The sequence below is a fragment of the Salmo trutta genome, chromosome 10 (assembly GCF_901001165.1).
Source record: "Salmo trutta chromosome 10, fSalTru1.1, whole genome shotgun sequence".
NCBI lineage: Eukaryota > Metazoa > Chordata > Actinopteri > Salmoniformes > Salmonidae > Salmo > Salmo trutta.
In genome coordinates this window covers 29872989-29945077 of record NC_042966.1, presented here as the reverse complement: position 1 = coordinate 29945077, position 72089 = coordinate 29872989, and the positions used below count along the sequence as shown (strand labels likewise).

Here is a 72089-nt window from a genome sequence, read left to right as displayed (position 1 = left end):
GTGTGTGTGTGTGTGTGTGTGTGTGTGTGTGTGTGTGTGTGTGTGTGTGTGTGTGTGTGTGAAATCAAATCAACGGGTGTAGACTTCACCGCGAAGTGCTTGCTTACGAGCCCTTCCCAACGATGCAGTGTTAAAAACGTATTATTAAAAGAAAAATCGTAACACGAGGAATAAAATAGACAAGAATGGAGACATATACAGAGAGTACCAACACCAGATCAATGTGCAGGGGTACGAGGTTTTTGATGTAGATTTGTACATGAAGACAAGGTAAAGTGACTCGGCATCAGGATAGATAATAATAGTAAAATATAGAACAGAGTAGCAGCAGCAAATGATGAGTGTAAAAGAGTATGTGTGTGTGTGTATGTGTGCGCGTGTGTGTGGTGTGTCGACATGCATGTGTGTGTTGTGTGTGTGCAAATGTAGTGTATGTGAATGTGTGTGGGTTTTGTGTGAGCGTGTCAGTGTAGTGTGTGTGAGTAAGTGTGTATATAATAATAAAACAAATTATAATACATTTCATTTGTATAGCACTTTTCATTGCAGTGTTATCTCAAAACTCTATATAGGAAAAAACGCTGATTATATATATGTATATATTTTGAATACAATAAAAACATTTATAATCAAGGAAATAGCAATTGTAAGCTAGGCACTAAAGGGTTTTTTCAGATGAGGACTATAAGAGTCTGTAGAAATGTGTTTTAAGGCCTGTTTTAAAAGTTCTGATTGATGGAGCAGATCTCAGATGGTCAGGGAGAGCATTCCATAGGTGAGGGGCAAGTCAGCAGTGCATACACCCGTTCACCAAAAATGGTTCTCTCCTAAAGACAGTGAGTCACGTCCCTTTCCGCTCTCCCCACCTCCCCGCCTTGGAAGCTTGAGCAAAAAGTGGCATTTTGTAAGATCTTTACAATGAATTTCCAATGGAATGCCTGCCGGGGGCCCTGGTGAAACAGAGAACTGAGCCATGGCAATATGATGTTCCGAAAACCCCTGGGAGAATGCAGGCCCTCACCAGCCTATTGCTCTGAGACTGACTGAGTGACTGACTGACTGACTGGCTGGCTGGCATATGGGACAACAGAATACACTCTGTTACATCTGCATCTACCTGCCCCTAGTAGGAGAGAGTGGGGTAAATTGACCCACCCCTTGTTTCTAGGAAATCATACACAAAATGAATAATGTGACAGTGACAAAATATTTAGGAAGAGGTCATCATTTCATAGAGTCTGTGAAGGAAGAAACCACATGGGAAAATTGGTAAGCAAGTTAGGTCGACCTTCTTAAGGTTAGGCGTCCCACTAGAGGGACAATTTCCGTTGAAACTGGAGGGAGCGCAATTCAAATAAATAATCATAAAAATTATGGATATTAAACATTTAGGTACATACAAATGTCTTGTATTGGTTGAAAGCTTAAATTTGTGTTAATCTAACTGCACTGTCCGATTTACAGTAAGCTTTACAGCGAAAGCATGCCATGCGATTGTTTGAGGACGGCGCCCAACATCAAAATATTTTACCACCGGCACAGGTTTCATAAATTCACAAATAGCGATTAAATATTCAGTTACTTTTTGAAAGTCTTCCTCTGATTTGTCATCCAAAGGGTCCCAGCTATAACATGTAGTGTCGTTTTGTTAGATAAAATCCTTCTTTATATCCCAAAAAGTCTGTTTAGTTGGCGCCTGTCACGTCCTGACCAGTAATAGGGGGTTATTTGTTATTGTAGTTTGGTCAGGACGTGGCAGGGGGTATTTGTTTTATGTGGTTCGGGGTGGTTGTGTGTTTAGTAGGTGTTTGATTTATTATTCCGGGTTTTGGGCAATGTTTTATGGTTATGTATTTCTATGTTTAGTCTAGTATTTTGTATTTCTATGCTTAGTTAATTGGGGATTGGACTCTCAATTGGAGGCAGGTGTTTTCTAGTTGCCTCTGATTGAGGGTCCTATATATAGGTATGTGTATGTTTTAGTGTTTTGTGGGAGATTGTGCTGTGTATAGCTTTGTGCCTTACCGGCCTGTTATTAGTCGTTGTGTTTTTTTTGTGTACGTGTTGTTTTGGTTCACCTTCTTGTCCATTTAAATAAAAGAAGATGAGTGCACATTTCCCCGCTGCGTCTTGGTCCACTTTACCCTACGACAACCGTGACAGAATCTCCCAAGGACCAAGCAGCGGGGTAAGGAGCAACGGAAAAATTATATGGACTATAATGGAAATTGGACTTGGGAGGAGATTTTGGACGGGGCTGGACCTTGGCATCAGGCTGGGGACTACCGTCTTCCTCCGGAGGAAATAGAGGCAGCCAAGGCGGAGAGGCGTCGGTATGAGGCTTTGTACGCGCCGATAGCGTTCAAACCGGAGAGGCAGCCCCAATAATTTTTTGGGGGGGGCACATGGACAGATTGGTGGAGCTGAGGATGGAACCAAAGCCAGTCGGGGTAAAATTGGAGGTGAGCGAAGCAGAGACTATTAAGGAGTTGATGGGAAAATTGGAGATGAAAACTATGAGAGAGCTACTGTGTTGATGTATTAGGCACGACATTCGCCCTACAGAGCGTGTCCGTAAATTGATGTCACCTGAGTCAGCTCTACATATGTGTCCTGAGGTGCGTGCTAGCCAGCTGGTGAAGACAGTACCAGCACCACACACCAGGCCTCCAGTACATCAGCCCAGTCCAGTATGTCCTGTTCCCGCTCCACGCACTAGCCCTGAGATGTGTGTCTCCAATCTGATACCTCCAGTACCAGCACCACGCACTAGGCTTCCAGTACATCAGCCCAGTCCAGTATGTCCTGTTCCCGCTCCTCGCACTAGCCTTGAAGTGCGTGCCTCCAGTCTGATACATCCAGTACCAGCACCACACACTAGGCTTCCAGTGCATCAGCCCAGTCCAGTATGTCCTGTTCCCGCTCCTCGCACTAGCCTTGAAGTGCGTGCCTCCAGTCTGATACCTCCAGTACCAGCCACACGCACTAAGCTTCCAGTGCGTCAGCCCAGTCCAGTACGTCCTGTTCCCACTCCTCGCACTAGCCTTAGTGTGTGTGTCCCTAGTCTGATACCTCCAGTACCAGCCCCACGCACTAAGCTTCCAGTGCGTCAGCCCAGTCCAGTATGTCCTGTTCCCGCTCCTCGCACTAGCCTTGGGGTGCGTGTCCCTAGTCTGATACCTCCAATACAAGCCCCACGCACTAGGCTTCCAGTGCATCAGCCCAGTCCAGTACATCCTGTTCCTGCTCCCCGCACTAGCCCTGAGGTGCGTGTCCCCAGTCTGGTACCTCCGCTACCAGCCCCACGCATCAGGCTTCCAGTGCATCAGCCCAGTCCCGAGCTTCCGATGACAGTGCCTCGTCCAGAACTTCCGGCAACAGTGCCTCGTCCAGAACTTCCGGCAACAGTGCCTCGTCCAGAACTTCCAGCAACAGTGCCTCGTCCAGACCTTCCGGCAACAGTGCCTCGTCCAGAACTTCCGGCAACAGTGCCTCGTCCAGAATGTCCGGCATCAGTGCCTCGTCCAGAGTATCCGGCAACAGTGCCTCGTCCAGAGTGTCCGGAACCAAGAGAGACGGCCCACTGTCCAGAACCAAGAGAGACGGCCCACTGTCCGGAACCGAGTGAGTCTGCCTGCAGTCCGGAACCGAGTGAGTCTGCCTGCAGTCCGGAACCGAGTGAGTCTGCCTGCAGTCCGGAACCGAGTGAGTCTGCCTGCAGTCCGGAACCGAGTGAGTCTGCCTGCAGTCCGGAACCGAGTGAGTCTGCCTGCAGTCCGGAACCGGGTGAGTCTGCCTGCAATCCGGAACAGAGTGAGTCTGCCTGCAGTCCGGAGCCCCGTGAGTCTGCCTGCAGTCCGGAGTCGAGTGAGTCTGCCTGCAGTCCGGAACCGAGTGAGTCTGCCTGCAGTCCGGAACCGAGTGAGTCTGCCTGCAGTCCGGAACCGAGTGAGTCTGCCTGCAGTCCGGAGCCGAGTGAGTCTGCCTGCAGTCCGGAACCGAGTGAGTCTGCCTGCAGTCCGGAGCCGAGTGAGTCTGCCTGCAGTCCGGAGCCGAGTGAGTCTGCCTGCAGTCCGGAGCTGAGTGAGTCTGCCTGCAGTCCGGAGCTTCCAGAGTCGGCTTACAGTCCGGAGCTCCCAGAGACACTCTACAGCCCTGAGCATTCAGCAGGGGTGGACAGGTTGGGTGGGGGAAGTAGACCTGAGCCTGAGCCACCTCCAGTATAGGTGGGTTGGGGAGGGGGGGGTGTTGACGGCAGCCACCAAGATAGGAATCCAAAAATCTACCCCTAAACTTTGTTTCAACAAGTCAAAATACGTTGCTATTTAATCCTCAGATACCCTAAAATGTAATTAAACTATAATATTTCATATGGAAAGAAGTATGTTCAATAGGAAAACGATATTGACAGGTGCGTGTCCTCTTCATCGCGCGCGCATACACAAATTTCCTAGACTGTGTCCCTGTAGTAAAACTCATTATTGTTACTCGTTTTGGAAGAAACAAGCCTAAAACCTTGAACAGACTACTGACACCCAGTGGAAGCCATAGGAATTGCATACTGGGAGCTAGATTTAATTATTTCCCTATACCTTCCATTGTAAGAGCATGGGCTCTCAAACAAAAAACAATTCCGGTTGGTTTTTCTTTGGATTTTCTCCTATCATATCTATCGTGTTGTAGTCTCATACATTATTTAAACATTTCTACAAACTTCAGAGTGTTTATTTTCCAATGGTACCAATTACATGCATATCCTGGCTTCAGGGCCTGAGCAACAGGCAGTTTACTTTGGGCATGTCAGTCAGTTGAACTACATGTATTTCACTACTCCCCAACACTGTTGGTAGGTTAAGAAGTTAAAGTTTAATTAATGGGATGGGGGAGTGATGTATTATTTATTTTAAATGTATTCCTACATTTAGATATAGATCTCTCTATTTAATTTCACTTACCCTTCCATTTTTTGACCAGTTGTCTGGGAAGGGATGTTGTTTCGATGTGCCAATTTGTAGGCAAGCTCTATGTAATTGAAGCTACAGTACTAAGCCCATGAAATTGGTCCACCAGATTCTTGATATGTTTAGCAAGCTCAGGCACAATGTCATCAGATAAGATCTTGTGTGCACCTGCTACTATCATTTTCTTTCTTTCATCTTTGTTTTCTTTATGTCAATGTATCTCTTCAGTGTCATTCAGTAAATGTTTTCATCCCTTGCTGCTGCTTGAATGGACTTCTTCCCTCCTCGCAGTTCCTTGGCTGCTGGCTAACAATAAAATGCTCTTGAGTTCATATGCATGACACATTGCAAAAATACTATACATAAAACTGACAAAATGTAATAATAATTTGTATGGGGTACGGTTGCCAACGGTTCAACTTACCCCATGGCCATTGGCTCAACTTACCCCAAGGCAAACATTTTTACTATATTAGCCCACGCAGCTACAAGGATGCACTTTCATGCTAGGCTTAGGACCTCATATTGTAGCTTATAGAGACCCCAACTGATGTATTAAACAATCTTAAAATGATCTACCTTGGTTTAAATACAAGCATCATGAAACCTACAAACCATGAATTGATTTGACTTTGTGAAAATATATATTTTCTTAACTGTTCTTGCAATTTATAGTCTACGACATTTTAGATTTACATATGATAATTTTTCACCAAGTGGTTTGTATGTAGTTAACTACTTTTTCAAAGTAACTTTAGTTATATTCAGTTATGTTCAGTGTGAAGTATTTGGTAGCTTAGTAAACTATCTTATCAAAGTAGCTTCCCCAACACTGCCTACAAGCACTATCACCCACTGTCACAAGACACCATCACCCACTTACCATAAGGCGGCTCAACGGACCCTGACCCTATGCTCAACTTACCCCATAACCGTGGTAAGTTGTGCCAAGAGACAAGCTGTTTTCATAACTGTTATGTTTACATTAATTCTGATTATTTCCAGTGATACACAGCATCCTGAAATATATTTAGATATCTTTGTTAGAAAGAATACTATATTTCCATTGACGTAGTAATGCTGAATGCAAAATATGGCTCAACTTACCCCTCTCTCCTACCAATCTCTGACACAGTATGTATGTGTTTGAATCTACCTGTCCCTGATATTGAGTAAGTATTATAAGCAAGTTACAGGTGGATTGCAGTCTCACCAATTAAACACACCTCCCCAGTCTCCATGAATTGAACCCACAACCATGGTGTTGCTTATGCCACACTCCTAACAACTGAGCCACACAGGACCAAGCACTAAAAATGGTCTCCATGCTCTCCACATGAGCACATCTCAGTCTTCCAAACACACACGCACACACACACAAACCACCTCGTGTAACACCCCTGGTGTCCTCTGATTATCAAACAGCAGGATACTGACATGTCAACAGCCATCCAGCGAGAGGTGCCAGAAAGCTCCCTAAAAAGCTACCTTTAGTGGCATTAAAGTGTAAGTGGCATGAGAGAGCAGACCTGGGTTCAATTAATACTTGAAATCATTTAAAATGTATCAACAACAAAAAATAATCAAATCAAATGTTATTGGTCACATACACACGAAATGCTTATGTTTCTAGCTCCAACAGTGCATTATACCTAACAATAGAAAACAATACACACAAACCCAAAAAATAAAAATAAAGAACTAAGGTTCAGGGCAGGGTACTGGGCCGGTTAGTAACAGTGACTAAGGTTCAGGGCAGGGTACTGGGCCGGCTAGTAACAGTGACTAAGGTTCAGGGCAGGGTACTGGGCCGGCTAGTAACAGTGACTAAGGTTCAGGGTAGGGTACTGGGCCGGCTAGTAACAGTGACTAAGGTTCAGGGTAGGGTACTGGGCCGGCTAGTAACAGTGACTAAGGTTCAGGGCAGGGTACTGGGCCGGCTAGTAACAGTGACTTAGGTTCAAGGCAGGGTACTGGGCCGGTTAGTAACAGTGACTAAGATTCAAGGCAGGGTACTGGGCCGGTTAGTAACAGTGACTTAGGTTCAAGGCAGGGTACTGGGCCGGTTAGTAACAGTGACTAAGGTTCAGGGCAGGGTACTGGGCCGGCTAGTAACAGTGACTTAGGTTCGGAGCAGGGTACTGGGCCGGCTAGTAACAGTGACTTAGGTTCAAGGCAGGGTACTGGGCTGATTAGTAACATTGATTAAGGTTCAGGGCAGGGTACTGGGCTGGCTAGTGGTGACTATTTCACAGTCTGATGACCTGGAGATAGATGTTTTTCAGTCTCTCGGTTCCAGCTTGATGCACCTGTACTGTCTCCACCTTGTAGATGGTAACAGGGTGTCTGTAAGTATAACAAAACTCATATTGCAGGCAAAAACCTGTGAAAAATAGATTTAAAAAAATGAGAATTTTGTGACTGTACTATTTAGTGTCATTGTTTTAAAGATACCACAGTGAGAAAGGATTCAGTTCGCAACTCCTACTGCTTCCACTAGATGTCAACGATCTTTAGAAAGTTGTTTGAAGCATCTGTGATGAATACAGACCGAATTAGAATGCTTACAAGTTGACACGTCATCACTTCATTTTTTGCGCCTGCGCATGAATCTGAGAAGAGTGTCTTTGTCATAATCGTTTATTCTAGACACTTGATAGGTTGTGTGAAAATATTACTGATGTTTACTGATGTTTCACGTTAAAAATGGACCAAAAGATTAATGCTAAACAACGTTTGACATGTTTGAACAAACATAAATAGATTATTTACTAGGCTTTTTTTAGCTTTTCGGCGTGACTGAAACATGGCTTAAGCCTGATGAATTTACTGTGTTAAATGAGGCCTCACCCCCTGGTTACACTAGTGACCATAACCCCCGTGCATCCGGCAAAGGCGGAGGTGTTGCTAACATCTACGATAGCAAATTTCAATTTACAAAAAAAAAACAATGACGTTTTCGTCTTTTGAGCTTCTAGTCATGAAATCTATGCAGCCTACTCACTCACTTTTTATAGCTACTGTTTACAGGCCTCCTGGGCCATATGCAGTGTTCCTCACTGAGTTCCCTGAATTCCTATCGGATCTTGTAGTCATAGCAGATAATATTCTAATTTTTGGTGACTTTAACATTCACATGGAAAAGTCCACAGACCCACTCTAAAAGGCTTTCGGAGCCATCATCGACTCAGTAGGTTTTGTCCAACATGTCTCTGGACCTACTCACTGCCACAGTCATACTCTGGACCTAGTTTTGTCCCATGGAATAAATGTTGTGGATCTTAATGTTTTTCCTCATAATCCTGGATTATCGGACCACCATTTTATTGCGTTTACAATTGCAACAAATAATCTGCTCAGACCCCAACCAAGGAGCATTAAAAGTCGTGCTATAAATTCTCAGACAACCCAAAGATTCCTTGATGCCCTTCCAGACTCCCTCTGCCTACCCAAGGACGTCAGAGGACAAAAATCAGTTAACCACCAAACTGAGGAACTCAATTTAACCTTGCGCAATAACCTAGATGCAGTTGCACCCCTAAAAATTGTAAACATCTGTCATAAGAAACTAGCTCCCTGGTATACAGAAAATACATGAGCTCTGAAGCAAGCTTCCAGAAAATTGGAACGGAAATGGCGCCACACCAAACTGGAAGTCTTCCGACTAGCTTGGAAAGACAGTACCGTGCAGTATCGAAGAGCCCTCACTGCTGCTCGATCATCCTATTTTTCCAACTTAATTGAGGAAAATTTGAACAATCCGAAATTTCTTTTTGATACTGTCGCAAAGCTAACTAAAAAGCAGCATTCGCAAATGGAGGATGGCTTTCACTTCAGCAGTAATATATTTATGAACTTCTTTGAGGAAAAGATCATGATCATTAGAAAGCAAATTACGGACTCCTCTTTAAATCTGGGTATTCCTCCAAAGCTCCATTGTCCTGAGTCTGCACAACTCTGCCAGGACCTAGGATCAAGGGAGATACTAAAGTGTTTTAGTACTATATCTCTTGACACAATGATGAAAATAATCATGGCCTCCAAACCCTCAAGCTGCATACTGGACCCTATTCCAACTAAACTACTGAAAGAGCTGCTTCCTGTGCTTGGCCCTCCTATGTTGAACATAATAAACGGCTCTCTATACACCGGATGTGTACCAAGCTCACTAAAAGTGGCAGTAATAAAGCCTCTCTTGAAAAAGCCAAATCTTGACCCAGAAATGATAAAAAACTATCGGCCTATATCGAATCTTCCATTCCTCTCAAAAAGTTTAGAAAAAGCTGTTGCACAGCAACTCACTGCCTTCCTGAAGACAAACAATGTATACGAAACGCTTCAGTCTGGTTTTAGACCCCATCATAGCACTGAGACTGCACTTGTGAAGGTGGTAAATTACCTTTTAATGACGTCAGACTCTGACGTCAGAGGCTCTGCATCTGTCCTCGTGCTCCTAGATCTTAGTGCCGCATTTGATACCATCGATCACCACATTCTTTTGGAGAGATTGGAAACCCAAATTGGTCTACATGGACAAGTTCTGGCCTGGTTTAGATCTTATCTGTCGGAAAGATATGTTTGTCTCTGTGAATGGTTTGTCCTCTGACAAATCAATTGTAAATGTCGGTGTTCCTCAAGGTTCCGTTTTAGGATCACTATTGTTTTCACTATACATTTTACCTCTTGGGGATGTCATTCGAAAACATAATGTTAAATTTCACTGCTATGCGGACGACACACAGCTGTACATTTCAATGAAACATGGTGAAGCCCCAAAATTGCCCTCGCTAGAAGCCTGTGTTTCAGACATAAGGAAGTGGATGGCTGCAAACTTTCTACTTTTAAACTCGGACAAAACAGAGATGCTTGTTCTAGGTCCCAAGAAACAAAGAGATCTTCTGTTGAATCTGACAATTAATCTGGATGGTTGTACAGTCGTCTCAAATAAAACTGTGAAGGACCTCGGCGTTACTCTGGACCCTGATCTCTCTTTTGAAGAACATATCAAGACTGTTTCAAGGACAGCTTTTTTCCATCTATGTAACATTGCAAAAATCAGAAACTTTCTGTCCAAAAATGACGCAGAAAAATTAATCCATTCTTTTGTTACTTCTAGGCTGGACTACTGCAATGCTCTACTTTCCAGCTACCCGGATAAAGCACTAAACAAACTTCAGTTAGTGCTAAATACGGCTGCTAGAATCCTGACTAGAACCCAAAAATTTGATCATATTACTCCAGTGCTAGCCTCCCTACACTGGCTTCCTGTTAAGGCAAGGGCTGATTTCAAGGTTTTACTGCTAACCTACAAAGCATTACATGGGCTTGCTCCTACCTATCTTTCCGATTTGATCCTGCCGTACATACCTACACGTACGCTACGGTCACAAGACGCAGGCCTCCTAATTGTCCCTAGAATTTCTAAGCAAACGGCTGGAGGTAGGGCTTTCTCCTATTGAGCTCAATTTTTATGGAATGGTCTGCCTACCCATGTGAGAGACGCAGACTCAGTCTCAACCTTTAAGTCTTTACTGAAGACTTATCTCTTCAGTAGGTCCTATGATTAAGTATAGTCTGGCCCAGGAGTGTGAAGGTGAACGGAAAGGCTGGAGCAACGAACCGCCCTTGCTGTCTCTGCCTTGCCGGTTCCCCTCTTTCCACTGGGATTCTCTGCCTCTAACCCTATTACAGGGGCTGAGTCACTGGCTTACTGGTGTTCTTCCATGCCGTCCATGGGAGGGGTGCGTCACTTGAGTGGGTTGAGTCACTGACGTGGTCTTCCTGTCTGGGTTGGCGCCCCCTCCCCCCCCTTGGGTTGTGCCATGGCGGAGATCTTTGTGGGCTATACTCGGCCTTGTCTTAGGACGGTAAGTTGGTGGTTGGAGACATCCCTCTAGTGGTGTGGGGGCTGTGCTTTGGCAAAGTGGGTGGGGTTATATCCTGCCTGTTTGGCCCTGTCCGGGGGTATCATCGGATGGGGCCACAGTGTCTTCTGATCCCTCCTGTCTCAGCCTCCAGTATTTATGCTGCAGTAGTTTATGTGTCGGGGGGCTAGAGTCAGTCTGTTACATCTGGAGTATTTCTCTTGTCTTATCCGGTGTCCTGTGTGAATATAAATATGCTCTCTCTAATTCTCTCTTTCTTTCTTTCTCTCGGAGGACCTGAGCCCTAGGACCATGCCTCAGGACTACCTGGCATGATGACTCCTTGCTGTCCCCAGTCCACCTGGCCATGCTGCTGCTCCAGTTTCAACTGTTCTGCCTGCGGCTATGGAACCCTGACCTGTTCACCGGACGTGCTTGTTGCACCCTCGACATCTACTATGATTATTATTATTTAACCATGCTGGTCATTTATGAACATTTTAACATCTTGACCATGTTCTGTTATAATATCCACCCGGCACAGCCAGAAGAGGACTGGCCACCCCTCATAGCCTGGTTCCTCTCTAGGTTTCTTCCTAGGTTTTTGGCCTTTCTAGGGAGTTTTTCCTAGGGAGTTTTTCCTAGCCACCGTGCTTCTTTCACATGCATTGCTTGCTGTTTGGGGTTTTAGGCTGGGTTTCTGTACAGCACTTTGAGATTTCAGTTGATGTACGAAGGGCTATATAAATACATTTTATTTGATTTTGCTGTCGGAGGCTGAGCAATTGCCGTAAATCAAATCAAATCAAATCAAATTTATTTATACCCTCAACACCTGGGGGCGGCCCGTCAGGAAGTCCAGGATCCAGTTGCAGAGGGAGGTGTTTAGTTCCAGGATCCTTAGCTTAGTTATGATCTTTGTGGTATTGAATGCTGAGCTGTAGTCAATGAATAGCATTCTCACATAAGTGTTCCTTTTGTCCAGGTGAGAAAGGGCAGTGTGGAGTGCAATAGAGATTGCGTCATCTGCGGATCTGTTTTGGCGGTATGCAAATTGGAGTGGGTCTAGAGTTTCTGGGATAATGGTGTTGATGTGAGCCATTACCAGCCTTTCAAAGCACTTCATTGCTACGGACGTGAGTGCTATGGGTCTGTAGTCATTTGGGCAGGTTGCCTTTGTGTTCTTGGGTACAGGGACTATGGTGGTCTGCTTGAAACATGTTGGTATTACAGACTCAACTAGGGACATGTTGAAAATGTCAGTGAAGACACCTGCCAGTTGGTCAGCACATGCCCGGAGTACACGTCCTGGTAATCCATCTGGCCCCGCAGCCTTGTGTATGTTGACCTGTTTAAAGGTCTTACTCACGTCGGCTACGGAGAGCGTGATGACACAGTCGTCCGGAACAGCTAATGCTCTCATGCATGCCTCAGTGTTGCTTCCCTCGAAGCGAGGATAGAAGTGATTTAGCTCGTCTGGTAGGCTCGTGTCACTGGGCAGCTCGTGGCTGTGCTTCCCTTTGTAGTCTGTAATAGTTTGCAAGCCCTGCAACATAAGATGAGCGTCGGAGCAGGTGTACAGTCGTGGCCAAAAGTTTTGAGAATGACACAAATATTATTTTCCACAAAGTTTGCTGTTTCAGTGTCTTTAGATATTTTTGTCAGATTTTACTATGGAATACTGTATAATTACAAGCATTTCATAAGTGTCAAAGGCTTTTATTGACAATTAAATGAAGTTGATGCGAAGAGTCAATATTTGCAGTGTTGACCCTAATTTTTCAAGACCTCTGCAGTCCGCCCTGGCATGCTGTCAATTAACTTCTGGGCCACATCCTGACTGATGGCAGCCCATTCTTGGATAATCAATGCTTGGAGTTTGTCAGAATTTGTGGGTTTTTGTTTGTCCACCCGCCTCTTGAGGATTGACCACAAGTTCTCAATGGGATTAAGGTGTCTGGCCATGGACCCGAAATATCGATGTTTTGTTCCCCGAGCCACTTAGTTATCACTTTTGTCTTATGGCAAGGTGCTCCATCATGCTGGAAAAGGAATTGTTCATCACCAAACTGTTCCTGGATGGTTGGGAGAAGTTGCTCTCGGAGGATGTGTTGGTACCATTCTGTATTCATGGCTGTTTTAGGCAAAATTGTGAGTGAGCCCACTCCCTTGGCTGAGAAGCAACCCCACACATGAATGGTCTCAGGATGCTTTACTGTTGGCATGACACAGGACTGATGGTAACGCTCACCTTGTCTTCTTCGGACAAGCTTTTTTTCGGATGCCCCAAACAATCGGAAAGGGATTCATCAGAGAAAATGACTTTACCCCATTCCTCAGCAGTCCAATCCCTGTACCTTTTGCAGAATATCAGTCTGTCCCTGATGTTTTTCCTGGAGAGAAGTGGCTTCTTTGCTGCCCTTCTTGACAACAGGCCATCCTCCAAAAGTCTTTGCCTCACTGTGCGTGCAGATGCACTCACACCTGCCTGCTACCATTCCCGAGCAAGCTCTGTACTGGTGGTGCCCCGATCCCGCAGCTGAATCAACTTTAGGATACGGTCCTGGCGCTTGCTGGACTTTCTTGGGCGCCCTGAAATCTTCTTCACAACAATTGAACCACTCTCCTTGCAATATGGTATATGTGTATGAAGATAAATAAGATAATATAAATGTTATTTCTATATACTATTATTGATATAACAAGTGCCCTTAAACTTGGCTTAACCTGTGAACGTTTGCCTTATTAAGTCTGTGTTTTGTCATTTATATATCTGGCCTGTGCATCTGTTCCAAACCATTAAACTGTTGTATTGCACAATAAAACTGCTTTCTTAACAGTGTAAATTAGAAATAATAATTGTTTTACTAAGTGTATGATCGCCTGTATCTCTTCCCGCCACTCCGTATCAAGTCAAGTGTATTTGCCATATGCACAGGATACACATGGTGTATACAGTACAATGAAATGCTTAAAATATGCTAGGTCTGAATAGTCAATGCTCAATAACCCACTATTGCAGAGAAGCAGAGGAGGTGACCAGAGATGACCAATTAAGGAAGAAGTCCACTGCTTGACAGGACTGAAGGCTAAATCCATTCACCAGTGAGGGTTATATAGCCGCACAGCTGCCTCTCCAAGGTTTCCTGCACCCCTCGTAAAATGACAATCATGTTCACATTATTTTATTTATTGTAGGCCTGTGCCATGAATTGGGATTGGGATTGGGCTACACCATGTCGAATAAGCTTAAAATGCATACCTTTGAAGAATAAATTAACTAACTTAATGTGTATTACAAAGTAGTAGCTAAGGAAACAACTCAAAACTGCACAAAGCAGCAGCCTATAGGAACCACTAAATGGCATTTAACCAGGTCTATTACAACATAAACTGAGTGACGTGCAGCCTAACCTACAGTGCTGCCTACACAAAAAAATACTGCTTTAAAAACAACCCAGTGCTGGGTAAATAGTGGACAGAACACATGTTTGGTTATTTTTGACCGAGCCAGTTGGGTCACTTACTTGGGTTATTGAGCCATGATCCACTGGGTCAGATCAGAAGACTGGAGGCATGGCTTAGTAGGGGCGTGACTTTCAGCTCATTTTTGGCCACCCGTGAGAGTAAATGTCATTCATGTTCATCATTTTAAGTGTGTACTCTGCAAATTTCAATTTTCATTCAATATTTTTGAAATGACATATTTTAATATAAAATGTATATTTAAATATTATAAGAAAGTAGTAACTATCCCAACATTGGGATGTGCATAGGCTCTTAAGGAACTCATACTATTTGTAAGTCCTATTAAAGCTACAAAGGTGTCAGTGCTCAACATAACATTCATTGACAATGCAACAGAACAGATTAACCGGAATAACATTTTACTATCACAAGTGGCCCACAAAAATACTATCTAAAAGCCACGCCCCTACTAAGCCTCCAGTCTTCTGATCTGACACAGTGGATCATAGCTCAATAACCCAGCATCAACAACCCAACTTAAAGAAAACAATCTGTTGTTTGTGAACTAGCTGGGTCAAAATAACCCGAATAACCAAACATTTACCCAAATGGAGTTGTTTTTAACCCAGCATTTTTTTCTTGTATAATTTGGTTTTCTAATGTGGCGAGAGTAGAGCGGTTATGTTGTGATCCTGTCAGGGCTGGGCTCTAACTGTAACCTTGTTGAATGCTGATTTACTGAGTGACGCACACCAGGAAGATACAGTACTTTGCATTAGCGCAGGGCAGGTGGAAATAAAAATGGTCCTCTCTTCTCCTCTGCTTCAATTTGCTTTGTTAGGTTGGCTACCTAGGTTCGTCTATCTGAGGTCGGTTTTATCTGAGTTCTCTTCAGAAAGTGACAATTGGGGAGAAAGGAGAAGCGGTTGATCAATGCCCAGGGAACCTACAGGATGGCACCAGCGAGGCAGACGGTGTGGGTTCTTCTCGCGCTGTCCGGTGTTCTAAATTTGCGCTCCTGCTGGACTTTCACTTGTCCATCGATTTGCAAATGTTCATTTAAGAGCGATACATGTTACAAAGACACGGGAGAGAAACTCAGTTGCACGAGGGAAACGCAACTGAAGTCCCAAGCTGCTCCATCGTTTATTCGAAACTTGTAAGTACCCAAAAATGTCATTCCGTTTTGGGGGAGGGATTGTACATATATTACATTATAGTGTCAATATCTATCCATTGTTTTTAATTTGCCCAACACTTTTGTCGAGCTGATTATTTATTATTTGATTATTTATTTAACCTTTGAATTCAACCAGTCAATTAGGAAACGCATTCCAATTTACAGTAGATACAATGATGGCCTTTTATCAGGACAGTACAGTGTGTAGTACAGTACCTAGCTACTGATTGTGCTTTGCCTTCACTTCAGTTGATTCAATTTCAGGCCACCATAGTAGCCTAATACTCAACCTGGTCTCATAGACTAGACATAACATAGTAAATGTAAATCCAGTCAAATGTGTATGATATGTTATTTTGGTGTGGTCTAACGCGAACGTCTAGCAACCCATAGGTTGCGAGTTCGAATCTCATTACGGACAACTTTTGTATTTTAGCTAATTAGCTACTTTTTAACTACTTACTACTTTTTAGCTACTTTGCAACTACTTAGCATGTTAGCTAAACTTTCCCTGAACCCTAACCTTAACCCTTTTAGCTAACCCTTCCCCTAACCCTAACTATAACCTTAAACCTTTAACGTAACTCCTAAACTTAACCCTAACCCTTAGTCTAGCAAATTTTAGCCAGCTAGCTAATGTTAGCCACCTAGAATTTATAACATATCACATGTTTTACAAATTTGTAACATATTGTCCACTTTGCAAATTCATTTTCCGCTTTGTAATGTAAAACATTTTCATACAAAATGGGTGATGGACATATACAAATGAATACATACCATACGAAACATAACATATCATACTAAATGGACTGTCACAGATTTACATACAGAATAATAAGAAATGCTCTGTGATCTGGTTGCCTTGTGTATAATCTTTAGAAGACTAACTCATCTGCCGTTGACTGAAGTTCCAAGCAATGCCTTCAGAGGACTGATCAACGTGTCCAGAATGTAAGTTTCAATCAATCAATTAAGTGTATTTATTAAGCCCTTTTCACCTGTGACATATAGCATTGTCAGTATTCCTTTAGCCCTAATACACATTTTCAGTTTGCCTTTTCAATGTTATAGATCTGCAAAGCTTCATGAGGCTGTTTAAAACTGGCCTAGTGCCCAGTTATAAACGGATTTGTTTTGTGGAAGACATACTGCTGGTAGCTTTTATGAAAGGTGTGATAATCTAACGTTATATTGTATGAAACATTTATCTAAATGCATGTTAAAGTGGCAGTACAGTCAACATTTTTATAATATTTCCACACTATGAGGTCAAAGTAACACTCAGATAATAGCCTTTTAGTGTAAGAGGTGTTTTTTTGTGTGTGAGGGGGCGCCCTGGAATTTCAGCCTGTTCAGGTGGGATGGTGTTTTGGCCCAAAGCATGACATCGCAATCAGACCTAATTAGTCTGACCAATGACTTTTGGAAGTGGGTAGGCTCTAGAGTCTAGAAACGATCTTATCCACCAATCAGGGCTGTGTATTTAAATATTTACATTTTTATCAACACGCCCACACTGTCAGACTGAGCATTTCAATGGCAAAAAGAGGCTCAGGGAAATATACAAAATATGTTTGGAGTTATTTTCATTAAATAAACACACACTGTGATTCAATAGACATACAGTGAAAGACTGTATGGGTGCTTTAAGAAGAGGAAAGGAGATGTCCACTTTGGATGGGTATCTTTGGATGATGTTATTTACATTTTACATTTTAGTCATTTAGCAGACGCTCTTATCCAGAGCGACTTACAGTAGCGAATGCATACATTTCATTATTTTTTTTAAAATTTTTTCCTGTGCTGGCCCCCCGTGGGAATCGAACCCACAACCCTGGCGTTGCAAACACCATGTGTTGCAAACACCATGCTCTACCAACTGAGCTACAGGGAAGGCTATGTTATGTTCTGTTAGTTACTGATGTCCCCTTTAAGAATGGAGCACCCTTGATCATGCGCAGTGTTGTTCTATGTTATTCTGGTACTAACTCATTTTAGTAAATGTAAAGCTCCAGTTCATTTCCTTGTATTCGGAGTCTTTCTTATTATATTTCTTACTATATAAATAAGTAATAAGAGCTAAGACACTACAGATGAGTTGCCTGTATACACACATCCTTTTAGAGGAAGTAGTTTGACCTACATTTATTTCTGATGTATTACCTTTCACCCACTATTTAGGAGATCAAAAGCATGTCAATTCATATGAACTGTCAGACTTGTGTGTAGAGAAGGACCAAGGCGCAGCGTGAGTATCGTTCCACATCTTTATTAATATGTGAAACTTCACAAGACATACAATAACTATAAATAAAATAACAAACCGTGACAACAGAGGTGCAACATGCACTAACTCAAAATAAGATCCCACAAACAACAGGTGGGAAAAGGCTGCCTAAGTATGATTCCCAATCAGAGACAAAGATAGACAGCTGCCTGTGATTGAGAACTATACCCGGCCAACAAAGAAATAGAAAACATAAATTTTCCCACCCTAGTCACACCCTGACCTAACCAAATAGAGAATAAAAGGGATCTCTAAGGTCAGGGCGTGACATGAACAAATTGTTGGTTACTATTTGGGAAATAATGATAAGCATGGTTGATGAACCAACTCTCTGGCCTTATGGTTAGAGTGTCCGCTGTGTTGTCTGTGACTACCATTAAATGTGAAGACTTATTTTATCAAATCAATTCTCTATGTACAATTATTACGTGATTAAACAAATCATGTAAACTTTAATTAATTAGGAAGTCGGGGCACCACGGGAAAAAGTTTATATAGTCTTTATTTCCCGAATCAACTTTTCAGATATTTTCATATGTTATCAAAACAGTCGCTTATTAATGAATTGTACCTCATCAGTTCTCATTACTGAACGTCGCAAACCCTTGGATATCTGCACGAACCCTAGCATAAATTATGAATCAGTGATATACAAATTGGCTTAATTATTTATTTACTAACAAACTAGCTAATCAAATCACAAAAATACTTGAAAACACAAACAATTAGTTCCTACATGGGGTATTACATGATACAAAGAAAGTCCCTAGCGGACGAAACCCATATGATGGCTTGGTAGACAAAGGAAATGGTGTGGGGACCGCTCAATAGCGGGAAACTCATAGCTGATAACTACACTCATAGAAAGTGCTAATACTTTACATGAACGACCGCTCATTTGAAAAGAAATTGCCACTTACATATTTACGAGTGTATGTCTTGCTGTCTCTCTCTGTGGTCGCCGGTCCATCTGCTGGAGAGAGTCGACAGAAAAGTCTCTGGTTGCGTTCCCCCGGAAGTCACAGTCTGTCATAGTTGTTATAATGGGTACTTCAGAGAACCATTCGGAAATCTTATTAGAATAGGATGCGTTTACCAGACTAAAGTATACTGCTCAAAAAAATAAAGGGAACACTAAAATAACACATCCTAGATCTGAATGAATGAAATAATCTTATTAAATACTTTTTTCTTTACATTTTTTCTTTACAGTTGAATGTGCTGACAACAAAATCACACAAAAATAATCAATGGAAATCCAATTTATCAACCCATGGAGGTCTTGATTTGGAGTCACACTCAAAATTAAAGTGGAAAACCACACTACAGGCTGATCCAACTTTGATGTGATGTCCTTAAAACAAGTCAAAATGAGGCTCAGTAGTATGTGTGTGGCCTCCACGTGCCTGTATGACCTCCCTACAATGCCTGGGCATGCTCCTGATGAGGTGGCGGATGGTCTCCTGAGGGATCTCCTCCCAGACCTGGACGAAAGCATCCGCCAACTCCTGGACAGTCTGTGGTGCAATGTGGCGTTGGTGGATGGAGCGAGACATGATGTCCCAGATGTGCTCAATTGGATTCAGGTCTGGGGAATGGGCGGGCCAGTCCATAGCATCAATGCCTTCCTCTTGCAGGAACTGCTGACACACTCCAGCCACATGAGGTCTAGCATTGTCTTGCATTAGGAGGAACCCAGGGCCCACCGCACCAGCATATGGTCTCACAAGGGGTCTGAGGATCTCATCTCGGTACCTAATGGCAGTCAGGCTACCTCTGGCGAGCACATGGAGGGCTGTGCGGCCCCCCAAAGAAATGCCACCCCACACCATGACTGACTCACCGCCAAACCGGTCATGCTGGAGGATGTTGCAGGCAGCAGAACGTTCTCCACGGCGTCTCCAGACTCTGTCACGTCTGTCACATGTGCTCAGTGTGAACCTGCTTTCATCTGTGAAGAGCACAGGGCACCAGTGGCAAATTTGCCAATCTTGGTGTTCTCTGGCAAATGCCAAACGTCCTGCACGGTGTTGGGCTGTAAGCACAACCCCCACCTGTGGACGTCGGGCCCTCATACCACCCTCATGGAGTCTGTTTCTGACCGTTTGAGCAGACACATGCACATTTGTGGCCTGCTGGAGGTCATTTTGCAGGGCTCTGGCAGTGCTCCTCCTGCTCCTCCTTGCACAAAGGCGGAGGTAGCGGTCCTGCTGCTGGGTTGTTGCCCTCCTACGGCATACTCCACGTCTCCTGATGTACTGGCCTGTCTCCTGGTAGCGCCTCCATGCTCTGGACACTATGCTGACAGACACAGCAAACCTTCTTGCCACAGCTCGCATTGATGTGCCATCCTGGATGAGCTACACTACCTGAGCCACTTGTGTGGGTTGTAGACTCCATCTCATGCTACCACTAGAATGAAAGCACCGCCAGCATTCAAAAGTGACCAAAACATCAGCCAGGAAGCATAGGAACTGAGAAGTGGTCTGTGGTCACCACCTGCAGAACCACTCCTTTATTGGGGGTGTCTTGCTAATTGCCTATAATTTCCACCTGTTGTCTATTCCATTTGCACAACAGCATGTGAAATTTATTGTCAATCAGTGTTGCTTCCTAAGTGGACAGTTTGATTTCACAGAAGTGTGATTGACTTGGAGTTACATTGTGTTGTTTAAGTGTTCCCTTTATTTTTTTGAGCAGTGTATTTAAACAGCTGCAGTCTGAATAATTATTCTTTCGTTTCTAGATTTCTTCACCATTTCAACGTGGGAATGATCTCCACGTCCTCTGGTCTTGTCCTTTGGTAGAGTTGTAGTTTAAACCGCTTCACACACCAGCATCCAGCGTCATCCAGCACATTTGGTCTCATAAATTCAACCATTTGCGACCTTAGCTTACACCGTGGTTTGCGTGGTCTATAGAGTTGTAGTTCTTAACCATTTCAACATGTAGCGTTGCTCCATATTTTCTGGTCTAATGTACATTTCATAGGAACTAGGTTTTATACTCTGTGGAATAAGGGGTGGTTCTATGACGCCTAATGTGATGTCTGGGCTCACGGGGGTGTGGCCACTGACTAGTTACAACTTTATATGAAAATCCATACTCTCATTTAGAAGGTTAACATCACATTACATCTTTAAACTATTTGTAAAATGTTTAATCACATACGTTTCACAATATTTAGATGTTAACCTGACAGAGATACAGTTATGTATGTTTCCTGTCCTTCATGAGATCACCAAATGAAACACACTCGACATGACTGTCCTTTAAGTGTCCATGGATCATTCTCATTCAAAATAGAAACATTGTTTAATTATTCAAACGTTTGATGTCCAAGGGTTTCTCTGTGTTCCACAGTTTACATTCCAATCTCGAACACTACAGAGCATAGGGGCATTTTATGACCGACCATAAAACAGTCGACTTCCCGCTCTCCCCCTCTATGAGTGAGAGCACACTGTAGAGCGGACCCCCCTGTAACCTGATCCTTCAGATCGTCACAGGAAAGTTATGACAGCCGGAAGGTTGGGAGTTTGTTCCCCGGCCAAGTCATACCAAAGACTGAAAATGGGACCCGATGCGTCTCTGCTTGACACTCAGCATTTAGGAGATTGAGTGGGGGTAAGGCCCTGTGATAGACTAGCATCCTGTTCTGAGGGATTACTTGTACATCAAGCTGCCTCATGCTACAGAAACAGAAAATAGTCTCCTGCTCCACAAGTATTCTTATCTTGTATTATTTCTTATTGTTGTTGTATTGTTGAGAAGGAACCTGCAAGTAAGCATTTCATTGGGCGGTGTATACCATGTCTATCCCCACATACGACTAATAAAACTTGAAACTATGAGCCAAGGCTCGTGCAAGGCTATACTTAGGCCTACTGATGGCTGATGTTCTCCCACGATCTATTTCTGAAGACAAAAAACTGTAGATAGTGGGGGTTGCTGTTTTAAATAATCTGATACTGCATACGTTTTTACAAAGATAAGGCACCACACTATCTCCATATAAAATGTGTCTGCTTTATCTATACTGAACAAAAATATAATCGCAACGTAAATTGTTGGTCCCATGTTTCATGACAGGTGTGGCATATCAAGAAGCTGATTAAACAACATGATCATTACACAGCTGTACCTTGTGCTGATGTCACGTCCTGACCAGTGAAAAGGGTCATTTTGCCATAGTAGAATCGTCAGGGCGTGGCAGGGGGGTTGTTTTGTGTGTTTTGGGGTTGGTTTGTTTCCCAGGGAATTTGTTCTAGTTTTCTGTTTCTATGTTTCATTTTCCATGTGTGGCCGAGTATGGTTTCCAATCAGAGGCAGGTGTCTTTCGTTGTCTCTGATTGGAAGCCATACTTAGGCAGCCTGTTTTCCTTTGGGTTTTGTGGGTGGTTGCTTTCTGTTTAGTATGTTTTGTATACCTGACAGAACTGTTTGGCTGTCATTTGTTTTTTCTTTGTGAAGTGCTTCCATTTAAAATAAAAGGATGAGCACTCAACACGCTGCGCCTTGGTCTGTTCACTACGACACCTGTGACAGAACCACCCACCATAAGAAGACCAAGCAGCGTGGGAGGAGGTACGTGGAGTCTTGGACGTGGGAAGAAATCCTGGCTGGGGCAGGACCGTGGACAAGAGTATCGCCGCCCGCCAGAGGAGATAGAGGCAGCGAAGGCGGAACGGCGTTACTGGGAGGAACGGCTGGAACGGCAGGAGGAGGCTGAGAGGCAGCCCCCTCTTGTACGCCCTAACTTCCCGGGCGTACAGGAGAGAGCCGTGGAGCAAACCGGAGCCAATAAAGGAGTCAAGCGCTGAGTTCGACGCGAGATTCCGGGAAATGGTACTGGCAGAGAAGGCACTGCGGAGCGGGCGTGCTGAGGGGCGAGAAATGCATTACGGGGTGATGCACACTATCTCGCCCATCCGCACACACAGTCCGGTGTGGTCGGTACGGGCTCCGCAGCGTTGCCAGGCGAGAGTTGGCCGGCAGCCAGGAGGAAGTGCGCCGGCTCAACGCATCTGGCGCCAGTGCGTCTCCTCGGCCCAGTTTATCCTGCGCCTGCTCTACGCACGGCAGCCCTCATTCCCCAGCACAGCCCAGTTCACCCTGTGCCAGCGCTCCGCCCGTGCCGGGCTACAGTGACCATCCAGCCAGGACGGGGTGTGCCAGCCCTGAGCTCCAGACCTCCGGTGCGCCTCCACAGCCCAGCGTGCCTTGTGCCTGCTCTGTGCACCCAGTCTCCTGTGCGTCTCCCCAGTCTGGTGAGACCGGTTCCAGCTCCCCGTAGGAAGCCTCCAGTAATGATCAACGGTCCGAAGCCTCCAGCCATAATCCATGGCATGAAGCCTCCAGTGATGATCCATGGCCCGGAGCCTGTAGGGTTAATCCATGGCACGAAGCCTCCAGTGATGATCCATGGCCCGGAGCCGGTAGGGATGATCCATGGCACGAAGCCTCCAGTGATAACCCATAGTCCGGAGCCTCCAGTGATGATCCATGTCACAAAGCCTCCAGTGATGATCCATGGCACGGAACCAGTAGTGATGATCCATGGCACGGAGCCTGCAGCGAAGGTCCCCAGTCCGGAACCTACAGAGACACTCGCCAGTCCGGAGCCTCCAGCGATGCTCTCCAGTCCGGAGCCTCCAGCGACGCCCCCCTCAGCCCGGGGCCTCCAGCAACGCCCCTCAGCCCGGGGCCTCCAGCGACGGTCTGCAGCCCGGGGCCTCCAGCGACGCCCCTCAGCCCGGAGTCTTCAGCGACGGTCTGCAGCCCAGAGTCTTCAGCGACGGTCTGCAGCCCAGAGTCTTCAGCGACGGTCTGCAGCCCAGAGTCTTCAGTGACGGTCTGCAGCCCAGAGCCTCCCGCGGTGGTCAGCAGCGCAGAACGGGGGCTACGCCCGGAGCCAGAGCCACCTCCATAGCTGGAGGATTGGCGGAAGGGGTGGGTGTAGCACAGGAACCGTCGTAGACGGTGGCCACCCTCCCTTTAGGTTTGGGGTTGTTGTTGTGGGTTTTTTGTTTAGGGTGCAGTCGGGGTCTGCACCTTCGGGGGGGGGGGGGGTACTGTCACGTCCTGACCAGTGAAAAGGGTCATTTTGCCATAGTAGAATGGTCAGGGCGTGGCAGGGGGGTTGTTTTGGGGTTGGTTCGTTTCTAGGGGAATTTGTTCTAGTTTTCTGTTTCTATGTTTCATTTTCCATGTGTGGCCGAGTATGGTTTCCAATCAGAGGCAGGTGTCTTTCGTTGTCTCTGATTGGAAGCCATACTTAGGCAGCCTGTTTTCCATTGGGTTTTGTGGGTGGTTGCTTTCTGTTTAGTATGTTTTGTATACCTTTGTTTTTTCTTTGTGAAGTGTTTCCATTTAAAATAAAAGGATGAGCACTCAACACGCTGCGCCTTGGTCTGTTCACTACGACGCCTGTGACAGCTGAGCACAATAAAAGACCACTCTAAAATGTTTTGTCACACAACACAATTAAACAGATGTCTCAAGTTTTGAGGGAGCGTGAAGTTGGTATGCTGACTGCAGGAAAGTCCACCATAGCTGTTGCCAGAGAATTGAATGTCCAACCGGCCTCACAACCTCAGATCATGTGTAACCACGCCAGCCCAGGCCCATCACGTCCGGCTTCTTTACCTCTGTAATGTGCAGGAATAAGCTACGGACAATGAACACAAATGCATTTTATAAAAGGCAATTTGAATGCATAGAGATACCGTGATGACATCCTGAGGCCTATTGTCATGCCATTCATCCGCTGCCATAACCTCATGTTTCAGCATGATAATGCACGGTCTCATGTCGCAGGGATCTGTACACAATTCCAGGAAGCTGAAACTTTCCCAGTTCTTCCATGGCCTGCATACTCACCAGACATGTCACCCATTGAGTATGTTTGGGATGCTCTGGATCGACGTGTACGACAGCGTGTTACAGTTCCCGCCAATATCCAGCAACTTCGCACAGCCATTGACGTGTAGTGGCACAACATTTCACAGGCCACAATCAACAGCCTGATCAACTCTATGCAAAGGAGATGTGTCGCGCCACATAAGGAAAATGGTGGTCACACCAGATACTGACTGGTTTTCTGATTGACGCCCTACCTTTTTTTTAAGGTGTCTGTGACCAACAGATGCATATCTGTATTCCCAGTCATGTGAAACCCATAGATTAGGGCCTAATTCCTTTATTTCAATTGACTGGTTTCCTTATATGAACTGTAACTCAGTAAAATCTTTGAAATTGTTGCATTTATATTTTTGTTCAGTGTAGTTAGATAAAGTAGACTTCATCGGTCATAGTTAGGGAATAGAGCGCCACTTGGGACACACACAATGCAGCCCAAAGTTACTATTTGTGCATACAAACATACACAGTGAACAGCATAGAGGGTCTTGGTCTGAATATAAGGCATTGTGTGGATAGAAATAGCATCACAGTTTTCATAATGAATTTCATTAGTCACTTTTGTTTTTCAGTCTCATAGACACATAATAAAGTCTCAATGTGACTGATTGGGTATCAAACCCTGGTTTCTTGTGAGACACAAGACTGTTAGCACACTGAACAAAAGCCGCAAACATGGTTTACTAAGCCATCTTTCTTACACAAGGTGGGTGGAACCAGATGGGAAAAGTGGGTGCTTATTGTTTTGTAGGGAGTTGATGGTGTAGCAGGGAGTTGATGGTTTAGTAGGGAGTTGATGGTTTAATAGGGAGTTGATGGTTTAGTAGGGAGTTGATGGTTTAATAGGGAGTTGATGGTTTAGTAGGGAGTCGATGGTTTAGTAGGGAGTCGATGGTGTAGTAGGGAGTCGATGGTGTAGTAGGGAGTCGATGGTGTAGTAGGGAGTCGATGGTGTAGTAGGGAGTCGATGGTGTAATAGGGAGTCGATGGTTTAATAGGGAGCTGATGGTTTAATAGGGAGTTGATGGTTTAATAGGGAGTTGATGGTTTAATAGGGAGTTGATGGTTTAATAGGGAGTTGATGGTTTAATAGGGAGCTGATGGTTTAATAGGGAGTCGATGGTGTATTAGGGAGCTGATGGTGTAATAGGGCGCTGATGGTTTAATAGGGAGTTGATGGTGTATTAGGGAGCTGATGGTTTAGTAGGGAGTTGATGATGTAGTAGGGAGTTGATGGTTTTGTAGGGAAATCATTTGACCTTGATTACTGTGTGTTTAGATAGCTGGATGCTAGACTAATTTACCCATATTAAACAGTTTAGCTGATGTGGGATAATTGAGTGACTATTAGTGACTGACATAACAAGAGAAAAACTGTTGGTGCACAACCATATTTCGATATTGCACCTTGTGTATTCTACAATTCTACCTTGCAAAAGTTGAGACTCAGACTGAGTTCCTAAAAAAAACAATGTATTTAAAGTGCTGCATGCTATCCAATTATAGAATTTGAATAATCATTATATTTATATGATTCCAACAGTTCACCAATTAATTAGGTCTAGATTGTTGACCCATATCATGCAGCCCTACGTGACAAAGTGCAGAAATTATAACATGAGTGCAGGAAATGCAGAATATTTTTGAAAATGCTGAAACATTTTTGGGGTTGAAGTTGGATTGAACAGTATAAAACAATCAGAATGTAGAATGCCCCATTGAAATCACTTATAATTTATGTGTTGCCACCCTAGGGTCATGAACTACGCATAAAGCATATTTAGAATTTAAATTATTCCAAAACATCAAATACCATCAAAAACATAAAAAATATTGTGATATGATATTTTGGCCATATCGCCCAGCCTAGTTCATGCTTATTTTATTATAATTTATGTTCAGCTTGCTGCAAGTAGTTATTGTAAAATACACAGTAACTTACTTTGGCTGATCTCTGTCACTCTTACTGACCTGATGGTGTGGCAGGAAGGTCAGTTTGCTGTCAACCAAGAGGTTGAGGCCAGGTGAGGCTGAATCCCAAGTATCCTCACCACAAAGAATACTTAGTACTTGTCAACTCATGTTAAGCTACAGTTGAAGTCGGAAGTCTACATTCACCTTAGCCAAATACATTTAAACTCAGCTTTTCACAATTCCTGACATTTAATCCTAGTAAAAATGCCTTGTTTTAGGCCAGTTAGGATCACCACCTTATTTTATGAATGTGAAATGTCAGAATAATAGTAGAGAGAATGATTTATTTCAGCTTTTATTTCTTTCATCACATCCCCAGTGGGTCAGAAGTTTACATACACTCAATTAGTATTTGGTAGCATTGCCTTTAAATTGTTTAACTTGGGTAAAATGTTTTGGGTAGCCTTCCACAAGCTTCCCACAATAAGTTGGGTGAATTTTGGCCCATTCCTCCTGACAGAGCTGGTGTAACTGAGTCAGGTTTGTAGACCTCCTTGCTCGCACACACTTTTTCAGTTCTGCCCACAAATTTTCTATGGGATTGAGGACAGGGCTTTGTGATGGCCACTCCAATACCTTGACTTTGCTGTCCTTAAGCCATTTTGACACAACTTTGGAAGTATGCTTGGGGTCATTGTCCATTTGGAAGACCCATTTGCGACCAAGCTTTAACTTCCTGACTGATGTCTTGAGATGTTGCTTCAATATATCCACATAATTTTCCTCCTCATGATGCCATCTATTTTGTGAAGTGCACCAGTCCCTCCTGCAGCAAAGCACCCCCACAACATGATGCTGTCATCCCCGTCCTTCACGGTTGGGATGGTGTTCTTCGGCCTGCAAGCCTCCCCCTTTTTCCTCCAAACATAACAATGGTCATTATGGCCAAACAGTTCTATTTTTGTTTCATCAGACCAGAGGACGTTGTCCCCATGTGCAGTTGCAAACCGTAGTCTGGCTTTTTTAATGACGGTTTTGGAGCAGTGGCTTCTTCCTTGCTGAGCGGCCTTTCAGGTTATGTCGATATAGGACTTGTTTTATTGTGGATATAGATACTTTTGTACCTGTTTCCTCCAGCATCTTCACAAGGGCCTTTGCTGTTGTTCTGGGATTGATTTGCACTGTTCGCACCAAAGTATGTTCATCTCTAGGAGACAGAATGTGTCTCCTTCCTGAGCGGTATGACGGCTGCGTGGTCCCATGGTGTTTATACTTGCGTACTATTGTTTGTACAGATGAACGTGGTACCTTCAGCTGTTTGGAAATTGCTCCTAAGGATGAACCAGAATTGTGGAGGTCTACAATATTTTTTCTGAGGTCTTGGCTGATTTCTTTTGATTTTCCCATGATGTCAAGCAGAGGCACTGGGTTTGAAGGTAGGCCTTGAAATACATCTACAGGTACACCTCCAATTGACTCAAATGATGTCAATTAGCCTATCAGAAGCTTCTAAAGCCATGACATCATTTTCTGGAATTTTCCAAGCTGTTTAAAGGCACAGTCAACTTAGTGTATGTAAACTTCTGACCCACTGGAATTGTGATACAGTGAATTATAAGTGAAATAATCTGTCTGTAAACAATTGTTGGAAAAAATACTTGTGTCATGCACAAAGTAGATGTCCTAACCGACTTGCCAAAACTATAGTTTGTTAACATTAAATTTGTGGAGTGGTTGAAAAACGAGTTTTAATGACTCCAACCTAAGTGTATGTAAACTTCCGACTTCAACTGTATATCATTGTCATGACGTTGCCCTCTTTGAGTACAGGGAGGACAGTTGACCCCCTCCCCCTTGCACCATCCCCCAACCTACCTCCCCCCACCCAGGCCCTGTGTGAAGGGGTTGTAAAAATTCCAAAGGAGAATGTCCTGCCTCGTGGCCCAGTTGTGACACAGAGGGGTTTCATAGAGAGACAAAGGAAATTCTTCCAACTCAGAGAATTGGGGAACCGAACGACATTTATGTTCTGGAGAAGGTATAAAAGATCGGTGAAGAATCCAGCTACGAACTGGTCCGCTTGGTACAATTTTGTGATACTCAGAAGAGACAATATAGCCATATTACCATAATACTGTTTATATAATAGCCTCAGCTATGGGACTTGCATCTAAATGGTTGTATAAAATGTATTAATAAGGATAAAGCTATTTGGAATACGTTGAGATGCTATGTACTGATGTTAATGTGATAGAATGTATTTCTGTTCAAAGCTTAAATCAGTCATCGGCACACCCCCCAGGGACACAGACAGGACCAGGCCTCCACTCCATTACGAGTTGGCCAATAGGTTTGACCATCCAATTCCTCTACTGAAAGTTAACTACACCACGTGGGTAACTTTTAGACTATCGATACCGACAGAATAAGAACAAGTCTTTGATATTAATTATTAGTCTGCAGCTAAGTACTCGATATCATCGAACGCGAAGACCGACGAAACATCCATTCTATAACGACATAAATGAATGTCGCTTTGAAAGATCCATTCTAACCGAGAGAGAGAGAACGCGGACAAAACTCTCCAACAGGACAAAAACTCTCCAACAAGGATCCCAACAACACACTGAGCGTAAATATATATTGATTGCAATTGTTCCCGAGTGAGTGAGCGTTCATGTGCAAAGGATTAGCATATATATTTTTATATTTATCAACTCTGTGTGCCTTCTCCGCTGCCCCCACCCCCCTTATTTGTTTAACAGGCCGCCATGCCTGTTTAGCCCACTAGGGCACATTACTCCACCAATGCTTTGTAACGATAACCAACTGTTTGTATGCTTTCTGTGAATTACTTAGTTTAGTAAATAAATGATTTTAAGACAATTGATGTATGGATGACTTTTAGTGAAGGCCGGGTTCGTGCAGATACAACAATTTACGACGTTTGTAATGAGACTGGACGCGAGGTAAAATACACCATTTAAACCAGAAGATAAATCGGCCTATACTATAATATAATATATAATGTTATAATATAGGAAAGTTATATTAGGAAAATTATAACTTTGTAATCTGAATATTTTCCTTGGTGCCCCGATCTCCTAGTTAATTACAGTTAAACGATTAATCAGTTTAATCGCGTAATAATAATAACTGGGAGTTATTTTGATAAATATGTCTTCAGTTTAATGGTGCCCAAAGACACGACATCATCATATATATATATACAGTATCTCACAAAAGTGAGTACACCCCTCACATTTTTGTAAATATTTGAGTATATCTTTTCATGTGACGACACTGAAGAAATGACACTTTGCTACAATGTAAAGTAGTGAGTGTACAGCTTGTATAACAGTGTAAATTTGCTGTCCCCTCAAAATAACTCAACATACAGCCGTTAATGTCTAAACCGCTGGGAACAAAAGTGAGTACACACCTAGGTGAAAATGTCCAAATTGGGCCCAATTAGCCATTTTCCCTCCCCGGTGTCATGTGACTCGTTAGTGTTACAGGTGTGAATGGGGAGCAGGTTTGTTAAATTTGGTGTCATCGCTCTCACACTCCCTCATACTGACTGGTCACTGGAAGTTCAACATGGCACCTCATGGCAAAGAACTCTCTGAGGATCTGAAAAAAAGAGTTGTTGCTCTACATAAAGATGTCCTGGGCTATAAGAAGATTGCCAAGACCCTAAAACTGAGCTGCAGCATGGTGGCCAAGACCATACAGCGGTTTAACAGGACAGGTTCCACTCAGAACAGGCCTCGCCATGGTCGACCAAAGAAGTTGAGTGCACATGCTCAGCGTCATATCCAGATGTTGTCTTTGGGAAATAAACGTATGAGTGCTGCCAGCATTGCTGCAGAGGTTGAAGGGGTGTGGGGTCAGCCTGTCAGTGCTCAGACCATACGCCGCCCACTGCATCAAATTGGTCTGCATGGCTGTCGTCCCAGAAGGAAGCCTCTTCTAAAGATGATGCACAAGAAAGCCCGCAAACAGTTTGCTGAAGACAAGCAGACTAAGGACATGGATTACTGGAACCATGTCCTGTGGTCTGATGAGACCAAGATAAACTTATTTGGTTCAGATGGTGTCAAGCGTGTGTGCCGGCAACCAGGTGAGGAGTACAAAGACAAGTGTGTCTTGCCTACAGTCAAGCATGGTGGTGGGAGTGTCATGGTCTGGGGCAAAATGAGTGCTGCCGGCACTGGGGAGCTACAGTTCATTGAGGGAACCATGAATGCCAACAGGTACTGTGACATACTGAAGCAGAGCATGATCCCCTCCCTTCGGAGACTGGGCCGCAGGGCAGTATTCCAACATGATAACGACCCCAAACACACCTCCAAGACGACCACTGCCTTGCTAAAGAAGCTGAGGGTAAAGGTGATGGACTGGCCAAGCATGTCTCCAGACCTAAACCCTATTGAGCATTTGTGGGGCATCCTCAAACGGAAGGTGGAGGAGTGCAAGGTCTCTAACATCCACCAGCTCCGTGATGTTGTCATGGAGGAGTGGAAGAGGACTCCAGTGGCAACCTGTGAAGCTCTGGTGAACTCCATGCCCAAGAGGGTTAAGGCAGTGCTGGAAAATGATGGTGGTCACACAAAATATTGACACTTTGGGCCCAATTTGGACATTTTCACTTAGGGGTGTACTCACTTCTGTTGCCAGCGGTTTAGACATTAATGGCTGTGTGTTGTGTTATTTTGAGGGGACAGCAAATGTACACTGTTATACAAGCTGTACACTCACTACTTTACATTGTAGCAAAGTGTCATTTCTTCAGTGTTGTCACATGAAAAGAAATACTCAAATATCTACAACAATGTGAGGGGTGTACTCACTTTTGTGAGATACTGTATATATATATGTATATATATATGATGATATACAGTTGAAGTCGGAAGTTTACATACACTTAGGTTGGAGTCAAAAATGGCCATGACTGTACATTCATCATATATATATTACAATTTAGCAGATTAACACTGGAGTGATAGATGAGCAGATGATGATGTGCAAGTAGAGATACTGGTGTGCAAAAGAGCAGAAAAGTAAATAAAAACAGTATGGGGATGAGGTAGGTAGATTGGGTGGGTGGGCTATTTACAGATGGACTATGTACAGCTGCAGCGATCAGTTAACTGCTCAGATAGCTGATGTTTAAAGTTGGTGAGGGAAACATAAGTCTCCAGCTTCAGCGATTTTTGCAGTTCGCTCCAGTCACTGGCAGTAGAGAACTGGAAGGAAAGGCGGCCAAAGGAGGTGTTGGCTTTGGGGATGATCAGTGAGATATACCTGCTGGAACGTGTGCTACGGGTGGGTGTTGTTATCGTGACCAGTGAGCTAAGATAAGGTGGAGCTTTACCTAGCAAACAGTGAGGGGAAAAAAGTATTTGATCCCCTGCTGATTTTGTACGTTTGCCCACTGACAAAGAAATGATCAGTCTATAATTTTAATGGTAGGTTTATTTGAACAGTGAGAGACAGAACAACAACAAAAAAATCCAGAAAAACACATGTCAAAAGTGTTATAAATTCATTTGCATTTTAATGAGCTGTTGACCGGGGTTGGAGTAGCCAGGAGGAAGGCATGGCCAGCCGTAGAAAAATGCTTATTGAAATTTTCGTTTATCATGGATTTATTGGTGGTGACCGTGTTACCTAGCCTCCATGCAGTGGGCAGCTGGGAGGAGGTCCTCGTGTTCTCCATGGACTTTACAGTGTCCCAAAACCTTTTGGAGTTAGAGCTACAGGATGCAAATTTCTGCTTGAAAAAGCTAGCCTTTGCTTTCCTGACTGACTGCGTGTATTGGTTCCTGACTTCCCTGAACAGTTGCATATCGCAGGGACTATTCAAAGCTATTGCAGTCCGCCACAGGATGATTTGTGCTGGTAAAGGGCAGTCAGGTCTGGAGTGAACCAAGGGCTATATCTGTTCTTAGTTCTGCATTTTTTGAAAGGGGCATGCTTATCTAAGATGTTGAGGAAATTACTTTTAAAGAACGACCAGGCATCCTCGACTGACGGGATGAGGTCAATATCCTTCCAAGATACCCGGGCCAGGTCGATTAGAAAGGCCTGCTCACAGAAGTGTTTTAGGGAGCGTTTGACAGTGATGAGGGGTGGTCGTTTGACTGCGGACCCATAGCGGAAACAGGCAATGAGGCAGTGATCGCTGAGATCCTGATTGAAAACAGCAGAGGTGTATTTGGAGGGCAAGTTGGTCAGGATAATGTCTATGAGGGTGCCCATGTTTACTGATTTAGGGTTGTACCTGGTGGGTTCCTTGATGATTTGTGTGAGATTGAGGGCATCTAGCTTAGATTGTAGGACTGCCGGGGTGTTAAGCATATCCCAGTTTAGGTCACCTAACAGAACGAACTCTGAAGCTAGATGGGGGGGCGATCAATTCACATATGGTGTCCAAGGCACAGCTGGGAGCGGAGGGGGGTCGATAACAGGCGGCAACAGTGAGAGACTTATTTCTGGAGAGATTCATTTTTAAAATTAGAAGTTTGAACTGTTTGGGCATAGAACTGGAAAGTATGACAGAACTTTGCAGGCTATCTCTGCAGTAGATTGCAACTCCTGTTGCAATCTGGGTATGGAAATTGTTGTAGCTGGGTATGGAAATCTCAGAATTTTTGGTGGCCTTCCTTAGCCAGGATTCAGACACGGCAAGGACATCAGGGTTGGCGGAGTGTGCTAAAGCAGTGAGTAAAACACACTTAGGGAGGAGGCTTCTGATGTTAACATGCATGAAACCAAGGCTTTTTTGATCACAGAAGTCAACAAATGAGGGTGCCTGGGGACACGCAGGCCCTGGGTTTACCTCCCCATCACCCGAGGAACAGAGGAGGAGTAGGATGAGGGTACGGCTAAAGGCTATCAAAACTGGTCGTCTAGAGCGTTGGGGACAAAGAATAAAAGGAGCAGATTTCTGGGCGTGGTAGAATAGATTCATGGCATAATGTGCAGACAGGGGTATGGTGGGGTGCGGGTACAGTGGAGGTAGGCCCAGGCACTGAGTGATGATAAGAGAGGTTGCATCTCTGGACATGCTGGTTATACTGGCTGAGGTCACCGCAGGTGTGGGAGGTGGGACAAAGGAGGTATCAGAGGTATGATGAGTGGAACTAGGGCTTCCATTGTAAACTAAAACAATGATAACTAACCTAAACAACAGTATACAAGGCATATTGACATTTGAGAGAGACATAAAGCGAGGCATAAAGCAATCACAGGTATTGATTGGGAGAGCTAGCTAAGACAACAATGGATAAGACAACAACAGCTAATCAGATAAGACAACAACAACTGGTAAAATGGCAATGAATGGGCAGAGAGGGTCGGTTATCTACACATAGGGCCTGAGTTGGGGGCTGGGGCCGGCAGATAAACAAAAATAAACAGAATGGAGTACCGTGATTAATGTACAGTCCAGCAGGCATCAGCTATGTAGCCAAGTGATCATAGTGTCCAGGGGACAGCAATAAATGGAAAAGGGGAGCCGCGGAGTAAGTTAGTCGCTACTACGCTAGCACGCGGGCGACACGGCGTATAAAGTTAGCAGCCCGGGGCTAGTAGAAGCGTCTGCTCCGACGTCCGACAGAGGCCGGTTGAAGGCACAGCGGTTGGAGTATTCGTCGGCAGACCAGTCGTGGTGGTGCGGCGGGGCGCCGTGTCGACAAAGGATCCAAGCCAGATGGCGAAAGAGGTATTGTAGTTGTAGTAATTTAATTTGCTAGCCAGGAGATGTGCCTGGCTCACGGCTAACTGGTGCTAGCTTCGGGGCAGGGGCATTAGCCACTATAGCCACTCGGTAGCAGCGGTGATCCGGTGCTAAGGTCCAGAGCTTACAGTAAGGATCCGGTGGAGTAGTGGAGAAACAGTCCAATACTGGTAGGCTGGCAAGTATTATCCAGGCAAAAAAAAAGGGCTGGTATCTGTGCAGAAGGTAAAAGGCTGCTAGCAGTGGCTAACAATGACTAAATAGCTAGTAGCTAATTAGCTGGTTAGCTTTGATGGCTAGGTGGTTCTGGCTATAAGGTCTAAAGAAATAGCGGTTCCGTATCACATTGGGTGAGGCAGGTTACCGAAAGGTATAATTGATTTAAAATGGAAAAGAGATTGAAAATAAAATTTAAATATATACAAAAAAAGGACGAAAAATACAAAAGTAGACGAGAGGACGAACAAAACACGTCTGCACTGCTACGCCATCTTGGAGTATGATGTATCCACCACATCTGCAAGGTTACCATTTACTATGTATCCCAGTTACCACTTGGAATTGCGGTCCAGAAGTGGGCCAGGCCTGGCTCACATCATGTTATGATCATTTTTTTAATCCTAGCAGTAGTGCATCGATGGAGGCTTTGTTTTTATGTTTCCATTATGATGTGATGTCACTTCAATCTCCTATGCTCAAGTGGCAGTGACACTGTTAACAAATAGCCTACATGACCCCTGTGTAACTCATGTCTTCAAGTTCATGGTGATGCAGTAAATGTTTCTGTCCTGACTGACCCCATTCATGTTTCAGTGTTATGCACATAGTGGGTGTAACGATAAAGTTAATTTTACACTTGAGTGGGACAATGTTATCTGATGCAGTGTTAAATCAACTCCTGAATCAAGACTTTGCAACTCTAGAAATGTTACACTGAAAAATCAACACTAGGGCATAGATTCAATCAGATCCAGTGTTAACCAGCTTTGGCCGACATCCACATAGCAGATGTTTTGACGGTGTTGGAGGTGTTACCGTGATTAAAACTGACATATCGGTAAGCTGCTGCTCATGTGTCACAAACCACTCACTTCCTTATTATCCCTACTGCGTTAAAGTTCAAAACGATGCTAGAAAGTGTAGGCTGCATTTATGTGAGAAATAATGACTCTCAAATGTCAAACCATTGATGTTAGGCCATTGCATGTTTTCATGTTAATTTGGATGTGGGATTTATAGCCTATCAGTCTAATTTGAGTTTTTGAATTTGTAACACGGCTGCATGAATTTCTAACACGGCAGCATGGGATTTGTCGGATCATAGTAGGTTGCAACGCGCCGCTTGTGGATATGATAGCTCGAACCCAGTTCCACCTCCGACACCACCAAAACAACCAATATGCCGATGTCAATCTGATTTAATCCAGTCCTAGGTCACACTGGCTAATTTGCTGTGGTGGAGTTCAGATAGTATTGTCTTGTCATGGATGACTCACATTGGCTGGAAATCATGGCTCAGCCTCTCCTCCATGTGTGAGGATGCTCTGAAATGAAATGGCTTTTTAATCGTTTCACAAAAGTAACAGTAATTAAGATGTTATGCAACAACTTAAGAAGAGAGGTACACACACACACAAACACACACACTCTCACACAGGGCTAAGGGAAAATATAAGCAGAGTGGGTCGCTAGGTTTAATTATCTGGTTTAAGATGGAATCTAAAAGGCTATCTAAAGAAAAGTGTTGGTTAATTACATATCAGTGGGTGGTACGGTGGACTGGAAGGGTAAAACGTACGGAGTTCTATAAAAAAAGTATAATTAACAATAGAAGAAAGGGGTTGAGAGGGTGTGGAAGGTTGATTTGGAATGGGGGATGGGTTGGAGGGTAGCAAGGGCATCATCAGGAAGACAGGAAACTGTCAAGGGCATGTCACTAGAGCCTCTCTGATCCTATTCCCGTTGGCCTTATCAGAATACTTCTCATTTCACTTTGTGATCCATTTGCAGTTTACTCTCTGCATATTCTGTCTCTATTTTATGATTAAGGAGAATATTCCTTTAGAATGTTAATTTACCTTATGCTGTCTTTTTTCTGCTACAGTGAGATATCTCAGAGTGACTGCACCAGGTACATAAGAAACCATGCATTCCTCTCTCTCCACAGCCTGACTGAGATGTAAGTGTCACACACACACACACACACACACACACACACACACACACACACACACACACACACACACACACACACACACACACACACACATTACAAAATGTTCCTCTCCCAGTTCTGAAGGTTTTAATTGGTGAGATAACATTTCATTCGATTGGAGGCTATGGATTTGACTGTGTTTACATTTTCTTAATATGTGTATCCTTCTACCCTAATAAGTTACTGTAATAGACTGTGGTTTATTTGAGGATTTTGTTGTGGGTCTTTGAACTTTTTTCTAAATCCATATGTCTGGATTGAACACAACAATGCATGCAGAATATTATTTATTTACTTAATCCTCTTCATTCCTGGACAGAATATTACTGTAACAAAAACATGTAAAAGTATGATTCACAAGTGCACTTATCATGAGTAAAAATATGTTACTTGATTGGGATATTGGAAATCAATGTTAAAGTTTTTTAAATAAATGTTTATTGTGATGCTTTCCTTTATTCCTTAGACAGATACAGAACATCAGAAATCTGATCAGTATAGAGAAGGGGGCCTTCACTGATCTGCCCAGGCTGAGATACCTGTAAGCTTTTATTCCAATATTATTGTTAGTTACCATACTACTGTAATTCCAGCTACAACAACTCAGTTTGTCAATATTCCATTTTGGCATTTTATTTACTTGATGAAATGCTGTCACAGCTTTGTAACACACACATTTTCACCCACTTTTTTTGACCTCTTTCCCCCTCTTCTCTTTTCTCTCTTCCAGGAGTATCTGTAACACAGGAATAATACACTTTCCAGACTTCTCCACCATCTCCTCCCTGGTCATACTGGAGTACTTCTTCCTGTACGTATCCAGAACTTGACCAACCTAAAATTCGATTAGATAATATTATAAACTGTGTGGTTCAAATCAAATGTTATCTGTCACATGCGCAGTGAAATACTTACTTACAAGGCCTTAACCAACAACGCAGTTTTAAGAAAATACTAACAACAAAAAAGTAAGATATAAGAAAAACAAATAATTGAAGAGCATTAGTAAATTACAATAGCGGGTGCTATATACAGGGGGTACCGGTACAGAGTCAATGTGCAGGGGCGCCGGTATCGAGGTAGTTGAGGTAATTATGTACATGCAGGTAGGGTTATTAAAGTGGCTATCCATAGATGATAACAGAGAGTAGCAGCAGTGTATGGGGGGTGCAAATAGTCTGGGTAGCCATTTGATTAGCTGTTCAGGAGTATTATGGCTTGGGGGTAGAAGCTGTTTAAAAGCCTCTTGGACCTAGACTTGGCACTCCGGTACCGCTTGCCGTGCGGTAGCAGAGAGAACACTCTATGACTAGGGTGGCTGGAGTCTTTGACAATTTTTAGGGCCTTCTTCTGACACCGCCTGGATGGCAGGAAGCTTGGCCCCGGTGATGTACTGGGCCGTACGCACTACCCTCTGTAGAGCCTTGCGGTTGGAGGTCGAGCAGTTGCCATACCAGGCAGTGATGCAACCCGTCAGGATGCTTTCGATGGTGCAGCTGCAGAACCTTTTGAGGATCTGAGGACCCATGCCAAATCTTTTCAGACTCCTGAGGGGGAATAGGTTTTGTCGTGCCCTCTTCACAACTCTCTTGGTGTGCTTGGACCATGTTGGTTTGTTCGTGATGTGGACGCCAAGGAACTTGAAGCTCTCAACCTGCTCCACTACAGCCCCGTCGATGAGAATGGGGGCGTACTCGGTCCTCCTTTTCCTGTAGTCCACAATCATATCCTTTGTCTTGATCACGTTGAGGGAGAGGTTGTTTTCCTTGCACCACATGGCCAAGTCTCATCGTTGTCGGTGATCAGGCCTACCACTGTTGTGTCATCAGCAAATGTAATGATGGTGTTGGAGTTGTGCCTGGCCGTGCAGTCATGAGTGAACAGGGAGTACAGGAGGGGACTGAGCACGCACCCCTGAGGGGCCCCCGTGTTGAGGACCAGCGTGGCAGATGTGTTGTTACCTACCCTCACCACCTGGGGGTGGCCCGACAGAAAGTCTAGGATCCAGTTGCAGAGGGAGGTGTTTAGTCCCAGGGTCCTTAGCTTAGTGATGATCTTGGAGGGCACTATGGTGTTGAACGCTGAGCTGTAGTCAATGAATAGCATTCTCACATAGGTGTTCCTTTTGTCCAGGTGGGAAAGGGCACGTCTGTGCTAGCAAAACACTCCTGTAGTTTAGCATCTGCTTCATCTGACCACTTTTTTATAAAGCCAGTCACTGGTGCTTCCTGCTTTAATTTTTGCTTGTAATCAGGAGGATAGCGTTATGGTCAGATTTGCCAAATGGAGGGCAAGGGAAAGCTTTGTATGCGTCTCGGTGTGTGGAGTAAAAGTGGTCTAAAAATGTTTTCCCCCTGGTTGCACATTTAACATGCTGATAGAAATTTGGTAAAACTGATTTAAGTTTCCCTGCATTGAAGTCACCGGCCACTAGGAGCGTCGCCTCTGGATGAGCGTTTTCCTGTTTGCTTATGGCGGAATACAGCTCATTGAGTGTTGAGAAAAACTTTGAGACTTCCTTAGACATCGTGCACCAGCTGTTGTTTACATAAATGCATAGTCCCCCGCCCCGTGTCTTACCAGAGGCTGCTGTTCTGTCTTGCCGATAGAGTGTATAACCCGCCAGCTGTATGTTCTTAATGTTCGAGCCCTGAATGCTGATTGGCTGACAACCGTGGTATATCAGGCCGTAAACCACGGGTCTGACAAAACATTTATTTTTACTGCTGTAATTACGGTGGTAACCAGTTTATAATAGCAATAAGGCACCTCAGGGGTTTGTGATATATGTCCAATATACCACAGCTATGGGCTGTGTCCAGGCACTCCATGTTGCGTCATGCTTAAGAATAGTCCTAAGCCGTGATATATTGGTCATATACCACACCTCCTCGGGCCTTATTGCTTAAATATACAATGATAATATAGCTATATCCATTTTAAGATAATATACACCCAATCCCAGTTGTATGTGACTCTACTATTCTAATTCTCTTCACTGAAAAGGAACTGACCCTGGTCTTTGTGATGACATCCTGTGACCAGGGAATGATATTTAGTATCTCTTCTATTCTCTTCTCTTTGCTTCTTTCTGCTCTTCTCGTCACTCTTCTCTCTTCACTCGTCTCTCTTCTCCTCTTCTCTTCTCTTCTCTTCTCTTCTGCTCTCCTCTTCTCTCCTATCCCTGCTCTCCTATCCTTTTCTCTTCTCTTTATGACATGTCTCCTTAAAATGCTGTTCACCACTGTAGAACCTCGAGTTTTTTTCATGAACATTTTCAATTATTTGTTTGAGAGGACCTCGCACTTGCATCTGATGACATTGAATCTCTTTTCATAGAAATTCCCTCCTGTTCATTTTTTGGTTGATAAAAAGTGGTATTGGATGCATCTATCGGCCACACGATTCTGACATTGGTAGTTTTATTAATATCTTTGCATCAACCTTGGATTTGATTATTAATGGAGATTTTTTCTATTGGGTGATTACAAGATAAATGTATTTAAAAGTGAGAACCACTCACTGACATCTGACATTTGAAATACTTTATACTGCAGCTATCTGACCAGTTCATCTGACACCCTTATTGAGAATATTTTAACAAATTCTTTAAATAATGTGGCTAATACAGGTTTCCTTTAAACTGACATTTCTGACCACTTTTAAAATGTCCACTTCTCTTTGGCAGCTGGAAATTAACAGATGTGAATGATTAGTAGCATTCAATGTGGAATATGTAACATAAGTCTTTCAAATCAAATCGTATTTGTCACATGCGCTGAATACAACAGGTGTAGGCCTTACAGTGAAATGCTTACTTACAAGCCCTTAACCAACAATGCAATAATTGTGAGCGCTTTAAGATGTTGATTGAATATATTTAATGGGAAAATGTTTATAATCAGGCCGATGTGGAGTCTGCTTACCAGACTTTTCTCACATTGTCACGCCCTGACCTGAGAGAGCCTTTTTATGTCTCTATTTAGGTTTGGTCAGGGTGTGATTTGGGTGCATTCTATGTCCGTGTTTCTATGTTTGGGATTTCTTTGTTTCGGCCGGGTATGACTCTCAATCAGGAACAGCTGTATATCGTTGTTGCTGATTGGGAGTCATACTTAGGCAGCCTGTTTTTCCTTTGGGTTTTGGTGGGTAGATGTTTTCTGTATAGCTACTTTGCCTTATGGAACTGTGTAGTCGTTGTTTTGTTTATTTTGTAAGTGTTCACTTTTCTCAATATTAAAAAGATGAGCATTCATATTCCCGCTGCGTTTTGGTCCTGTGTTCACGACGACCGTTACACACGTCTTTCAACTCTGTATTTAGTTGTATAACATTTCTCTCAAATCCCTCTCCCCTGAATTCTGCAAATGACAAAAATTCTAAGAACAGATGTACTCACCTACTTCGGATATCTCCAAAAATATATTTTACTAACAAATTCCAAGAACCATTAAATAATATGAAGTCAACTTAGAAAATCATCAATCAACTGTTGAATAAGAAAAAATAATCTACAACTATTCCATCTCAATTTATTGTTGGAAACAAGACCTATAGTGATCCTGATGTTTTTTCATGTGAATCTAATAACTTTTTTTGTGAATGTGGGTTCCTCTGTGTCACGTCTGCTTCCGCTCTTCCCCCCTATCTGGCGCTTGAGGGTGCCAGACTGCCCTGCATCACGCACTCCTATCATCCATTATGCACACCTACCTTCCCTCGTCACGGATATCAGCAATATTGGACTCACCTGGACTCACTAATCACCTGTTATTACCTTCCCTATATCTGTCAGTTCCCGAACTCTGTTACCCGCTGCTGCATTGATTGTCTTTTGTTTGTGTTATTAGTTTGCTGACACTGTTCTTGCCTCGTTCCATATCCGTTATTTATTAAATGTGTTACTCCCCGTATCTGCTTCGTCTCTCCAGCGCCAACTCATGTGACAGAATGCAGCAGCCAACACAGAAAGCATCGGGGAGTACTGGCGTTCCGGTTGGTATGGTGGCATCGGCTCTGGGTCACCACCGATGGAACCGGGGGTGCCTAGCCAGCTCGTCGGGCTTCCACGCCCTAGCTGGCTTGAGAGGTTTCCTTGCCCCGGTTGGCTCGGATGGCGCCCATCCCACGTCGGGCCTCAGCCGGATCGTCAATTCTTGTTCGCCCAGCCGTCCGGGAGTTTTTTTGTTTTGTTGGTGACGTCGGGGTGGATTCCGCCGCCGATGGAACCGGGGGTGCCTAAGCCAGCCCATCGGGCTTTCACGCCCTGGCTGGCTCAAGAGGTGTCCTTGCCTCGGTTGGCTCGGCGGCTTCCCATCCCACGTCACACTCCACCGGATCTTCGGGCTCCCTCTCTGCAGCGGGATCGACAGGCATCTTGCCTCAGCCGGATCGCCAGGCTCTCACGCTCCTGCCGGTTCGTTGGGCTCCCACACCCCAACCGGCGCCCCTAGAGGGGGGGGGGGGGGTACTGTCACTTCTGCTCCCGCTCCCCCCCGGCGCTTGAGGATGCCAGGCTGCCCTGCATCACGCACTCCTATCATCCATTACGCACACCTGCCTTCCCTCGTCACGCGCATCAGCGATATTGGACTCACTCATCACCTATTATTACCTCCCCTATATTTGTCAGTTCCCCAGTTCTGTTCCCCGCTGCTGCATTGTCTTTTGTTTGTGTTATTAGTTTGCTGACGCTGTTCCTGTCTCGTTCCATGTCCGTTATTTATTAAATGTGTTACTCCCCTTACCTGCTTCGTCTCTTCAGCGTCAACTCATGTGACACTGTCAAATAACATTTTGAAAACGGATGGAAATCCCTTGGATTACATTTACATTTTAGTCATTAAGGGACATTTCCCTTCTCTGCTTCAGTTTGATCCTCCTGATGTAATGGAGGTAATTGGTAACTTAAAGATATCAGCAGAAGGTCATGATGAGATTTGTGCCTCTGGTGAAATCAGTGTCTTCCTCGATCACTAAGCCTCTAACGTATATCTTCACCAAATCTATGCAAGCTGGTATTGTTTCTAAAGATTTTGAAATTGCCAAAATTATCCCCCACTATAAATCTGGGGATCCAAGATAATTTACAAATTATCGCCCGATATCTGTACTATGTTTTTCTGAAATCCTAGAAAAATTGGTGTATAATTTAAATCAGCACTGTATTCTATATGAACACCAATATTGTTTTCGTAAAAACTACTCCACAGATATGGATTTTTTTGCAACTTGTAGATAAAATATTTACAGCCCTTAAAAACAATGAACACACTCTTGGCATCTTTTTAGATTTATCCAAAGCGTTTGACACGGTTGATCATGAAATATTACTTTCTAAACTGCATTAATATGGTTTTCATGATTATACATATAATTGGTTATATAGTTCATGATAGAGAACAATTTGTTTATGCAAACGGCTGTGCATCTACAAGGGCCAAGATATCCTGTGGCGTCCCTTAGGGTTTGATAAGTGGACCTTTGTTATTCCTAATCTACAGTATATCAATGACCTTGCTGCTGTGTCTTCTACCGTACTTCCCACTCTCTTTGCTGATGATAGAAATATGATTTTATCACACAAGCATTTTGATTGACCAATTAATGAAGCCAACTCAGGCATGGCCACATTTTCTGAGTGGTTCTAGATAAACAAATGATCTTTAAATGTAAAAAAAATCCAACTTTATTGTATTCGCTGGTAAGAATAAGAAATATTGTAAATAAAAAAGGAGCCAGAGTCTCAATTGGTGGGAATGAAATTGAACAAGTCACATCCACTAGATTCCTCTGAGTTCTAATTGATGTAAAGTTATCCTGGAAACATCATATTCAATTTGTCTGCTGTAAAGTAATGAAATCTGTTGGTATCATCAGAAAGATTAGTGGTTTGGTTCATCAGGCTTGCTTCCTAACTCTATACTATAGCTTAATTTACCCAACTCTCACATCTATCTACACATGTACACACATTTAAACAAAGCATATACTGTTTTAGTTTTTTTGTGATTGCTGATTGGTTCATTTGTACATTTATGATTAGTGGGTTTTGTTATCTGTTTTAACAAAGCTTTTAAATTTTTTGACTTATGTTTTGTATATAGTTTTTGTTGTGGTGTGGTTTTTATGTATTCCCTTGGGCTTCCAACCTGCACATTGTTTATCTTTATTTGTTTTCATCTGTATTGTTGTTTATCACTTATTTTCTTTGGTGCAAATAAATGAAACCTTAAACCTTCTCTTCTTTTCTCTTCCTTCTTCACTCCTATCCTCTTCTTTTCTCTCCTATCCTCTTCTCTTATTTTCTCTCCCCTTCTCTTCTCTCTTATCCTCTTTTGATTTTCTCTCCACTTCTCTGCTATCCTCTTCTCTCCTCTTCTCTCCTATCCTCTGTGTGCAGTGAGCTGGGAGACAACATACAGCTCCACAGTATACCTGCCAATGTCTTTCAAGGGATCACACAGGAGAGTGTGTACATGTGAGTATGAGTCCAATACTTTTACTTATTTGGAGCCATACTCCAAACAGCCATACTATAGGGTATCCACTTTTCGTGAGCAAATTAATACATTTCTTAGATTTCATTTTGTCTCACCACGTGTTTAGATCATTGATAAGAAAATTCTCATCTGGGTGTTTAATGTAAGAATTGTTTCACTGCTGATTTCATTAAATCTCAACTAATTGATTGCGGTAACCATGATCATTTTCATCAAATCCAGGGTTTAGGTCAGCACTTGTGAATTACGTTTTTCAATCCATTTCTGCTGTATGTAAGCAATTGTAAATCGGTCAAGCTGACAATAACAACCAATTGAAATGAAATGTGCGAAAATGTGTTTTTGTCAGGAAAATTATAAAAAATGGATTCAAGGAAATCAAGTCGCACGCTTTCAACGGAACAAAGCTGGATAAACTGTACGTATTCCCCTCAAACAATGAACCTTTTCGTCCGCTTACTGCTTAGATTCGGTTCTTACAATGAAGTGCCTGAACACACACAAACACGTGCTTGCACTCACACAACATCTAAACAGGAGCTACTCTTGTGATTTTTGCTAACCCTTTGTTGCTGTTATTTCAGAGTTGTATCAAAGGCTTGGTTAATCAAAGAAACTCGATGTACCAGTAAAATAACGTTTTGGAAGACACAACATTGAGTGGGTGCCATGTTGTTTACTTTATGTGCCACGCTGTGGCGGCGGGATGCAAACATCTTGATCTCGCCAGAATCGCTTTCAATGAGTCGAAACATTCATTTACTGAACAAAAATAGAAACGCAACATGCAACAATTTCGAAGATTTTCCTGAGTTACAGTTCATAGAAGGAAAACGGTAAATTTAAATAAATTCATTAGGCCCTAATCTATGGATTTCGGCCCACCCACTGGGAGCCAGGTCCACCCACTGGGAGCCAGGTCCACCCACTGGGAGCCAGCCCTGGCACTTCCTTTGCGTGCATAGAATGGTCTATCCATCCTATCCACAAATGATTTATTCATAGTAATACACAGGGACTAGTCTCTAAATTACATTCTCTGAAAATTACTCATAAACCAATCCCTTCCCATGCATTGTGGAAGAAAGACCTCTCTGTTTGTAGTACTGTGACTAATTGGACAAGAGTTTTGTCCAACATGTAATTTTCCTCAAGAAACCCCAACCACCAAATGATACGTTACAATTTTGCCCATAGAACTTACTGCACACCGTGCAAACTATTCAAGGTGAAAGCTAGACAATCCCCAAATTGCTCACTGTACCCTCAGGGGGCTCCTGGCATATATTTTCATATGGTCTGTGAGTGCCCAGGGGTTTTACGTTTCTGTGGTTGTTTCATCCGGTCTCATTGACATAGTGGTTAGAAATGTTCACCATCTATTTTATTGTTAAATGATGACACGACTTTAGACCCATCTGTCAAACAGCAACGTATTTGGCTGGCTGGGTTAACAGCAGCCAAGAAGATGATAGCCTCACATTGGCAGGCTCCTCATTCTTTAAGCAGACAGCAGTGGCTGTTATCATTCATGGACATTATAAACATGGAAATATCTGTAGGACGCATGCATGGGGTGAGTGAAAGAAACATTTTCTCTTTCATCAACTTATGACTCTGTAAAAATACTTTTGAGTGCATAGAATGGTCTATCCATCCTATCCACAAATGATTTATTCATAGTAATACACAGGGACTAGTCTCTAAATTACATTCTCTGAAAATTACTCATAAACCAATCCCTTCCCATGCATTGTGGAAGAAAGACCTCTCTGTTTGTAGTACTGTGACTAATTGGACAAGAGTTTTGTCCAACATGTAATTTTCCTCAAACCCCAACCATGGAAATATCTGTAGGACGCATGCATGGGGTGAGTGAAAGAAACATATTTTCTCTTTCATCAACTTCTGACTCTGTAAAAATACTGCTATTGTAAACCACTAATCTAACTTTGGGTTGAGGAAATCCTGTGGGGTGGGGGGTGGGAACTGTTTGTCTTGTTCGGTCTTGTCACTTGTTTCCTTGTCCATGTGTACCTGTTTTGTGTACCTAATTGAAAATAATAAAAACGTGATCACAAAAAAATAAGTCTAAACAAACAAAGCTTAGTTAGTAGAGCTGAGGATCTGTTGGGCATCCATAGAAAAAGTATAGGCTACTAGGTTTTAGAGAAGAGAAAACAAAGTGTCAAACATCAGAATGCAAAAGCAAAACACCCATATTCCACTCATATATTGCAAGTATATAACTTCCATTGTGATAAAGACAAACATGATTTAATACTATGTGTATCATGTGATGGTTTTCTCGTGTAGGATTCTGAAAGACAACAGGTATCTGAGGAACATCCATGAAGATGCCTTTGAGGGAGCGTCAGGGCCAACTGTGCTGTAAGTGAATACTTCCTTATGTAACATTCACCTTCAATACAGTCCATTCCTATAATATAATCATCCCACTAGGCACAGTTATCAATTCAACGTCTATTCCACGTTGGTTCCACATCATTTCATTGAAATGACGTGGAAACAACGTGATTCAACCAGGAGCTGATCATGGACTACAGGAAACGGAGGGCCGAGCACGGCCCCATTCACATCAACGGGGCTGTAGTGGAGTGGGTCAAGAGCTTCAAATTCCTCAGTGTCCACATCACTAAGGATCTATCATGGTCCACACATACCAACACAGTCGTGAAGAGGGCATGACACCGCCTCTTCCCCCTAAAGATGCTGAAAAGATTTGGCATGTGTCCTCAGATCCACAAAAAGTTTTGAAGCTGCACCGTTGAGAGCATCTTGACTGGCTGTGTCACCGCTTGGTATGGCAACTACTTGGCATCAAACTGCAAGGCGCTACAGAGGGTAGTGTGTACATTGCAGTACATCACTGGGGCCGAGCTCCCTGCAATCCAGGACCTCGATACCAGGAGGTGTCAGAGGAAGGCCCTAAAAATTGTCAAAGACTCCAGCCACCGAAGTCATAGACTGTTCTCTCTGCTACCGCACAGCAAGCGGTACCGATGCACCTAGTCTGGAACCAACAGGACCCTGAACAGCTTCTACCCTCAAGCAAAAAGACTGCTAAATACTTAGTTAAATAGTTAACCAAATAACCTACCTGGACTATCGGCATTGACCCTTTTTGCGCAAACCTTTTTTGACACACTGGTACCATTTGTACTGGTACCCTTTGTACTGGTACCATTTGTACTGGTACCATTTGTACTGGTACCATTTGCATATAGCCAAGTTATCGTATAGGCAACTCATTGTGTATCTACAGTATTATTACTTTTATTATTATTATTATTATTGTATTTTATTTCTCTATCTTCTTTCTCTCTGCATTGTTGGGAAGGGCACGTAAGTAAGCATTTCACTGTTAGTCCACACCTGTTGTTTACGAAGCATGTGACAAATAAAAATGTATTTTATTTGTGTGCCCAGTGGGATTCTTCCTGCCACACTGACCTCCATAGAGCCCCAGTATTTCCTATTTCCCTATCTATAACTGGCAACGTCAAAGATACACATTAGTTATACAGTACATATAAAGATTACATGGACACTAAATCTGACTACTGAGACCTGTTATCATAGAGACCTTGTGGTTTATGGTGTGTAATACAATGGGTGGGTCTAATCCTGGAGAGGTTTCTTAATGATTATTCATTAAAAATTCAATAAAACAAGTTTGATGCTTGTTGACACAGGCATGCTGTAATCTATACTGAACAAAAATATAAACACAACATGTCAAATGTTGTTCCCATGATTCATGAAATAAAAGATCCTAGAAAAGTCCAATCTGCAGGTCGCAAAATTGCGCCGGAAGAAATGTCAGCAGTGTTCGGGCGCCCAACCAATTATCCTCCTGATTCCTGCTTAAAAGCAAAAATTAAAGCAGGAAGCACCAGTGACTCAGTCTATAAAAACGTGGTCAGATGAAGCAGATGCTAAACTACAGGACTGTTTTTCTATCACAGACTGGAACATGTTCCGGGATTCTTCCGATGGCATTGAGGAGTACACCACATCAGTCATTGGCTTTATCAATAAGTGCATTGAGGACGTCGTCCCCACAGTGACTGTACGTACATACGCCAATCAGAAGCCATGGATTACAGGCAACATTCGCACTGCGCTAAATGGTAGAGCTGCCGCTTTCAAGGCGCGGGACTCTAACCCGGAAGCTTAAAAGATATCCTGCTATGCCCTGTGACGAACCATCAAACTGTCACGGGTGTCGTTGGTGAATGAGGACCAAAATGCAGCAGGTACGTGTATGCTCATATTTAGATTTATTAACTTTCAAAATAACACTCCAAAACAACAAAACACGAAAGCGAACGAACAACAAACAGTCTGGTAAAGCCTAGGGCTGAACACAGAACAATCACCCACAAAACACAAACACAAACACACCCTCATATGAGACTCTCAATCAAAGGCAGATAGAAAACACCTGCCTTCAACTGAGAGTCCCAACACCAATTCACCAGACATAGAAACAGACATACTAGACTCCACATAGAAATACCTAAACATAAACCAACACCCGGAATTACTAAAACAAACACCCTTAAACCAAACACCACCCTGAACCACATAAAACAAATACCCTCTGTCACGCCCTGACCAAACTACAAACAATTAACCTTATATACTGGCCAGGACGTGACAGTACCCCCCCCTTAAAGGTGCTACCCCAGAAGCACCTTAAAAACAAAAACAAAACAAAAAATACCCCCAAACAATACCTAAAAGAAAAATTCCCCCTTACTAAAGGGAGGGAAGGGAGGGTGGCTGCCGTCAACGACGGCACTGTGCTACACCCCCCCTCCCCAACCCACCTATATTGGAGGCGGCTCAGGTTCTGGCCGTTCCAGGCAGTCTGGCAGTTCGGGGCAGTCTGGCGGCTCGGGGCAGTCTGGGCAGTCTGTCAGCTCGGGGCAGTCTGGGCAGTCTGTCAGCTCGGGGCAGTCTGGGCAGTCTGTCAGCTCGGGGCAGTCTGGGCAGTCTGTCAGCTCGGGGCAGTCTGGGCAGTCTGTCAGCTCGGGGCAGTCTGGGCAGTCTGTCAGCTCGGGGCAGTCTGGGCAGTCTGTCAGCTCGGGGCAGTCTGGGCAGTCTGTCAGCTCGGGGCAGTCTGGGCAGTCTGGCCACTCCGGCAGGTCAGGGCAGTCTGGCAAATCCGGCAGGTCAGGGCAGTCTGGCCACTCCGGCAGGTCAGGGCAGTCTGGCCACTCCGGCAGGTCAGGGCAGTCTGGCCACTCCGGCAGGTCAGGGCAGTCTGGCCACTCCGGCAGGTCAGGGCAGTCTGGCCACTCCGGCAGGTCAGGGCAGTCTGGCAAATCCGGCAGGTCAGGGCAGTCTGGCAAATCCGGCAGGTCAGGGCAGTCTGGCAAATCCGGCAGGTCAGGGCAGTCTGGCATCTCCGGCAGGTCAGCGCAGTCTGGCCACTCCGGCAGGTCAGCGCAGTCTGGCAAATCCGGCAGGTCAGCGCAGTCTGGCCACTCCGGCAGGTCAGCGCAGTCTGGCCACTCCGGCAGTTCAGCGCAGTCTGGCCACTCCGGCAGTTCAGCGCAGTCTGGCCACTCCGGCAGTTCAGCGCAGTCTGGCCACTCCGGCAGTTCAGCGCAGTCTGGCCACTCCGGCAGTTCAGCGCAGTCTGGCCACTCCGGCAGTTCAGCGCAGTCTGGCCACTCCGGCAGTTCAGCGCAGTCTGGCCACTCCGGCAGTTCAGCGCAGTCTGACCACTCCGGCGACTGTTGACTGACGGGCAGCTCCGGCGACTGTTGACTGACGGGCAGCTCCGACGACTGTTGACTGACGGGCAGCTCCGACGACTGTTGACTGACGGGCAGCTCCGACGACTGTTGACTGACGGGCAGCTCCGACGACTGTTGACTGGCGGGCAGCTCCGACGACTGTTGACTGGCGGGCAGCTCCGACGACTGTTGACTGGCGGGCAGCTCCGACGACTGTTGACTGGCGAGGCTGGGTTTACGCACTTGCCGTTTAGTGCGGGGAGCGGGAACAGGACGAGTCGGACTGGGTGGACGCACTTCCGGGTCCGCACGAGAGACAGGAGCTGGAAACCCAGGGCTATGGAGGCGCACAGCCGGTCTAGATCTTACCTCCTGCACAACCCGCCTTGGCTCGATGGAACTAGTAGCCCTGCACGAGCGGAGTGCTCGTACAGGGCAGACTGGGCTGTGCAGGGGCTTGATGGTAGCCGTGCGTAGAGCGGGAGTTGGGTAGCCTGGTCCTCGGAGGCGTACCGGCGACCAGATGCGCTGCGCAGGCATCCTCCTACCAGGCTGGATGCCCGCTCTAGCACGGCACCTGCGAGGGGCTGGAATAACTCGCACCGGACTGTGCGTGCGTATGGGTGAGATATTGCGCTTCTCAGCGAAACATGGCACTCCCCACCTCATACGCTCCTCCATATAACCACGAGTAGCTGGCTTCCGGCTCTTCCCTCGCCTAGCCAAACTACCCGTGTGCCCCCCCAAAAAAAATTCTTGGGGGTGCCTCTCGTGCTTCTCCCTCAGCGCGTCCACTCTGGCCTCGTACCAACGCCTCTCTGCCTTGGCTGCTTCTATTTCCCACTGCGGGCGGCGATACTCCCCAGCCTGATGCCAAGGTCCGGCCCCGTCCAGAACTTCTTCCCAAGTCCACTTCTCCCGCCAGTCCAACTCGAACGCCTTCTGCTCCTTCCTCTGCTGCTTGGTCCTTTGGTGGTGGGTGATTCTGTCACGGGTGTCGTTGGTGAATGAGGACCAAAATGCAGCAGGTACGTGTATGCTCATATTTAGATTTATTAACTTTCAAAATAACACTCCAAAACAACAAAACACGAAAGCGAACGAACAACAAACAGTCTGGTAAAGCCTAGGGCTGAACACAGAACAATCACCCACAAAACACAAACACAAACACACCCTCATATGAGACTCTCAATCAAAGGCAGATAGAAAACACCTGCCTTCAACTGAGAGTCCCAACACCAATTCACCAGACATAGAAACAGACATACTAGACTCCACATAGAAATACCTAAACATAAACCAACACCCGGAATTACTAAAACAAACACCCTTAAACCAAACACCACCCTGAACCACATAAAACAAATACCCTCTGTCACGCCCTGACCAAACTACAAACAATTAACCTTATATACTGGCCAGGACGTGACACAAACAGACAAAGCATCAATACAGGGCTAAGATTGAATCATACTACACCGTCTCTGACACTCGTCTTACGTGGCAGGGCTTGCAAACTATTACAGACTGCAAAGGGAAGCACAGCCGCGAGCTGCCCAGTGACACGAGCCTACCAGACGAGCTAAATCACTTCTATGCTCGCTTCGAGGCAAGAAACACTGAGGCATGCATGAGAACATCAGCTGTTCCGGACGACTGTTTGATCACGCTCTCCGTAGCCGACGTGAGTAAGACCTTTAAACAGGTCAACATACACAAGGCTGCGGGGCCAGACAGATTACCAGGATGTGTGCTCCGGGCATGTGCTGACAACTGGCAGGTGTCTTCACTGACATTTTCAACATGTCCTTGATTGAGTCTGTAATACCAACATGTTTCAAGCAGACCACCATAGCCCCTGTGCCCAAGAACACAAAGGCAACCTGCCTAAATGACTACAGACCCGTAGCACTCATGTCCAAAGCCATGAAGTGCTTTGAAAGGCTGGTAATGGCTCACATCAACACCATTATCCCAGAAACCCTAGACCCACTCCAATGTGCATACCGCCCAAACAGATCCACAGATGATGCAATCTCTATTGCACTCCACACTACCCTTTCCCACCTGGACAAAAGGAACACTTATGTGACAATGCTATTCATTGACTACAGCACAGCGTTTAACACCATAGTACCCTCAAAGCTCATCACTAAGCTAAGGATCCTGGGACTAAACACCTCCCTCTGCAACTGGATCCTGGACTTCCTGACGGGCCGCCCCCAGGTGGTGAGGGTAGGTAGCAACACATCTGCCACGCTGATCCTCAACACTGGAGCTCCCCAGGGGTGCGTGCTCAGTCTCCTCCTGTACTCCCTGTTCACCCACGACTGCATGGCCAGGCACGACTCCAACACCATCATTAAGTTTGCAGACGACACAACAGTGGTAGGCCTGATCACCGACAACAACGAGACAGCCTATAGGGAGGAGGTCAGAGACCTGGCCGGGTGGTGCCAGAATAACAACCTATCCCTCAACGTAACCAAGACTAAGGAGATGATTGTGGACTACAGGGAATGGAGGACCGAGCACACCCCCATTCTCATCGGCGGGGCTGTAGTGGAGCAGGTTGAGAGCTTCAAGTTCCTTGGTGTCCACATCAACAACAAACTAGAATGGTCCAAACACACCAAGACAGTCGTGAAGAGGGTACAACAAAACCTATTCCCCCTCAGGAAACTAAAAAGATTCGGCATGGGTCCTGAGATCCTCAAAAGGTTCTACAGCTGCAACATCGAGAGCATCCTGACTGGTTGCATCACAAACTGGTACGGCAATTGCTCGGCCTCTGACCGCAAGGCACTACAGAGGGTAGTGCGTACGGCCCAGTACATCACTGGGGCAAAGCTTCCTGCCATCCAGGACCTCTACACCAGGCAGTGTCAGAGGAAGGCCCTAAAAATTGTCAAAGACCCCAGCCAGCCCAGTCATAGACTGTTCTCTCTACTACCGCATGGCAAGCGGTACCGGAGTGCCAAGTCTAGGACAAAAATGCTTCTTAACAGTTTTTACCCCAAAGCCATAAGACGACTGAACAGGTTACCAAACGGCTACCCAGGCTATTTGCATTGTGTGCCCCCCCCCAACCCCTCTTTTTACGCTGCAGCTACTCTGTTTATCATATATGCATAGTCACTTTAACTATACATTCATGTACATACTACCTCAATTGGGCCGGCCAACCAGTGTCACCGCACATTGGCTAACCGGGCTATCTGCATTGTGTCCCACCCACCACACGCCAACCCCTCTTTTACGCTACTGCTACTCTCTGTTCATCATATTTGCATAGTCACTGTAACCCTATCGACATGTACATACTACCTCAATCAGCCTGACTAACCGGTGTCTGTATGTAGCCTCGTTACTTTTATAGCCTCGCTACTGTATATAGCCTGTTTTTTTACTGTTGTTTTATTTATTTTCCTACCTATTGTTCACTTAATACCTTTTTTGCACTATTGGTTAGAGCCTGTAAGTAAGCATTTCACTGTAAGGTCAACACCGGTTATATTTGGCACATGTGACAAATAAACTTTGATTTGATTTGAATGATAACAAAGGGAACACAGCTGAGGGATGGCGCTGGGGAAATGTAACCACTCAAACTCCTGAACAGATCAGCTTTAATATTGCAGTTTCATGAGCTGAAATAAATGATCCCCGAATATTTTCCATATGCATAAAAAACTATTCTACACAAATTTCTTCTTTGACAAGATAATCCATCCACCTGACAGGTGTAGCATATCAAGAAGCTGATTCAACAGCATGATCATTACACAGGTGCACTTTGTGCTGGGGTCAATAAAAGGCCACTAAAATGTGCAGTTTTGGCACACAACACAATGCCAGGCGTTGTCTCAAGTTGAGGGAGTGTGCAATTGGCATACTGACTGCAGGAATGTCCGCCAGAGCTGTTGCCAGAGAATTGAATGTTAATTTCCCTACCATAAGCCGCCTCTAACATCGTTTGGCAGTACGTCCAACCGGCCTCACAACCGCAGACCACGTGTAACCACGCCAGCCCAGGACCTCCACATCCTGCTTCTTCACCTGTGGGGATCGTCTGAGATCAGCCATCCGGACAGCTGATGAAACTATGGGTTTGCAGAACCAACGAATTTCTGCACAAATGGTCAGAAACTGCATCAGGGAAGCTCATCTGCATGCTCATCATTCTCACCAGGATCTTGACCTGACTGCAGTTCTGCGTCGTAACCGACTTCAGTGGGCAAATGCTCACTGTGACCAACAGATGCATACCTGTATTCCCAGTCATGTGAAATTCATAGGTTGGGGCCTAATGAATTTATTTCAATTGACAGATTTTCCTCTATGAACTGTAACTCTTTGAAATTGTTGCATGTTGCGTTTATATTTTTGTTCAGTGTATATACACAATTTGGCAGCCAGGTCTCCTTCTGTATTTGTTAGATTGTAATGGTATGTTGTCTAGTCTTGTTGTATTGTTTGTTTGCATCCTGCTTGACATTGTTAAAAACAAAAGAGTGTAAAAGTTTGTTAAGGTGAAAGTTTAGTGTTAGGTCTCAGGGGTAGGTAGCCCGAGCGGCTAAGGAGTTGTACCTGTAGCCGAAAGGTCGCCTTCTGGATTCCCGGACTAGGCGCTGGGAAAAAAAGGGAGAAATTGATCTGGCAACTGGAGAGCTGCTGGGTTCATATCCTAATAATAATCCCCTACCATTGGGCTCTTGAGCAAGGCCTTTAACCACACAACATGCTCTCCATCCAGGGGTGCTGCACTGCAGCTTTACCCTGTGCTACTCTCAACTGTGTGATGTGTGGGAGGGGTTGAGAAATGAAGAGAGCAGAAGATCATTTTCCATTGTTCACTGTAACTATGGACAATAAAGTTACATTGTAACAGGTAGGAAAAAATGTGTCAACATTTGACTTAGGTGTTTCCTGTATCTTGTTGTGTGTGTTGCCCAGTGACGTCTCCTCCACAGCTCTCGACACACTCCCCCGTCGAGGCTTGGAACATTTAAAGGTCCTGATTGCCCGTTCTACCCCCTACCTGAAGACTCTACCTCCTCTAGAAAGCCTCCTAGAGCTGGAGGTGGCAGAGGTCACTTACCCCAGCCACTGCTGTGCCTTCCACACCTGGCGACGCAAAGACAAGTAGGTATACATCCATAAATATTTCAAAAACTAAAAGCATTGTATTTGGGACAAATCATTCACTAAACCCTAAACCTCAACTAAATATTGTAATAAATAATGTGAAAATTTAGCAAGTTGGGGTGACCAAACTGCTTGGAGTGTAAACTGTCATGGTCAAAACATGTTGATACACCAGTAGCTAAGATGGGGAGAAGTCTGTCCATAATAAAGCTTTTTTAACAACACCATCAACAAGGCAGGTCCTACAGGCCACAGTTTTGTCGCACCTGCACTACTGTTCAGTCGTGTGGTCAGGTGCCACAAAGAGAGACCTCGAAAAATTACAATTGGTTCAGAACTGGGGAGCACGGCTGGCCCTTAAATGTACACGGAGAGCTAGCATTAATAATACACATGTCAATCTCTCATGGCTCAAAGTGCAGGATGGATTGAGTTCATCACTACCAGTTATTGTAAGAAGTGTTGACATGCTGAATGCACTGAGGTGTCTGTCTAAACTACTAGCACACAGCTCAGATACTCATGCATACCCCACAAGACATGCCACCAAGGGTCTCTTCACAATCCCCAAGTCAAGAACAGACTATGGGAGGTGCACAGTACTACATAGAGCCATGGTTACATGGAACTCTCTTCCACATCAGGTAACTGATGCAAGCAGTAGAATCAGATAAAAAAAAAAAAACATTTAAAAAAACACCTGATGGAACACACATACACATGATAACACATGCACGTACACATGGATGTTGTATTGTAATTACAGTTGAAGTCGGAAGTTTACATACACCTAAGCCAAATACATTTAAACTCAGTTTTTCACAATTCCTGACATTTAATCCTAGTAAACATTCCCTGTTTTAGGTCAGTTAGGATCACCACTCTATTTTAAGAATGTGAAATGTCAGAATAATAGTAGAAAGAATGATGTATTTCAGCTTTTATTTCTTTCATCACATCCCCAGTGGGTCAGAAGTTTACATACACTCAATTAGTATTTGGTAGCATTGCCTTTAAATTGTTTAACTTGGGTAAAATGTTTTGGGTAGCCTTCCACAAGCTTCCCACAATAAATTGGGTGAATTTTGGCCCGTTCCTCCTGACAGAGCTGGTGTAACTGAATCAGGTTTGTAGGCCTCCTTGCTCACACACGCTTTTTCAGTTCTGCCGACAAATTTTCTATAGGATTGAGGTCAGGGCTTTGTGATGGCCACTCCAATACCTTGACTTTGTTGTCCTTAAGCCATTTTGACACAACTTCGGAAGTATGCTTGGGGTCATTGTCCATTTTGAAGACCCATTTGCGACCAAGCTTTAACTTCCTGACTGATGTCTTGAGATGTTGCTTCAATATATCCACATAATTGTACTTCCTCATGATGCCATCTATTTTGTGAAGTGCACCAGTCCCTCTTGCAGCAAAGCACTCCCACAACATAATGCTGCCACCCCTGTGCTTCATGGTTGGGACGGTGTTCTTCGGCTTGCAAGCCTCCCCCTTTTTCCTCCAAACATAACGATGGTCATTGTGGTCAAACAGTTCCATTTTTGTTTCATCAGACCAGAGGACATTTCTCCAAAAAGTACAATCTTTGTCCCCATGTGCAGTTGCAAACCATAGTCTGGCTTTTTTATGGCGGTTTTGGAGCAGTGGCTTCTTCCTTGCTGAGCGGCCTTTCTGGTTATGTCGATATTGGATTCGTTTTACTGTGGATATAGATACTTTGTACCCGTTTCCTCCAGCATCTTCACAAGGTCCTTTGCTGTTGTTCTGGGATTGATTTGCACTTTTCCCACCAAAGTACAGTGAGGGAAAAAAGTATTTGATCCCCTGCTGATTTTGTATGTTTGCCCACTGACAAAGAAATGATCAGTCTATAATTTTAATGGTAGGTTTATTTGAACAGTGAGAGACAGAATAACAACAAAAAAATCCAGAAAAACGCATGTCAAAAATGTTATAAATTCAATTGCATTTTAATGAGGGAAATAAGTATTTGACCCCCTCTCAATCAGAAAGATTTCTGGCTCCCACGTGTCTTTTATACAGGTAACGAGCTGAGATTAGGAGCACACTCTTAAAGGGAGTGCTCCTAATCTTAGTTTGTTACCTGTATAAAATACACCTGTCCACAGAAGCAATCAATCAATCAGATTCCAAACTCTCCACCACGGCCAAGACCAAAGAGCTCTCCAAGGATGTCATGGACAAGATTGTAGACCTACACAAGGCTGGAATGGGCTACAAGACCACCGCCAAGCAGCTTGGTGAGAAGGTGACAACAGTTGGTGCGATTATTCGCAAATTGAAGAAACACAAAAGAACTGTCAATCTCCCTCGGCCTGGGGCTCCATGCAAGATCTCACCTCGTGGAGTTGCAATGATCATGAGAACGGTGAGGAATCACCAATGAGTGTTTTGCCACCAAGTACTAAGTCATGTTTTGCAGAGGGGTCAAATACTTATTTCCCTCATTAACATTTACATTTACGTCATTTAGCAGACGCTCTTATCCAGAGCGACTTACAAATTGGTGCATTCACCTTATGATATCCAGTGGAACAACCACTTTACAATAGTACATCTATATCTTTTTTTTTCGTTTTCGGGGGGGGGGGGGGGTTAGGATTACTTTATCCTATCCCAGGTATTCCTTAAAGAGGTGGGGTTTCAGGTGTCTCCGGAAGGTGGTGATTGACTCCGCTGTCCTGGCGTCGTGAGCGAGCTTGTTCCACCAAATGCAAATCAATTTATAACATTTTTGACATGTTTTTCTGGATTTTTTGTTGTTGTTATTCTGTCTCTCACTGTTCAAATAAACCTACCATTAAAATTATAGACTGATCATTTCTTTGTCAGTGGGCAAACGTACAAAATCAGCAGGGGATCAAATACTTTTTCCCCCTCACTGTATGTTCATCTCTAGGAGACAGAACGCGTCTCCTACCTGAGCAGTATGACAGCTGCGTGGTCTCATGGTGTTTATACTTGCGTACTATTGTTTGTGCAGATGAACGTGGTACCTTCAGGCGTTTGGAAATTGCTCCCAAGGATGAACCAGACTTGTGGAGGTCTACCATTTTTTTCTGAGGTCTTGGCTGATTTCTTTAGATTTTCTCATGATTTTCTCATGATGTCAAGCAAAGAGGCACTGAGTTTGAAGGTTGGCCTTTAAATGCATCCACAGGTATATCTCCAATTGACTCAAATGATGTCAATTAGCCTATCAGAAGCTTCTATAGCCATGACATAATTTTCTGGAATTTTCCAAGTTGTTTATTAAAGGCACAGTCAACTTAGTGTATGTAAACTTCTGACCCACTGGAATTGTGATACAGTGAATGATAAGTGAAATAATCTGTCTGTAAACAATTGTTGGAAAAAGTACCTGTGTCATGCACAAAGTAGATGTCCTAACCGACTTGCCAAAACTATAGTTTGCTAACAAGGAATTTGTGGAGTGGTTGAAAAATGAGTTTTAATGACTCCAACCTAAGTGTATGTAAACTTCCCTGTAGCTCAATTGGTAGAGCATGGTGTTTGCAACACCAGGGTTGTGGGTTCGATTCCCACGGGGGGCCAGCACAGAAAAATAATGTATGAAATGTATGCATTTACTACTGTAAGTCGCTCTGGATAAGGGCGTCTGCTAAATGACTAAAATGTAAATGTAAAAAATGTAAACTTCTGATTTCAACTGTATGTGGTAGTGGCCTGAGGGAACACACTAATTGTATTGGGTAAAGTGTTAGGAAATGTCATGTAATATTTGAAATTGTATATAACAGCCTTAACCTTTTTAGGATAGGGGGCAGTATTTTCACGGCCGGATAAAAAACGTACCGATTTAATCTGGTTATTACTCCTGCCCAGAAACTAGAATATGCATATAATTATTTGATTTGGATAGAAAACACCCTAAAGTTTCTAAAACTGTTTGAATGGTGTCTGTGAGTATAACAGAACTCATATGGCAGGCCAAAACCTGAGAAGATTCTATATGGGAAGTGCCCTGTCTGACCATTTCTTGGCCTTCTGTACCCTCTTTATCGAAAATAGAGGATCTCTGCTGTACCGTGACATTTTCTAAGGCTCCCATAGGCTCTCAGAAGGCGCCAGAACGTTGAATGATGACTCTGCAGTCCCTGGGCGAAAAACAGTAGGGTTTTTGGAAAGTGGTCGTTCTGAGAACAATGACACTGGTGCGCGCGTGCATGTGAAGACTCCATTTTCTATTTTCAGTGTTTGAACGAAAACAAGGTCTCCCGGTTGGAATATTATCACTATTTTACGAGACAAATCACATAAAAATTGATTTTAAACAGCGTTTGACATGCTTCGAAGTACGGTAATGGAATATTTTGACATTTTTTGTCACGATATGCGCCGGCGCTTCACCCTTCGGATAGTGTCTTGAATGCAAGAACAAAACGCAGCTATTAGGATATAACTATGGATTATTTGGAACCAAAACAACATTGGGTGTTGAAGTAGAAGTCCTGGGAGTGCATTCTGACGAAGAACAGCAAAGGTAATCCAATTTTTCTTATAGTAAATCTGAGTTTGGTGAGTGCCAAACTTGGTGGGTGTCAAAATAGCTAGCCATGATGGCCGGGCTATCTACTCAGAATATTGCAAAATGTGCTTTCACCGAAAAGCTATTTTAAAATCGGACACCGCGATTGCATAAAGGAGTTCTGTATCTATAATTCTTAAAATAATTGTTATGTTTTTTGTGAACGTTTATCGTGAGTAATTTAGTAAATTCACCGGAAGTTTTCGGTGGGTATGCTAGTTCTGAACGTCACATGCTAATGTAAAAAGCTGGTTTTTGATATAAATATTAACTGGATTGAACAAAACATGCATGTATTGTATAACATAATGTCCTAGGAGTGTCATCTGATGAAGATCATTAACCTCTTGAGGATATCCTACCACTGGGGGCGCCACAGCGCATTTTGGAAAAAATTCGTTCCCATTTTCAACGGCCTACTAATCAAACTCAGAAGCTAGGACATGCATATACTTATTTTATATGGATAGAAAACACCCTAAAGTTTCTAAAACTGTTTGAATGGTGTCTGTGAGTATAACAGTCAAAACCCCGAGACCGATTGAACCAGGAAGTGGGATTCTGAATTGTGGACTCGACTTCACAGCCTTCCCTGCAATTCACAACGTGAAAAATTGATAATTGAGCACTTTCCAGTGCTTCCACTAGATGTCCCCAGTCTTTACAAAGTGTTTTGAGGCTTCTGCTGTCGAAACTCAGTGAAGGAGACGATGTGGCAATTGGTCATAGTAGGAGGGCCATCAGCATTGTGACGTCGGTGGCCGTGTCTGCCCCCACCTTTGGAAACGTTTTGAAACACAATGAAATCGTCCCACTCGAATCTTATTGGCTCTCTTGTTGAAACAGGCCCTGAAGATTAATGTTATACAACGTTTGACATGTTTGAACGAACCTAAAGGAGGGAAAAAATATTTTTCGTATGCCAGCTCCCGCGCACGGATCAGTATTTGGCAACAGCCTTCGGACGCGCTAACAACAGCAAGCTAATGGAACATAAAGGATGGACTTTTTTGACCGAAAATACATTTGTCGTGGACCTGGGATTCCTGGAAGTGCTTTCTGATGAAGACAACTAAAGGTGAGGGATTATTGGCAATATTATACAAGATCAGATGTGATGTGCGATTGTTCCAAGATGGCGACGAGCTAGGCTTTCTAGCTCATTTTCTGAGTATCGCATCCCCTTTTATCTCAAAGTGTGATTACCCTGTAAAGTTAATTTAAAATCTGTTTTGACGGGTGTTTTCAAGAGATATTCATCTATAAATGTTAGACTGACAATATAAAATAAAAAAATCGTTTTCGAATAGTAATTTATAAAATTGTAGCACTGTTTCCCGGGACGCATTTTATGGGAAAATAGTTAGTCAACGTCAGGTGCCGATGTAAAATGCTGTTTTTATATAGAAATATGACCTTTATTGAACAAAAGATTGCATGCTGTGTGTAACATGATGTCCTAGGTGTGTCATCTGATGACGTTTGTAAAAGGTTAGTGCTGCATTTAGCTGTTTTTTGGTTATATGTGATGCATGTGCTTGGTCGGAAAATTCATATGATGCTACTTTTACCATGTACTCCTCTAACATAATCTAATATTGTGCTTTTCCTGTAAAACCTTTTTGAAATCGGACAACGAGGGTCGATTCAAGAGAGGTGTATCTATAAAACGATATGAGACAGTCCTATATTTGAAAAAATATATATATAGAATTTCGTTATGCTAATGTCGCTAGGAGTTATTCGCTGGAAAATGATCCCGCTAACGGGATGAGACGCTCAAGAGGTTTTAAAGGATAGTGCTGCATTTAGCTGTGGTTTTGGTTTTTGTGACATTATATGCTAGCTTGAAAAATGGGTGTGTGATTATTTCTGGCTGGGTACTCTCCTGACATAATCTAATGTTTTGCTTTCGTTGTAAAGCCTTTTTCAAATCGGACAATGTGGTTACATAAAGGAGAGTCTTGTCTTTAAAATGGTGTAAAATAGTCATATGTTTGAAAAATTGACGTTTTGGGATTTTTGAGGCGTTTGTAATTCGCGCCACGCTCTATCATTGGATATTGGCGAGGCGTTCCGTAGCGGAACATCTAGATGTAAGAGGTTTTAATGTTGCTGGACCCCAGGAAGAGTAGCTGCTGCCGTGGATCCTTAATAAATACAAATACACATAGGTGCTCATTACAGGTACACACAAAGGTTGACACTCAAGGGTCTTCTCTAACCTTTTCTCTTTATCCATCCAAAGGGAAAAAGTTGTCCGTGCACTCTCTCCGAACCTCAGAAGGCTGTGTGATGACGATGATGAAATCATGTAAGACAATATTTCCACTATGTATCAGGGGAAAGTTCTGTTATCAGGCTTTCGAAAATGGTTTTCCCTTGATTGCCCATTTTCTTTTTGGGGGGCGGTTTCTACCTCTACACCTTACGTTGATCAAATCCATGTTGTCTTCCCCTTTTCTACAGGGACCACTCAGCAGACAATGTGACAGACCTGTACGACATCAACCTCCAATACCCAGACCTGCAGCTGAGCCTTTGTCCTGGACCTTTCCAGTGCACCCCGGAGTCCGACGCCTTCAACCCCTGTGAGGACTTGCTGGGGTACTCCTTCCTCCGCTCAGTCACCTGGCTCATCACTGTGTTTGCTGTGGCTGGGAACATGGCCGTGCTGGTCGTACTGATCATCAGGTAAAGGGAGAGAAAAGAGATTTAGGATTAGAGTGGAGTGGTCAATGTCATAGACCTGCATGTCTCTGGACAAGTGTGCGGATAATGCCAACCATCTTTGTCAGGGATAGATTCCAAACCAATTGAATTGGAATGAATGAATGGATAGTAATCTATTTCATTCTATAGGAAAGAGTGTACTCAACTCTTATCCTCTTGCGTAAACTGACAATGTGTGGTCTACTAAGAAATGTTGCTTGAATAAGAAAAATATAATTAAAACAATGCTTTAATTGCAATTTATATTCAAGAAATTGATTATCTTTTTGAAATTTTTGATCATTCTGCTCACCAGCCACCAGAAGCTCAATGTCTCTCGGTTCCTGATATGTAACCTGGCATTCGCAGACCTCTGCATGGGGGTCTACCTCCTCCTTATTGCAGCCACGGACTACCACTCACGCAAGGTACGTAGCCCAAAGGCTTAGAGAGGTATATCAGAAGGTCACTTGTTCAAGTCTCAAGTTGGGCTATGAAAAGATGGGGACTGAACTGGCTTCTGTATGGCTGTTCTTCTCAGTTCAGTACATTACTACCAACCACCTACCATTGAACCCTTGAGCAAGGCACGACTTAACCCCTAAACTTCTCCAGGGGGGCTGCACTGCGGCTGACCCTGTAATGCTTGCTTTGCAATGTTTATATTTCTGTAATGACCCTTTCCTATTTGGACACTAAAGTTGTATTGTATTTCATTGTAGGAGTTCTAGTCTATATCCAATAATAAAGTGGTATTGTATTGTAGGAGTTCTAGTCTATATCCAATAATAAAGTTGTATTTTATTGTAACAGTTCTAGTCTATATCCAATAATAAAGTTGTATTTTAGTGTAGGAGTTCTAGTCCATATCCAAAGATAAACCTGGCTACTCCTACCCCGGTCAACAGCCCTGCACCCCCCGCAGCTACTTGCCCAAGCCTCCCCCATTTCTCCTTCACCCAAATCCAGATGGCCGATGTTCTGAAAGAGCTGCAAAATCTGGACCCCTTCAAATCAGCCGGGCTAGACAATCTGGACCCTCTCTTTCTAAAATGATACGCCGTAATTGTTGCAACCCCTATTACAAGCCTGTTCAACCTCTCTTTCGTATCGTCTGAGATCCCCAAAGATTGGAAAGCTGCCATGGTCATCCCCCTCTTCAAAGGGGGAGACACTCTAGACCCAAACTGTTACAGACCTATATCCATCCTACCCTGCCTTTCTAAGGTCTTTGAAAGCCAAGTTAACAAACAGATCACCGACCATTTTGAATCCCACCATACCTTCTCCGCTATGCAATCTGGTTTCCGAGCTGGTCATGGGTGCACCTCAGCCACGCTCAAGGTCCTAAACGATATCATAACCGCCATCAACAAGAGACAATACTGTGCAGCTGTATTCACCGACCTGGCCAAGGCTTTCGACTCTGTCAATCACCACATTCTTGTCAGGCAGACTCAACAGCCTTGGTCTCTCAAATGACTGCCTCGCCTGGTGGAGGAGGGGCTGTTGTCCGGACCTCTGGCAGTCTCTATGGGGGTGCCACAGGGTTCAATTCTCGGGCCGACTCTTTTCTCTGTATACATCAATGATGTCACTCTTGCTGCTGGTGATTCTCTGATCCACCTCTACGCAGACGACACCATTCTGTATACTTTTGGCCCTTCTTTGGACACTGTGTTAACTAACCTCCAGATGAGCTTCAATGCCATACAACTCTCCTTCCGTGGCCTCCAACTGCTCTTAAATGCAAGTTAAACTAAATGCATGCTCTTCAACCAATCGCTGCCCGCACCTGCCCGCCCGTCCAGCATCACTACTCTGGATGGTTCTGACTTAGAATATGTGGACAACTACAAATACCTAGGTGTCTGGTTAGATTGTAAACTCTCCTTCCAGACTCACATTAAGCATCTCCAATCCAAAATTAAATCTAGAATCTGCTTCCTATTTTGCAACAAAGCCTCCTTCACTCATGCTGCCAAACATACCCTCGTAAAACTGACTATCCTACCAATCCTTGACTTCGGCGATGTCATTTACAAAATAGCCTCTAACACTCTACTCAGCAAATTGGATGCAGTTTATCACAGTGCCATCCGTTTTGTCACCAAAGCCCCATATGCTACCCACCACTGCGACCTGTATGCTCTCATTGGCTAGCCCTCGCTTCATATTTGTCGCCAAACCCACTGGCTCCAGGACATCTATAAGTCTTTGCTAGGTAAAGCCCCGCCTTATCTCAGCTCACTGGTCACCATAGCAGCACCCACCCGTAGCACGTGCTCCAGCAGGTATATTTCACTGGTCACCCCCAAAGCCAATTCCTCCTTTGGCCGCCTTTCCTTCCAGTTCTCTGCTGCCAATGACTGGAACGAATTGCAAAAATCACTGAAGCTGGAGACTCATATCTCCTTCTCTAACTTTAAGCACCAGCTGTCAGAGCAGCTCACAGATCACTGCACCTGTACATAGCCCATCTGTAAATAGCCCATCCAACTACCTCATCCCCATACTGTTATTTTTTGTTGTTGTTGCTCCTTTGCACCCCAGTATCTCTACTTGCACGTTCATCTTCTGCACATCTATCACTCCAGTGTTTAATTGCTAAATTGTAATTATTTCACCACTGTGGCCTATTTATTGCCTTACCTCCCTTATCTTACCTCATTTGCACACACTGTATAGACTTTTCTATTGTGTTATTGACTGTATGTTTGTTTATTCCACGTGTAACTCTGTGTTGTTTGTGTCGCACTGCTTTGCTTTATCTTGGCCAGGTCGCAGTTGTAAATGAGAACTTGTTCTCAACTGGCCTACCTGGTTAAATAAAGGTGAACTAAAATAAAAAATAAAAATGTTGTATTTTATTGTAGGAGTTCTAGTCCATATCCAATAATAAAGTTGTATTGTATTTATATTGTATGAGTTCCAGTCCATATCCAATAATAAAGTTGTATTTATATTGTAGGAGTTCCAGTCCATATCCAATAATAAAGTTGTATTTATATTGTAGGAGTTCCAGTCCATATCCAATAATAAAGTTGTATTTATATTGTAGGAGTTCTAGTCCATATCCAATAATAAAGTTGTATTGTATTTATATTGTATGAGTTCTAGTCCATATCCAATAATAAAGTAGTATTGTATGAGTTCTAGTCCATATCCAATAATAAAGTTGTATTGTAGGAGTTCAAGTCCATATCCAAAAAGAAAGTTGTATTGTATTGTAGGAGTTCTAGTCCATATCCAATAATAAAGCTGTATTTGTATTGTAGGAATACTACAACCACGCCACGTTCTGGCAGACTGGTGCGGGCTGTGGCGTGGCAGGGTTCCTGACGGTGTTCGCCAGCGAGCTGTCGGTCTACACGCTGACCATGATAACGTTAGAGCGGTGGCACACCATCACCAACGCCATGCACAAGAACAAGAGGCTGCGGCTGAGGCATGTGGTAGCCATGATGGCTGGGGGGTGGGGCTTCTCCCTATTGGCCGCTCTGCTTCCTGTCCTCGGGGTCAGCAGCTACACTAAGGTCAGCAGAATTTGAAAATATACATTGAACAAAAATATAAACGCAACATGTAAAGTGTTGGTCCCATGTTTCATGAGCTGAAATAAAAGATCCCATACATTTTCCATATGCACAAGAAGCTTATTTCTCTCAAAATGTGTGCACAAATCTGTTTACATCACTGTTAGTTCGCATTTCTCCTTTGCCAAGATAATCCATCCACCTGACAAGTGTGGCATATCAAGAAGATGATTTAACAGCACGATCATTACACACTTTGTGCTGGGGACAATAAAAGGCCACTCTAAACTGTGCAGTTTTGTCATACAACACAATGTCACAGATGTCTCAAGTTTTGAGGGAGCATGCAATTGGCATGCTGACTGCAGGAATATCCACCAGAGCTGTTTCCAGAGAATTTTATGTTAATTTCTCTACCATAAGCCGCCTCCATTTTCTCTACCACTTCCAACCGGGCTCACAACGTATTCCATCATGTGGGCAAGAAGTTTGCTGTTAGCAGTGGGGTTATGGTATGGGCAGGCAGTCAATGGCAATTTGAATGCACAAGATACTGTGATGAGATCCTGAGGCCCATTGTCCTGCCATTACCTCATGTTTCAGCATGATAATGCATGGCCCAATGTCGCAAGGATCTTTACATATAACTTCGAATCTGAAAATGGCCTAGTTTTTCCATGGCCTGCATACTCACCAGACCAGTCACCCATTGAGCATGTTTGGGATGCTCTCGATCAACGAGTACGACAGCGTGTTCCAGTTCCGCCAATATCCATCAATTTTGCACAGCCATTGAAGAGGAGTGGGACAACATTCCACAGGCCACAATCAACAGCCTGATCACCTCTATGCAAAGGACATGTGTCGCGCTGCATGAGGCAAATGGTGGTCACACCAGATACTGACTGTTTTTCTGATCCACACCCCTAACTTTTTTTATAAAGGTATCTGTGACCAACAGATGCATATTTGTATTCCCAGTCATGTGGAATCCATAGATTAGAGAGTAATGAATTAATTTCAACTAACTGATTTCCTTATATGAACTGCAACTCAGTAAAATCTTTGAAATTGTTGCATGTTGCGTTTATTTTTTTAATATTATGTTGGGTTTATGTTCAGTGTGTGTGTGTGTGTGTGTATATATATATATATATATATATATATATATATATATATATATATATATATATACACACACTGCTCAAAAAAATAAAGGGAACACTTAAACAACACAATGTAACTCCAAGTCAATCACACTTCTGTGAAATCAAACTGTCCACTTAGGAAGCAACACTGATTGACAATAAATTTCACATGCTGTTGTGCAAATGGAATAGACAACAGGTGGAAATTATAGGCAATTAGCAAGACACCCCCAATAAAGGAGTGGTTCTGCAGGTGGGGACCACAGACCACTTCTCAGTTCCTATGCTTCCTGGCTGATGTTTTGGTCACTTTTGAATACTGGCAGTGCTTTCACTCTAGTGGTAGCATGAGACGGAGTCTACAACCCACACAAGTGGCTCAGGTAGTGCAGCTCATCCAGGATGGCACATCAATGCGAGCTGTGGCAAGAAGGTTTGCTGTATCTGTCAGCGTAGTGTCCAGAGCATGGAGGCTCTACCAGGAGGCAGGCCAGTACATCAGGAGACGCGGAGGAGGCCGTAGGAGGGCAACAACCCAGCAGCAGGACCGCTACCTCCGCCTTTGTGCAAGGAGGAGCAGGAGAAGCACTGCCAGAGCCCTGCAAAATGACCTCCAGCAGGCCACAAATGTGCATGTGTCTGCTCAAACGGTCAGAAACAGACTCCATGAGGGTGGTATGAGGGCCCGACGTCCACAGGTGGGGGTTGTGCTTACAGCCCAACACCGTGCAGGACGTTTGGCATTTGCCAGAGAACACCAAGATTGGCAAATTCGCCACTGGCACCCTGTGCTCTTCACAGATGAAAGCAGGTTCACACTGAGCACGTGACAGACGTGACAGAGTCTGGAGACGCCGTGGAGAACGTTCTGCTGCCTGCAACATCCTCCAGCATGACCGGTTTGGCGGTGGGTCAGTCATGGTGTGGGGTGGCATTTCTTTGGGGGGCCGCACAGCCCTCCATGTGCTCGCCAGAGGTAGCCTGACCGCCATTAGGTACCGAGATGAGATCCTCAGACCCCTTGTGAGACCATATGCTGGTGCGGTTGGCCCTGGGTTCCTCCTAATGCAAGACAATGCTAGACCTCATGTGGCTGGAGTGTGTCAGCAGTTCCTGCAAGAGGAAGGCATTGATGCTATGGACTGGCCCGCCCGTTCCCCAGACCTGAATCCAATTGAGCACATCTGGGACATCATGTCTCGCTCCATCCACCAACGCCACGTTGCACCACAGACTGTCCAGGAGTTGGCGGATGCTTTAGTCCAGGTCTGGGAGGAGATCCCTCAGGAGACCATCCGCCACCTCATCAGGAGCATGCCCAGGCGTTGTAGGGAGGTCATACAGGCACATGGAGGCCACACACACTACTGAGCCTCATTTTGACTTGTTTTAAGGACATTACATCAAAGTTGGATCAGCCTGTAGTGTGGTTTTCCACTTTAATTTTGAGTGTGACTCCAAATCCAGACCTCCATGGGTTGATAAATTGGATTTCCATTGATTCTTTTTGTGTGATTTTGTTGTCAGCACATTCAACTATGTAAAGAAAAAAGTATTTAATAAGATTATTTCTTTCATTCAGATCTAGGATGTGTTGTTTAAGTGTTCGCTTTATTTTTTTGAGCAGTATATATATATATATATATATATATATATATATATATATATATATATATATATATATATATTTCCAAGTCACAGATTAAGCTTAGTCCTATACTATAAAGCACTTTCAATCTCCATTGAACATGCTTTTTAGACCAGGACAAGCCTTAATCTGTGAGGCTTTTTGTAAACCTGGGCCCGTATTCAAACATTCACTTTACACAGAACATGTGTTATATACTGTAGTAGATGAACATTCACAGCCTTTTTATTTCTGCTGTAAAATAACTTAATGACAATTGCTGATGTAAAACGGGCTTTATACATTTACTTGATTGACTTTCTTTGATATTTTATCCTCCAGGTGTCAATCTGCCTGCCCATGGACATCGAGTCCCTAGCCTCCCAGGTGTATGTTGTAGCCCTCCTCCTCCTCAACGTCACTGCCTTTTTCATCATCTGCTACTGCTACGTACGCATCTACCTGTCCATCCACAACCCCGACCTAGCAATCCGCCACGGTGACTCCAAGATCGCCAAGCGCATGGCCGTCCTAATCTTCACCGACTTCATCTGCATGGCACCCATCTCCTTCTTTGGCATCTTGGCGGCTCTCCGCATGCCCCTCATCACCGTCTCCCACTCCAAGATCCTGCTCGTCCTCTTTTACCCAATCAACTCCCTCTGTAACCCCTTCCTCTACACCATCTTTACTCGGTCGTTTCGGAAGGATATACGTTTGTTGTTGAGTCGCTGTAGTTTTTGCCATGCCAGAGCGGAGTTCTACAGGGCACAGAACCTGGAAGCACACACTATACCGCCTAAGGGTAGTACTACGTCCCCCAGAAAACATCACTCTTTCAGGTTCTACACCTACCACATCAAGATGCAAGGATGCTTTCTCTGCAATGGAGGCGGAGCAACATGACTAGTCTCAGTAAATCAGAACTGTGGGTAAAATCACATTTTACCCACAGGGTTGAATGACAACGAAAACAATTGTGTGTAAAAAATAAATATACAGAACCAGTCAAAAGTTTGGACAAGCCTACTCATTCAAGGGTTTTTCTTTATTTTTTCTATTTTCTACATTGTAGAATAATAGTGAAGACATCAAAACATTGAAATAACACAATCACGTAGTAACCAAAAAAGTGTTAAACAAATCAAAAAGGATGTTTGATTCTTCAAAGTAGCCACCCTTTGCATACTCTTGGCATTCTCTCAACCAGCTTCATGAGGTAGTCACCTGGAATGATTTTCCAACAGTCTTGAAGGAGTTCCCACATATGCTGAGCACTTGTTGGCTACTTTTCCATTTGCGGTCCAACTCATCCCCAACCATCTCAATTGGGTTGAGGTCAAGTCATCTGATACAGCACTCCATCACTCTCCTTCTTGGTCAAATAGCCCTTACACAGCCTGGAGGTGTGTTTTGGGTCATTGTCCTGTTGAAAAACAAATGATAGTCCCACTAAGTGCAAACCAGATGGGATGGCGTATCGCTGCAGAATGCTGTGGTAGCTATGCTGGTTAAGTGTGCCTTGAATTCTAAGTAAATCACTGACCATGTCAGCAGCAAAGCATCCCCACACCATCACACCTCCTCCGTACTGCTTCACGGTGGGAACCACACATACAGAGGTAATCCTTTCACCTACTCTGCGTCTCACAAAGACACGACGGTTGGAACCAAAAATCTCAAATTTGGACTGATCAGACCAAAGGACAGATTTCCAAATCAAATCAAATTCAAATCAAATGTATTTATATAGCCCTTCTTACATCAGCTGATATCTCAAAGTGCTGTACAGAAACCCAGCCTAAAACCCCAAACAGCAAGCAATGCAGGTGTAGAAGCACAGTGGCTAGGAAAAACTCCCTAGAAAGGCCAAAACCTAGAGAGGAACCAGGCTATGAGGGGTGGCCAGTCCTCTTCTGGCTGTGCCGGGTGGAGATTATAACAGCACATGGGCCAAGATGTTCAAATGTTCATAAATGACCAGCATGGTCAAATAATAATAATCATAGTAGTTGTCGAGGGTGCAACAAGTCAGTAACACAAGAGTAAGTGTCAGTTGGCTTTTTCATAGCCGATCTTTGAGAGTATCTCTACCGCTCCTGCTGTCTCTAGAGAGTTGAAAACAGCAGGTCTGGGACAGGTAGCACGTCCGGTGAACAGGTCAGGGTTCCAGCAGGTCTGGGACAGCAGATCTGGGACAGGTAGCACGTCCGGTGAACAGGTCAGGGTTCCATAGCCGCAGGCAGAACAGTTGGAACTGGAGCAGCATCATGGCCAGGTGAACTGGGGACAGCAAGGAGTCATCAAGCCAGGTAGTCCTGAGGCATGGTCCTAGGGTTCAAGTCCTCCGAGAGAGAGAAAGAAAGAGAAAAATAGAGAATTAGAGAGAGCATATTTAAATTCACACAAGACACCGGAAAAGACAAGAGAAATACTCCAGATGTGACAGACCCTAGCCACCCGACACATAAACTACTGCAGCATAAATACTGGAGGCTGAGACAGGAGGGGTCAGGAGACACTGTGACCCCATCCGATGAAACCCCCGGACAGGGCCACCGGTCTAATGTCCATTGCTCGTGTTTCTTGGCCCAAGTAAGTCTCTTCTTATTATTGGTGTCCTTTAGTAGTGGTTTCTTTTCAGCAATTCGACCATGAAGGCCTGATTCACACAGTCTCCTCTGAACAGTTGATGTTGAGATGTGTCTGTTACTTGAACTCTGAAGCATTTAATTGGGCTGCAATTTCTGAGGCTGGTAACTCTAATGAACTTATCCTCTACAGCAGGTAACTCTGGGTCTTTCTTTCCTTTGGCGGTCCTCATGAGAGCAAATTTCATCATAGCGCTTTATGGTTTTTGCGACTGCACTTGAAGAAACTTTCAAACTTCTTGAAATGTTCCGTATTGACTGACCTTCATGTCTTCCAGTAATGATGGTCTGTCATTTCTCTTTGCTTATTTGAGCTTTACTTGCCACAATATAGACTCTAGTCTATTACCAAATAGGGTTATATTCTGTGTACCAACCTTACATTGTCACAACACAACTGATTGGCTCAAATGCAATTAAGGAAAGAAATTCCACAAATTAACTTTTAACAAGGCACACCTGTTAATTGAAATGCATTCCAAGTGACTACCTCATGAAGCTGGTTGAGAGAATGCCAAGCGTGTGCAAAGCTGTCATCAAGGCAAAGGGTGGCTACTTTGAAGAATCTCAAATATAAAATATATTTTGATTTAACACTTTTTTTGGTTACTACATGATTCCATATGTGTTATTTCATAGTTGAGGTATTCACTATTATTCTACAAGTAGAAAATAGTAAAAATAAAGAAAACCCCTACTTTTGACTGGTACTGGAAAGTATTCATACCCCTTGACTTTTTCCAAATTTTGTCAGGTTATAGCCTTATTGCAAAATAGATTAAATTAAATTAAAATCCTCGGCAATCTATATACAATACCCCATAATGACAAAGTAAAAACATGTTTTTAAGACATTT

At 44.0% G+C, this 72089-nt stretch overlaps 1 protein-coding gene across 1 annotated transcript; it reads left to right on the top strand.

The window, feature by feature from the left end:
* Window positions 1-15246: 15246 nt before the first annotated feature.
* Window positions 15247-69487, top strand: LOC115200822 (lutropin-choriogonadotropic hormone receptor-like). Its single transcript, XM_029763948.1, has 14 exons — window positions 15247-15452; window positions 16356-16427; window positions 36447-36521; window positions 37024-37098; window positions 37288-37345; window positions 37637-37653; window positions 43960-44037; window positions 44409-44477; window positions 46376-46450; window positions 54790-54978; window positions 62028-62252; window positions 62587-62698; window positions 65549-65806; window positions 68924-69487. Exons 1-14 carry the CDS (start codon window positions 15247-15249, stop codon window positions 69485-69487), a joined length of 2073 nt encoding a protein of 690 aa, XP_029619808.1.
* The last annotated feature ends 2602 nt before the right edge of the window (window positions 69488-72089 follow it).

What these genes read in the sequence shown, in the direction of transcription:
- LOC115200822 (XM_029763948.1), top strand. Translation starts at nt 15,247, where the DNA reads ATGGCACCAGCGAGGCAGACGGTGTGGGTTCTTCTCGCGCTGTCCGGT. An exon ending in CCATCGTTTATTCGAAACTT is followed by an intron (nt 15,453 to 16,355) that starts GTAAGTACCCAA and finishes TATAATCTTTAG; the next exon opens with AAGACTAACTCATCTGCCGT. An exon ending in GGGTCAGCAGCTACACTAAG is followed by an intron (nt 65,807 to 68,923) that starts GTCAGCAGAATT and finishes TTTATCCTCCAG; the next exon opens with GTGTCAATCTGCCTGCCCAT.